This window comes from Schistocerca cancellata, chromosome 4 (assembly GCF_023864275.1).
Source record: "Schistocerca cancellata isolate TAMUIC-IGC-003103 chromosome 4, iqSchCanc2.1, whole genome shotgun sequence".
NCBI classification, from domain to species: domain Eukaryota; kingdom Metazoa; phylum Arthropoda; class Insecta; order Orthoptera; family Acrididae; genus Schistocerca; species Schistocerca cancellata.
The window spans coordinates 648,562,434-648,634,522 of NC_064629.1; the positions used below are offsets into that span (position 1 = coordinate 648,562,434).

The 72,089-nt window shown below is 40.6% G+C and overlaps 1 protein-coding gene across 1 annotated transcript; it reads left to right on the forward strand.

Annotated features, from left to right (window-relative positions):
• Positions 1-1,887: 1,887 nt before the first annotated feature.
• LOC126183297 (innexin inx1) lies at positions 1,888-32,179 on the forward strand. Its single transcript, XM_049925136.1, has 2 exons — positions 1,888-2,655; positions 27,354-32,179. Exons 1-2 carry the CDS (start codon positions 2,143-2,145, stop codon positions 27,924-27,926), a joined length of 1,086 nt encoding a protein of 361 aa, XP_049781093.1. The 5' UTR covers positions 1,888-2,142; the 3' UTR covers positions 27,927-32,179.
• Positions 32,180-72,089: the final 39,910 nt, after the last annotated feature.

Genomic DNA, 72,089 nt, shown 5'->3' on the forward strand with positions numbered 1-72,089 from the left:
CTTTTTTAAAGAGCCCGCATATGCTATCAAATTCAACTGTTAGTCTGCTATATTTGATTGGGTCAATAATGTAAAATCACAATGTACGTGTTTTTCATTATTTGGTGCGAAAGTAATTTTAAGTCTGGAACTCTTTAGTTTCTTGTTTCGACAAAAAGTCACCAAACTTCTAAATCAGAACTCAAACTATCGAAACAGTCTTAACTTATACGGTGTTACAAAAATAGAACGAGGAGGTGACGAATAATAAAATGTTGTTATAGTTTGGCTGTTACTAATCGTTAATTAGTTCTTGCATTCCTTGGAGATCTTAATATTTAACGTTATATTCTTACAGAAAGAAAACAGTTCTAATATTAAATTAAAAAGAAAAAACTTTATAGCGTTCTTACACGCAGAAAATACAGCGAAAACTGAAGTTTAACACAAAAGCAGTTTTTCCGTTGCTTGGTAATTGTCTTTTCTTAACTTACGGTTTGTGAGATCTTGCTACACCTTCACTATATTCCTAGGCTTCACAGGAATAAACATTTCAACTGTACGGAAAAGGACACGTCACTCATTTTAATGACATTTCACTCTTTAAAAGTATTAGTCTTATTTCTAGAATTTGGAGATATCTTCATATCACTTTTTTTTCTAACAAACGCAATAAGACAATGTAATAAACATGACTGCCCCTTTGCTGCAACGAACGGTTGAATTACATTTGATTTACAAGAACAAAATAAAAATGGACATTTTAAACATTTAGTAACTGAGAACAGGAAACAATCGTTATTGTACCCTGGAGAGGTAGATCTCCTGCAGCTGCAAGATGATTATCCGTGGAGTAGTCGCGCGCATTTTGTTCAGAATAATTTGTCTTGAAGTAATTTTCCAAGCCGGAAAGGAAGGAAGGAAAATTAGTGTTTAACGTCCCATCAGCAACGACGTCGTTGGAGTTAAATTGCTATCTCGGAAAGGGAAAGGATAGATAGCTTGGGTAATTGGTATAACACTTTTTGTACACTGGAATCTGACGGCTTTTTATCATATCACTGTGTTTGGTGCCCCGTGCATTCTCTTGTTAAAAGTTGTCCAGGCTTTCTATTTCCCATAAAAAACGAAATTTGCAGGGTTCGATTAGCATCCAGACTAACTTCAAGAATTAATGTATTTATATGTTCGAATAATTAAAATTACTATGTTATTATGACATGCACGAAGAGCTACTCAGGAAAATCACAAAGCTCTTGTATTTGGTTAACCAGGCCAAAACAGGAGCCCTCATACTCCCACTTACGAATCAAGTTTTTGATAAGTAAAAAGCGGACTGGTTTTACAGTGTGATGATGGTCCTGCCGAGTGTGACTTCTGCACATATATTTCACAGAAAAGTTTGTTTGGATATCATACAGCTTCATTTCAATCCTAGACAAGATCTTACTGGAAGTGCTAGTCTATTGATATAACTAGCAAAACGAATCAGGACCGCGTTTATAAACCTTTTTTAGCAACATTGCGAAATGTTTAACTGGTATCACATCTCAAACATTACGCCGCGTTTGAGGGTTGCACACACGTGAGTTCGAATCGTCGCGCCAAAATGAGTAAACAATAACAAACCACCCCAGCTGACGCGGAAGTCGCCTTGTCCAACACGTCCACGCAACGTCATTCATCAACAACGCAACAAAACAAAACATAATTCGGTACTGTTAACAGGTGACTTTTTGGAGAAGTGATGGTACAGTTTTACAGTACAGGCAACGGTATGAGTTACGGAAAAGCTGTAGCATTCTCCATGTGATTTGTGCGGCGCCTGGCGCGAGGCTAGCGAGTAGAATGGATCCCGCGGAGTGGGGAGGGTAGTGGTGGCGACCGCTTCACGCAGTAACTGGAATCACTACGAGAAGAAAGCGTGTGGCGCTCGGTGTAGCGTCCAGTTGCAAGTGTGGAGTGTGGTGGCAGTGTGTGGGTTTTCGCTTGTGTGTGGAACAGCATTCACGGATGTAAATATCGCCTACACGGGGAAAAGAGCTTGTTACAGTTCTGCAGACCAACGGAAATGCTAAAAATTTTGTGTATTATCAGGAACTGCTGAGAGGAAATTAATTCAGGGGTTGTTTTCTGACGCCATCTTGATCGTGTGCTGTCAACATGTATAAATTATTGGGAGGGCTGAAGGAATACCTGAAGTGGCAGGACATCGTTACTGATAATGCCATTTTCAGACTTCATAACTTGTTCACCACAGTTTTGCTACTGACATGTTCTCTCATTATTACGGCCACGCAGTATGTTGGCAACCCCATACATTGCATTGTAAATGGATTACCAGTCAGGCCAATAAACACGTATTGTTGGATTACATCGACGTTTACGATGCCGGATGCTTTCCTAAGACAAGTGGGCAGTGAAGTGGCACATCCTGGAGTCGCAAACGACTTCGGCGACGAAGATGCCAAGAAGTATTACACTTACTATCAGTGGGTGTGTTTCGTGCTTTTCTTTCAAGCCATGTTATGCTATACTCCGAAGTGGATATGGGACAGCATCGAAGGAGGATTGTTAAGAACTCTGATCATGGGTTTAAATCGTGGACTGTGCCAAGACGACGAGAAATGTATGAAGAAGAAGGCCTTAATTGAATATCTGTTACGTCATATCAAGGTTGGTGCTGTTTAATGTAAATGTCTAAATTTCTTGACTCATTGTTGATGAAGCACTGTTGCAACGTTCATTTGTTTCGATAGGAAACGTAATCGCAACATCAAAACATGTGAGAAGCGGTACCGTAATTTGATTATGTAACAACTTGCTGTACAGTTAAAAGGATAGGTAGATGATTTGACAACCCGTTTTTTATAGTCATGTCCCATCTAAACAATACATAAATTAAACAGAAAGGCCTTGACTGTCAGATAGTAACAGGCAAATTGAGATAACTACCTTTCCAACGTTCTACCTGGTTCTGTAATAAATATGATACTATTGACAGCTGCGCTCAGAGCGGAAACTAACACGCGCTACTGTACCCTATGAGTGGAAGACAAAGTTGTTGAGACAATCAGTTGTGTTTGCGTTGACATTAATCTCAGATAACCATAGCCTTTAATATAACCAGTTTCTAAGTTAAATAAACTGGTGCTGTCTGCTTTCTGATGATACTGAGAAAGAGTACATGAGGATTCAGATGTCTTCAAGTATTATATATTCTCAATCAATCAATTTTCATTTCTTACACGTGAATGGAGAAAAGCTGCAGGAAATAATTTCATACACAAAAAATACAAACACTAGAATATTGCGAATAAAATGTTTATTTAACGTAAACGTGCGTGAAAATTATGTTGATTATAATCTTTTGAATTCGCTAGTTTTTTCGTACATATTCTGTACTATATTATATGGGCCATGTCATTGTTAAAACATTTATTTATAAGGAAAACTAAAGGAAGGGCACCCATCTGAGAATATACACATATGTCATAATTTATATCTTTCGTAGTTTTTGTAATTGTGTTGCATTAGGCAGTAATATTAGAGATTTTAAATCAGTGTATCTTAATTTGAGACAGAAATAGCGATTCCAAGTATAAGACAGCACTTTCATAGGCTACCCTCTCGTACCTTTACACAGAAGTATAATTCAACAGTAAATATTGTTGAATGTATTATAGACACTGCGGACAAGTGGAAAATGTTTGTGTTACAGAGTTTGTATTAAGAGGCACAGACAGTGTTTAGTATTGAACGGCAGATTATCATAAAAGAAGTGTATATTTGGTTTTGATTGACGGTTACAAAGCCAATAATAATGCCGCAGAAACAAAAACTGTAGCCATGTTTTATGAGTGACATAGGTTAATATTTTTCCTGGAATCTGTTTTGTTGTGTAGATATTGATTATGAGCATCTGTGGTGGATATTGACGATGAGCATCTGTGATAATATTATGAAGTCTCATGAGCATGATGTTTGCTGAGTAGTGGCCCATTTCATTTGTAGTCTTAATTTGAAAGATTCATACCAACCTTAGCAATCTATACAGTTACCCAAGTTTAGTTGTTAGCTTGCTGGCTGCTGATATAAATTTTTTATTTGTGTATTGAGAATGTAGTGGAATGGTCTGGAATTAGGTCCACTCATTCTCACCCAGTAATCTGAGCAGCCACTGCTTGAATAAAGAAGCCCTCCTTCCATGTATAGGGTGCTAAAATATTATTCAGTTGATAGCCCGGTAGCAGGATTTATTTGACATTGATATTCAATGGCTTTGCCAACTCATAACCAAATTATTGTCTTCCAACATAACCTAGATGAAGATTACAATCACTCTGTTCGGTGAATAAAAAAAATAAAATAAATAAATAAATAAAAAGAGAGATCAAGTAATTTTACTCGTGGATGTTTTATAATAGAGGAAAGTGTGGAACAGACTAGGAGTAGGGCTCTGTTTAAATGACATGTTTGCCATTGAGTGTACTATTTAAACCTATTATCATTCCCTCATTTTTGATAGGGTGGTTAAGGTGCTGAAAATACATTAATTGTAACATTAATCACTTGAAAATGACTTGCAGGTCACATCTGCAGTTGTGGAAATTATAATACATAGCACATTAAATGGCAAATTATTTTTAAAAAATAAGTAAGATTGTATTTCTAAAACAGGTAAAAGACACAGCTGCATTTGATCTACATATGTAATCTGTGAGCCACTTTAGAGTGTTTGAGGAGGATTCATAATGTATTGATTCTCTCTCCTCCTCTGCCACTGCCCCTTCCCCCACAAATCCTTTTCACTTACATATGCTGATGTGGGTAGAAAGGCTGTACTTCCCCTCTAGGCACCTGGGTTTATCTAATTTTAGTGTTTTGGTTACCACACGTGACACTTTTGGGAGGAAATTTTGAAATAAAGTCTCACAGAATTTTGAAGGTTCTCTGTGATTCACAATATCTTTCCTGCAACATCTCAACACTCTGTTTGTTGAACATTTCTGTGATGGTCTTGCACTGCGTAAATAAATGCATGATGTATTGTGCAGCTCTTCTTTGAATGTTTTGTATCTCTTCTGTTGATCTATAAGGGACATCCAATGAAAACAAGACAGAAGGAAAAAAGTAAGTAAATCATTTATTATTTCAAATGTAATCACCATAACTGTTAACACATTTACCCCACTGTGAGACAACATCGTCATTGCCTTCACAGACAAATGTTTGTGATTGCCTACGGAACCATGAGTGTACCCAGATGTGCACATCTTTGTCTGAAGCAAATTGATAGAGTTGAATGTCTTTCTTCAGGGCTCTAAAAATATGTAAATTGCATGGGGAGAGATCAGGACTGTATAGAGGATGTGCGAGTGCTTCGCAGAAAAACTTCTACAGCTAGCACATGTATCCCCAAGGTTTTTCAGAGTATGCTGCAGAAGTTTTGCTGGAAAGCCTTTACACATCCTCTGTAAAGTACTGATCTCTCACTATACAATTTACATATTTTTGGAGCCCTGAAGAAAGGCACTCACAGCCATCAATTTGCCTGGGACAAAGAGGAGTGTGCCTGGATACAGTAATGGTTCTTCAGGCAACTGCAAACATTTTTCCATGAAGGCAATGACCATCTTATCTTGTAGTGGGATAAATGTATAAACAGTTATTGTGATTACTTTTAAAATAATAGTTTACTTGCATTTTCCCATGTGTCTCATTTTCATTTGATGGCCTCTTACAACTTAAGTGTCCAAAAGCCTGGAAAAGCACTCAAGGATTGGTTAGATGTTAGTTTGATGACCAGCCTCATTTGTGTGATCATTATCACCTCAGCATCCTCCTTTTTGTTTCCAGTACTGTGTGGCCATTCCGCCTTAAATCATTATGGACATATACTACTAAGTACTTGAAACTTATGGTGGATTACCAGTCACATCGTCAAACAATACCAAATCAGTTCATCTGGGAATACCTTCATAGGACTACAAACATTGGATTAACTGAAGCTTTTGATACCGCTTTATCAGCTCGCAACCAAAATCACCTAGTCCCCTGAATACACTGCCTATCAGTCTGTCACCACAACCTACATAGAAATTGTATAAAAAAATGTTGTCGGTGTTCTACTCTCTTCCTGTCTGCCCATCTGTAGTGTCACACATCTCAACATTATTTTGTAACACTATGAAGTGACATCAGACGTTGGGTATCAGTAAGTTCAGTTAACCTCAAGTATTATCTGTCATGTCCTTTATATTCATGGTGAACAGTGAGTCTGCTATGGGACCACATTGTACACAGGATTTTACCTGAAAAGTAGCAGTGATTCATAAACTACAGTGTCAATTTTTAGCTTCTAAAATTTCGAAATATGTATTTACAGTTTTTAGGACAACATTTTCATATTTGTTTGTCAGCAATATTTCCAGTAATTGTGATGACAGTTTAGCAGTATGATTCTTGTTAAATGGAAAATTTCATGCTGAGGCATTTGTCGAGCTTATATAAACATAATTCACCTCCAACATCATTTCCACTGCAGCTTAATAACAAATCCCAGCAACTGAGTACACTGCTTTGTACATTCCCAATAATAGTGCCTTGCAGTATTATTTTTCATACTGAAATGATTTTACAGTTGAAATCACAATTGTGTTGATCATAATAGATGTTGCCAGTTAAATGTGAAAATATTACGTTTCAAACTAAAATTCTACTTGATTGTGAACACTGTTCAAGGAAAATTTAATCTGTTTTATTCTATTACTCATCTCGTTTCTTGTTTAGACTGAATTTATGTGACCAGTATTCCTGAATTGCCCAAATAGGCACAAATTTATGTAACACCCAAAACTCATCTACGATGACCCATTGTTACCATTATGATACAATACGTAAGTGAGTTGCAATGATAATAATTAAAACAAAGGCATTTTTAATTGTGGTGAGATATTTCCTAAAATTTTCAAAAACCAGCTTTCTTCTTTGTATGTAAATATAATTTATTGTCACCAGTTTACACGAGGAGCAATGATCATCTTAATAAAATAAGAGAAATCAGAGCTTGTACAGAAAGATTTAGGTGTTCATTTTCCCCAAGTGCTGTAAGAGTTTGGAACAGCAGAGAAATTGTCTGAAGTGGTTCAAAGAACCCTCTGCCAGGCACATAAGTGTGACTTGCAGAGTGGTCATGTCAATGTGTTTACTTCTTGTGCATCAGGTACCTTCTTTCACTGATTGCTTTGTGTATCAATTCATAGTTGCTCTTTTTTCTAATGTAAGAAAAAAAAAATCTTTCTCTCTTTAGTGTTCCAAAACTTAAGGAATGTATATGAGGACTCGATTTCTGATGTGCATATCTTCTTTTCATGACAACAATTTATTTGTACCATGGGTGGTAATAAATGTAAGGATGTCTGAACTTTCGAAGACAATGAAATATATGACGACCTAGGAAATACGGAAGCGTCCGATCCCGCCCGTCTGCTTTGACCCATGACATCACAAATATGGCGGAAACGACCACAAACCATGATTCCAATATGGCGCATATAAAGTCGGTAGATATACATTATGAGAACGAAAATATATCGAAAAACGAACACACACTTTCCACAAAAAGCCTAATGACACTAATGGGACAAGCGCGGGAAATGGGGTGTTTTTGGGTGGGGGCAAACTAAATATAAACAAATTTAGTCACCCACCCCAATACAAACCACACAAAACAACAATAAAAACCATCATCACAAAACTCCACAAATACCACTAAACAAAGTATCATCTGGAATCGGACACTTCCCTTGACCTATATAGCTCAACAGCAGCTCCCGATCCCATAAGTTAGGATCAAACACTTCCCTTGGCCTATATAGCTCAAAAACATCTCTAGATACCATACACAGCCACACATTGGGATCGAACACTTCCCTTGACCTGCGCACTGTTAATTTTATCCATCATATCCATTCGTGAACATAAACAACAACATATTAATTTTACTAAAATTATGACACGATGTACAGCGAACAACACTAAATTAACCTTCACACAAAATCGTTAACTCAGTGAAATGAATTACACTACAAACACAGCCAACACTCGAACAATTCTGAATAATGAGAAAAAGCAAACTGAGCCCATTACACCACACAAACGAAAACCCTGAACATACCACCAGAGAGCACAACAAACCACAACACGATGACATCTACAAACATGCCACACTCACAAACCTAACTCTGCGCCGTCATGACGTCACATGACAACATCCTTACGTCACGGGTCAAAGCAGACGCGTTGGATCGGACGCTTCTGTCGACCCATGACCTAAGTAAAGAAGTTATCAAAAATACCTCATTCAGTCAGGTATGGTGGGATTTAGTGTATTTTGAAATAAGAAACCTGATGTAGCGGGATTGTTTTCATCCCAGACTGTCATGTTAACTCCATGCAAAAGCTCTAGAACCAAGTGGTGATTGAACATTTAGGTGTTTGGTTTGACTCTGATCCCCAGTCTGACATACTTCCTACTGCCGTAAAAGAAGTAAAAAAGAGGAGTTAGATGGGTGAATATTGGTAGACACATCACATCACTCACATCAAAGACTGGTAGGCCTGTTGTTTTTCTCATGTGTTTACATTATTTAGTTCTATAATTTTGGAATTGGGCATGTGCCAGTGTTGCATGTGTTGTAATAATGAGAGATATTTATCTCTTTCCCTGAATTGTAACTGTCCTGTACTTCCTTAATCGCCGAAATGTGCTTAAAGCCGTGCTTTGTTCTGATCTGTGGCCCATACCTATCTATTTCAATTAGTAGAAGAGGTGAAAATTGAAAGAAGAGCGGGGTTAGTCAGCAGTCCTCAAAGTGAGACACTACGGAATGCTCGTTATGTTGGTACTGTGAATGGTTGATAGCAAATGGAAACTACAGTCGTAGATTACACGACGACAAGGAACTCTGCTGTATGGCTAATTGATAATAACATCCTTTTGCGTTGAATATTCTGGAGGTGAAAGTTCAGGAGGGTGTTGTCAGAAAAAACAAATCTTGTATTCCATACATCAAAGTGTGGATTGTTTGATCACTTAATTGGGTAATTAGGTTAAAGAAGTTAAAAAGTGAAAAGAATAACTTGAAGTTACGTGGGAGTAAATGAAGTACATTGACAGAAAGAGCAGGCCATCAGTTCAGTTTAGTGCACTGTTATTAACACACAACCAAATAAACATAATGCAAGAGTATATCTCGTGATGAATGAGAAGATACAAATTGGGATGTACTAGTGTGAACAGCATAATGAATATAGTCATAGCCACAGTAGTAACAGCTTTTATGTGTAATAGCTCTGCAGGTCATGGAGAGATTAAATAAATTGTGATTTGGGGGAGGGGGCTGGAGTTTGAGAGTAAGAAGAGAAATAAAGGGGGGGGGGGGTTGTAGGAGAATATGTATCAGCAGAAAGGACTTGGCCTAAAGAGGAAAGCATCTAGTAGAACTTTATTAATCTTAGCTGAGACACTGGAATGTTTTAGATGGATTATGGATTGATAGTAGGCCTACAGAGGTATCTAAACAAGATTTTAAATCACAAAACATTATAGATTCTGATGTGGACCACCCATACCGGTAATTTATTGGTTATGATCAGCAGATAGAAACTGAAGAAATTGCGAGAAGGCAGGAAAAAAGGGAGCATTAGACGATGATTGATTAGAAAATGGACAGGAATAAAACAGGATATGACTGGGATGACCACATAGGCAAAAAACAAGGGCCAGTAGAAATCCTTGAATAATATGAAAGATAATGAATTTAACTGAGAAAACATAAAAACACAGCAAGTGGAACAGGCAGAAGTCAAGATGTCTAAAAGATTAGAGTGAGAAGAATGCAAAATGGCAAGGCAGAAATTGATAAAGGATAAATGTGAAACTCTAGCAGCGTGAATGATCATGAGAAAACTGGATACCAACCAGTAGAAAATTGAAGAAATCTGTGGAGAAAAGAATGTAGCAGTATGAGTATCATGACGACGACAACAACAACAACAACAACAACAATGATGATGAAGATTGGTTTGTGGGCGCTCAACTAAGAGTGTCAAGAGCTTAGATTACAAGCCACTTGTAAGAAAAGGAGGGAAGTCTTAAGGATGGAAGAAATGCATGTAATGGCTGTACAAAAGAAACAAGCTTGAAAGCAATATAAAGGAAAGGGAAGAGAATTTAGATGAATGTTAGAAGGGACATATGATACTGTGAGAATAATTTGCTGGAAGACTTAAGTCGAAACAAGGTACATGGTGTATACAGTGTTATCAGAATTATCAATAAAACTAGTTCCCTGGTATCTAAGGTATGTGACAGGAAAAATACCCTAATTTCTGTGCCAAAGGAGATGGGTGTTGATAGGAGTGTATATCACAGAACTGTCACGATAATAAGCCATGGTTGTAAAATAGTGACATGAATTAATTGTAATACAATGGAAAGACCGGCAGAAGCTGAGCTCTGGAAGATCTGTTTTGGTTCTGGAACAATGTATGAACACAGGAGGCAGTACTGACAGTATAACTAATATGGAAGATTCATACATTTAGAGAAAGCTTTCTACAGTGGAGACTGGAATAAACCTTTGAAATTCTGGAGGTAGCAGGAATGAAGTAGAGAGAGCAAAAGATTATATAAAATTGGTACAGAAATAAGACTGCAATTACAATCCAAAGACACAACGTGAAAATCGACAAAGGTACCTCAAAGCTAATGGAATGTCGTGGAGTTAAATCAGGTAGTGCTGAGGAAATTAGGAAATGACACACTAAAAGTAGTAGATGAGTTTAGCTGCTTGGGCAGCAAAATATCTGATGATAACTCAAGTAAAGAGGATATAAAATGCAGACTGGCAGTAGCAAGAAAAGCATTTTTGAAGAAAGAGAAGTTTGTTAATATTGAGTATAAAATTGTTTGGATGTATTTTATGGAGGTGTTTGCCCATAGTGTAGCCTTGTATGGAGGTGAAATGTGGACAATGAACAGTACAGACAAGAAGAGGATAGAGGAATTTGAAGTATGATGCTAGAGAAGAATACTGAAGATTATGTAGGTAGATCAAATAACTAATGAGGAGTATGGAACTGAAATGCAATAAAATGAAATGTATGTGGTAAGTAGACTGAAATGTGGACAGTTAGTTAGTTATTTGCTTGTTCTGTGGATCATAATTGCAAGATCTCACTATGATGTTTATCCAGTCAGTTTTATGGCAGATTTCCTGAAATATTGTTCTTATGAATGTTGTTGTTTTCAAACTGTGGTTGATTGTTCACAAAAAACTTGATAAGGGCTTAAATCTGCTGAAAAGCTGTTGTCAGCATGCCCAACTGTTGAAACAGCTGTGTGCAAGAGATTCTAGAACAGACATCAAATATTACTCTTATTACACACTTCTGTGTGGCAACTGCTTTCCTCCTTAGTGGTGACTTATCTGAGGGTTTGATGGCTCTAGACATTAGTGAATGAAAATAGGAAAAGTAAGTCTGCTTTGATGTTCGTATCTACAGAATCTGATTTTATCCACAATGCAAAAGTTGGGTTACAGAGCTTAAATATTTAAGGTGATTTGTAAAATGTGACTTCAGCTTGAGGTTCTTTTCACTATAAACATCTAACAATGTTGGTTTTTTCCTTAAGCATTGTTTATAAAGGTTGGTACGGCCTTGTGCAGTACTGAATTACTGTGTCATCAGTGAATCATCACTATGGTAATACAGGGAAACTGGGTGGTGAAATAGGATTGTGTACGGAGACCAAGGTTTGAATACAACAAGCGGGTTCAAATGGGTGTAGGTTTAAGTGTTTACAAGGTCTAGTCATAAAGTTTTTTCACCTGAAAAAAAGAAAAAAGAAAAAAAAAACAGGTTGTGACCACAAAACATGATTGTGATGTTTTTCCTTCTATACAAATTCCACATTCAGTGCGACACATTTTTCACAAAGACATATGAATTGGTGAAGCCCTTGGGTATAGAAGTACGCATTTTGGCAATTCAAGAAGTGTTATTCCTCGAGAATCATCTCATTGTTAGTTTTGGGAATGCCTGCCATGTAATTGTTTCTTCATCTTGGTAGGAGAAGAAGAAGAAGAAGAAGGAGGAGGAGGGGGAGGTCATTGGATGCTGTGCTAGGAGATATGCAGGGATGGGGGTTGAGAATTTGATAGCCCAAAGAAGTAGCAAGTGTGTCAGTATCCTGCAGAATCAGCTAACACATTATAGAGCAAAAGCACAGCTTCCTGCAACCTTGTCAGGAGATTTTGGGGTACACTCATGTGATGGTTTGCCCCCTTATGAGCATCATCTGGTAAAAACACAGCATGGCAGTCCCAAAAAACATTCATCATCTTGTCTAATGATGGTTGGGTTTATGCCTGTTTTGCTAGTAGTGAATTCACATTTCCAATGCTCCCTTTTCTGCTTCACCTGGGGCCAAAGTGATACACTGAGCACTCGTCCATAATGAAGTGGTTACAGAAGTCACCTGTATAATGTCTGAATCAGCTGCAATGTTTCTGTTGCTCCTTCAATTCAGTGGAGTTTCTGAATTGGTGTGAGCAGTTGCAGAATCTAGTGGGTAATAGCTTTTACTGAGCGAGGTGGCACAGTGGCTAGCACACTGGACTCGCATTCGGGAGGACGACGGTTCAATCCCGCGTCCGGCCATCCTGATTTAGGTTTTCCATGATTTCCCTAAATCGCTTCAGGCAAATGCCGGGATGGTTCCTTTGAAAGGGTACGACCGACTTCCTTCCCCGTCTTTCCCTAATCTGATGAGACCCATGACCTCGCTGTCTGGTTTCCTCCGCCAAACAATCCAACCCCTGAAAGCTTTTGCTGTATTTAGAATGTCTTGCAAAACATTTAAACCTGATCCACGACTGATTTTTACATGTTACACTTTGTCTCAGTTGTAATATACTGATCGTATAGTGTCGGGGCCTTCACTTCCCTTGTAATATCTGGTTCTTCACAGAGGTGGTCTACCACTTCATTCTTAGGCATTGAGATAATATGTTTGACCGCAGTGGTAGTATTTGTACCAACTAATGGGCCAGCCGCTGTGGCCGAGCAGTTCTAGGCGCTTCAGTCCAGAACCATGCGGCTGCTACGGTCACATGTTTATATCATGCCTCAGCCATGGATGTGCGTGATGTCTTTAGGTTAGTTAAGTTTAAGTAGTTCTAAGTCTAGGGGACTGATGACCTCAGATGTTAAGTCCCATAGTGCTTAGAGCCATTTGAACCAACTAATGTCAGCTCATGGTATGTTGTTGCTGTACAGTTCCACCAAATCAACTCTGATTGTTGCAGTGTTGTTCACTTCAAAGACAAGAAACTAATTACCACATGATCCTTCAGTTATCAGTGGGATGCAACATTTGTTTTTACCCCTCTAGCAGCATGCTACAGTGCTGTGGCAAGGATATTTCACTGTGTAACAGGACAGCAGACATGGGAAAAACTAAACATCCCAGTGAAGGCATCAGACTGGATTTCCCCGGAAGAAACTAACCAGGTGGCAACTGTACACATCTTAGAACCAGACAGAATCCAAATACTGTCCTGCAGAATATTCAAGCATTCCTCCCACAAATGTCCAGCATTTTCCTGATGATAAGGTAGATGTCTGACAAAGACTGCATTTCACCTTACTACACTATTTGTCAATTGTTGACAGGTCAGGCAATATTTCTGGATGAGGTTTGGTGTCTGATGTCTTCCAAAGCTTCAGTTTCGATGGAACAGCATATGGACTTGCACACTACTATAAGGGTGTGCCGAAAAGTATTGTCTCAGAATTTTTTATTCTGTTCCCATGGGTATTACTCGGTCATCTTTCCTGCTTCACTGACACTAGTTGTAACCCTCAGCCACTAGAGGGCTCTGATTTGTAGCATATAAGGTGACAGTATGTAATGTAAGTGTGCAGATACATGAGAGACAGTGCTGTAATCAAGTCTCTAAATGCAGAAAAGTTTGTCCACCATGGAGCACCCTCTCCTTCAGCATGACAATGTCAGACCACAAAAGAGCATCGTGACACCTGCAACAGCCCAGTGAGTTCACTGTCGTCAATCATCCTCCGTGCAGTTCTGACTTGACACCATCCAATTTCCACCTGTTTCCACAACTTAAAGAACTCCTATGAGGACTTCACTTTGATAGTGATGAAGTGGTGCGAGCAGAGGTGAGGTTGTGGCTCTGTCAACAAAATCAAACATTCTATAGTAATGGTACCAATAAGCACGTGTCTCATTGGGAGAAATGTGTTCATTGGCAAGGTGAATATGTTGAGAAATAAGCTTTTAGACACGACGAGTAAAGATGTGAAATGTTAATAGAGTTAGTTTTATTTAAAATGCATTAAGAGTTAACACAGAAAAATTGGAGGCATTACTTCTCAGCATGCCCTTGTAAAAGCCCTACAAATGGTAGATGTAGCATACTGCTTTCAGATTGGAAAAGCAACTCTCATAGAATTCAGTCAAATGAATGTATCATCAACTTCTGATATTAAGAAAATTATGTATTCTCATAAAAACTCATCTGGTTCTGATGTTGTTACCATCAGAGTACTAAATATTTGTTCCCATATAACAAGTCCGGGCATATCTGAGATATGTAACACATCACTATTTCAAGGCATTTTTTTCAGAGAGACTGAAATATGCCACTCTCGAACCTCTCCATTTGAAAGGTGATAGGAGAGATGTGAAAAACTACTTACCTGTTCCACTGATAACATCATTTTCCAAAATGTTTCATAAGGTTGTGTATTGTAGAATAGTATTTCCCTAAGCAAGAATGTTATCCTCAGCAAATCACAACTGGGGTTTCAAAAGGGTTGTTCTACTGAGAATGTGATTTACATGTTCACTCACCAGATTTTACAAGCATCAAATAATAAAATAGCACTAGTTAGTGCATTCTGTGACCTATGTAGAAATTTTCTGTCTGAAGCACAGTATTCTCCTAGATAATTTGAAGTTTCAGGGGATTGATGGTATAGCCAACCAATGGGTAATGTCATACATAACCAAAAGAATGCAGAGCAGAAAGTTGTGCTTAGTAATTCAGCCAAAATAGTCTGGAGACATAACTCTGACTGGAGAGAGAACATGTATAGGGTTACTCAAGGTTCAGTCTTAGATCCACTGCTGTTCCTCATATATTTAAATTATCTCCCATGTAATATACAACAAGCAGTTAACTAGTTTGTTTTAAATGCAGAATGCACTAGTACTGTATTCATCCCAAGCAAGTATATATACAGACACAAAAGTAATAATAAACAATGTTCTTAAAAGTATAACTGACAAATTTGCACTTAGAATCATTTCAAATCTTGCAGAGAGACAAACCAGTGAGTTGACATATTTTACATATTTTCATTCAGTTATGTCATATGGAATAATGTTCTGGGCAGCTCAGTTTTAAGAAAGTCTTAATCACTCAAAAACGTGCTGTAAGAGTAATCTGTGGTGCACATCCACAATCTTCTTGCAGACATCTGTTTAAAGTAGTTGGGCACTCTGACTACTGCTACAGCATATTTATTCCCTCATGAAATTTGTTGTAAATAATCCACTGCAGTTCAGAAGAAACAATTGCATACATAATTGCAATATCAGAAGAAAAATGACATTTGTTACTCCACATTGAGGTTGCCTGTAGCACAAAAGGGCTGCACAATGCTGCAAATAAAATTTTTGATCACTTACCCAGTGATGTAAAATCTTTGACAGATAGCAAAGTAAAATTTAAAAACCTGCTGTAAAAGCTTCTCTTTGACAACTCCTTCTATTCCATAGAAATAATTCTATTACTGTAACGTGTAAAAGACAGTGGGTAGCAATTACCAAGTCACATCTGCATATTTAAAAAAAGGGACACATTTAAAAATTTATTTGTGTTGTGTAAGTAAAAGTCTTGTTTCACAGCATTAAGATTTATTGCATAAATGAATCGTGGAACAGGGAACTAACTAAGATCATTGTAAACTATGTATGCACTGAAAGTGTCTTGGTGTATAACTAATGGCAAGACATACTGAACTTAAAATGCAGAAGCTGCTGGATGCACAAAATTATGTTGTACTGATGTTAACACTCACTATGACTGTTTATTCACCAAGACAATTAAACACGATTCCTGCTCCCAGTGCATATATGTTGTGCAGTTTGATTTGGAATAGTGTGCAGGCAAGCGACTGGAGCTCCATCTTGCTCAGTTGTGGGTGCTTGATTTTCGGATACACAGAGGGTTAGCTTCTAGGTTCCATAGATAACTGCACTCATGAAAATACCACATTAAGGTCAGCAACTGTTGTTTACCAATTATCTCTCTTTACATTCATTAGATTAATGTTTTGAGCTGTAATAGTTGCAATGCAATTTGCAGCTTGTGTTTATCCATTCTGAAGTTCACTAGTTGTTTAACAAAAGTTCAAGGCAAGTTGTTAAACTGACCATGTAAAGTCTTGAAAATACACCACACTACGTCAAACGAATGTTTCCACATGATGATGTGCAACTCTTTCTTTGTTGTGGCATGTAGCAAGATGAGATGAAAGCTGTTGAATGTTTTTTTTTTTCTTTCTTTATAATGACAGTTAATACACCCTGTATCATCATGTTTGATGACACTGTTGGTTTTTTTTACTGACAAGTTGAGGGTGATAGCCCACTTTAAATACAAATCTGGTTAACTGGTTATCTGTATCCACCATTCTACATGCTTGCTTGTGACAATGTACAAACTGTGAATACACTTGGCAGTGAAAAGTTCAAAAACATATCATTTTTAGAGACTGCTGTGACTTTACACTATATGCGAACCACATGCTTGCCACAGTCTTTAACAAAAGACCAGCAGAGACTGGATCCAGACCAACTCTTCTGTGTTCTTTCATTTACAGCAACAGTAAAATTTCTCCAATAAATGGGATCAATTTTATCCATTATTTTCAGGTAATCCCTTGTAATTTTTAACTCATTTTGGAAAATATGACATATGTCACTTAAGAGGATGCTGTGGCTGAAAAAAATATTTTTGTTCTCTTCTTTTATTTAACCAGCTGAGAGTGAAAGCTTCTCAGTTGTGGGGTCGTGGGTTCAATTTCCAGCCTGATCAGAGATTTTTCTTTTCTTGGGGAAGGGATTAGAGATGGGCAAAACTGTTCTTTTCAGAGATTGGATCAGAACTGTTCACTCCCTGAAATGAATTAGCTCTTTTTCATGACTCACCACTCATTTACAATATAAAATAAATGGAAGGCACATTGCCCTTTAAACTTGGTTTATTCCAGTACTATACCTGTATTTTGATCTTATTTGATCCTATTTTGAAGTAACACAGATAATGAGTAAGAATTTTGTATTGTTTATTGAAATTTCCACGATATGACAAAGTTTTTGATTATTGATTTATTTTGCACTATCGTGGTTTTTTGGGTGATCGGAAAATGTTGTAACTTGAGATTTACATTAACAATATATTTGGCTATAACGTATTAAAATTTCATTAACCTCATACAAATACATCGCAAGCCATATATTTTTAAAGTGAACGTTTCCTTTCGAATACGCCTAAAATCGCAAAATCCGTACCAGAATAAGAAAAAAATATATAAATTTGACTGTAAAACGAAAGTGCTGCATATAGCCTTACGCAGAATAAAACAAGGAAAATATTGGTGTATCACATTTTGCGATACGTTTATCGGTTCACTCGTAATTAAAGCGTAAATTAGAGTGTCTATAATAAAAATCCTATAGTAAGAGGAGTCATCAGGAACCTAATCTAATCAGTTTAAACACATAAAAATAAAATAAAAACAATTGATGTATACATAACATAATAATGTAATATACATAGCGGCATTACTACGAAGAACAATATCCAGTGGGGACGAACTCCGATGCAGAGGCGCTGAGTCGAGCAGGTCGAGCCGCGAGCTGTATTACTGCGTGAGCTGAGACCGCAGAGACCACAGTGACACCTGAGTCGCTTTGCTCGACGCTCTGGCTAGAGTCGAGACGGTGGGGCGAGCGTTGAGCGGGCGAGTTCCGAGGGAGGGGGTAGCGGTGAACTCACCCGCTCCGAGACAAATAGTTCGTTCCCTTGCGAGCGGGTTTTTGCAAGTAGTTCCTATGTTATCCGCTAGGTGGCTCTCTGTCCTGTTGCTCGCATCAACTGCCCAGAGGGCAGGACGTGCGACTGAAACGATCGCCGACAGAGTGCGATGCGAAGTTACGCTGCGCCAGACACTGCGCGGCAGACGACGCACAGAGACGCCACGGCATATGTGAAACACAAAATCCAATGGGGCACTGCACAATGCAGGCAGCCAAGGTAGAAGCAGGGCAGAGGCCGGCGCTGGCTGTGTTGTGTGTCGTGCACTGTGCTGTGACCAGCAGAGGCGCTGCTGATATGCTCCGTCTCTCTCTCTCTCTCTCTCTCTCTCTCTCTCTCTCTTTCTCTCTGCAGTGGGAAACGTTTGGAGCTACCGTTCTTTTTTTCTGAATCACTGATTGTTCACTCCTTTGAAAGATTGAACTCTATGAATTAGTTCAAGAGCGGATCCCCCATCTCTAGAAGGGATATGTGTTTTCCTAATCATTTCATCTCATCTGCATCAATGTGGAAGTTGCCAAAGTGCCGCCAAATAGGAAGACTTGCTCCTGGCTGCCAAAGTGCCTCACACGGGGTCTCCCAGCCACTAGTGCCATACAAAATTATTTTATAACACTGTTCCGGGAAAACTGTGATCTATTGATATTATAACTTATTTAGTAAACACAGTTCTGATCGCATCTAAGTTTTTAATTTCTATTTTTAGGTGACCGGTTTTGATCTTCTAAGAGATCATCATCAGATCTACACTCCTTGATGGCAGTAGGAGTGGCTGATGTGGAGCAGATCCCCATCAGTGCTGGGGTGGAGTACAGTGCTCAGTTCTGCACCATACCAGCACAGATGGACCTGCTGCATGCCAGCAAATCCTACTGTCATCAGGGAATGTAGATCTGATGATGATATCTTATAAGATTGAAATCAGTCATCAAAAAATAAAAAACTTAAATGCAATCACAACTGTGTTTACTAAAAAGTTATAACAATGCCATACACTCATTCATTCAGAGTGATTAGTTCTGCTTTTAGCATTAGTGGTTTGAGTTAGGATGTGCAACCATCTTCAGATGAGTGTTGCAGCATGGGAAACCACATAACACAGAGACACATGCATCTTTGTGTTGCAGGCTGATTGTTCAGATACACTGGTATTGCCTAGTGTGAATAACACATGTGGATCTCTCAAGCAATGTTTACTACTTACAGGATGTAAAACAAAACATTCAAGACTCCTGCACAACCTTTATCTGTATAAAGTATTTACTGTGGCTATATGGTTTATGTATGCAGTATCACTCAAGATGTAATCATGTTCATGGCATGCTATGCTTGAATGGCCCTTAAGTTATGTATAATTTGCTAGCTTCCTTTATCGTATTGCAGTTTAAATGAACAACAGAGTACACTTACACTAAGCTGCTCCAACACAACTTAAACAAATCCACGAGTAAAATTTTTTATTGAGATACAATTCGTATAGAGCATAGAGTGAGTTGGTACACTTATTAAGACACTATGGATTCCGGAAAGAACATAGATTAACTGATAAAATTTGTTGCTTGATATAGTTATGGCTAGATTTTTTCTTTTCTCTCCATGTGGCTAGTTTTTTTCTTCATATTTCTCAAACTAAACTAATAACCTTGATGTTAATGCAAAAGGCCATAACTTCTTTTTTTTTATCTTAAATGAGTTGTTTCTCATAATTGTTGAACATCCTATACTTTTTTGAAGTATTAATAAAGATGTGCACTTACAAGATTTTGGGAGTTGCCTGGTGTTTGTTCCTGTTCACATTGAAGCATATTTTGTGGGAAGAAGCAATATTAGTTTATTAAGTTATGGTGAGTTTTCATTCTAGGTTGAGACCTCTTCCTTGTAGCACACATTTTTTCATCCGTGGAGTTTGCCTAGAATTGTGGTCTGGGGTTCGAATAAGTAGTAAGTTTTTAAACACTATGCTTAGCTGTCTGTCGTGACTTTTTAAGCAGTCACTTGAAATACTGATAGTATTGCTTGCTAAGGACCATCATGCATTCCTTGCAACATAGTTGCCATCTGATTGAGATTAGAAGCTGCAGGCCTATAATTACGTAATTGCAGATAGTAAAATAAGGTCTTTTTTTCACAATATGAGGCAACAATGAACTCTGTCAACATACAGTGTGCATTAAAACAGCAATGACTAAGAAAAGGATACTCTTTTGGGGTCATATTGTCCAGAGGGGCTCACATCAGTGATCTTCAGCACTCTCTCTAGACAGAAGGCGATGTATGCAAAGTATGCAAGAATAGTTGGGAGATGCCTCAAGGAACTAGAAATTGACTAAAACTTCATTCCAGACACACAACAATAAAAATTGCCCATAAGAACATCAAATTCTCTCCAGTCACTAACAGAGGTAAAAGTTTGCCTGAAAATTGGAATTTAATGGGCCCAAAAGTGAAAAATACCCATAGTGCCAGATGAGGGAGCACTAGACTAAGAGGAAAGCTCAGCAGGAATTAAGTGGTCCATTGTAGGCCTAATAAAAATCTAATAATAAGCATTATCTTGTACATCCATTACAATTTTCAGTGACAGTCAAGTTTAATATTTAATGAACTGTGTGCTACAAATTCACATTATATAATTGTCTGGAGCTATAATTCTGACTGGGGAGAAATCACCCAGTGGTTTCCTAAATGTTTGATCTTAGGTCCACTACTGTTCCACATATATGTAAATGATGTTCAGTCTAGTATACAACAAGCAGAACTAGTTCCTTTTGCAGATGATACTAGTATTGTAATCAATTTGAGCATACATACAGAAACAGAAGAAATGATAAACGAAGTTCTTAAATGTGTCATTAACTGATTTTCTGCAAATGGTCTTGGCCTCAATTTTAAAAAGACCCAACATATTCAGTTCTGCACATCTATATGTACTACACCAATGATAAGTGCAACACATACTGAGGAAATACTAAGTAGGATGGAAACTTCAAAATTCTTTGGGGTCCACATTGATGAGAATTTAAATTTAAAAAAAAATACATTTTGGAACTCCTAAAACAACTTAATTCAGCCACATTTGTGCTTAGAAACACTGCAAATTCTTGGGCGAGAGAATATTTTCATTAAGTAATGTCATATTGAATAATGTTCTGGGGTAACTCATCTTTCATTGCACAAAAACGGGCAAAAGGTTCATAATGACAATACCAGAAGGAAAAATGACATTCATTACTCCACATGAAGGTTGTCTTTAGCACAAACAGGGGTGCACAATGGCGCAACAAAAATTTTTAATCATTTACACAGTGATATAAAATGTACAACAGACAGAAAAATAAAATCTGATAAGAAACAGAGAAAGTTTCTCCTTGACAACTCCTCCTATTCCGTAGAAGAATTTTTGTTGGTAGGTGGGGGGTAGGAATTACCGACACGACATTTTTAACAAACACTTTGTTGTATCAGCAGCCCAAACTGGAAAAACACGATCTGTTAATCAAGCCATGTTATCCCTTCAAAATGCTATTAATTAAAAAAAAAAAACACAAGCTGATTAAAATATCTCCTGTCACAGTGCACGAAATTGAAAATATAATTAGAGAGATCATTGGCATTGATGGTATCTCTTAAAGATTACTGAGGGAATGCTATAAGCAAATAAGCACAGGATTGTTCGTGAGCGGCTAAAGTATGCTATTGTCAGACCTCTCTATCGGCCTATCTCCCTTTTAATAACCTTATCTGAAACTCTTGAGAAATTGGTTCACAAAAGACTTATTGACCACCTCATTCATTATGCACATGTGGCTAGCAACATGATTACCCCTGTCCACAGGCATCTGGCTGGTGTGGTATGATCATGAACACTGAAGCTAAGCTGTCTGACTGCCCACGTGTCAGCTGTTTGCTCACCTATCCTTGTGGATGCCCAGCTGTCAGCTGACAGGCACACTAGTTGGAACAGCCTATGATATAATGTTAGAACTGAGCCATAAATGTTTACAGTCACACTGCAATTACAAGTTTGAGTACTCTTCATAGTTTTAGAAGAGGAAGGAGTAGAAAATGAGATGAATGGAGAAAAATGAGAACAGAGTTATTTACTTAAGGTTTCCAACCTTTCAGTGATACCTGAGTTAGTTTGTTTATTTATATTCTGAGAAAAAAACAATACAAAGTACAAGGATTCACATCTTACGTAATGACAAGAAATAAACATTACAAAAATCAAACAGTTGTAGACAGGGACATGGCTAGTTAGTATATTAATAGTAGGTTTTCCTAAAGTATTCCACAATGCACAAGATTGGCATAAGTGACAATGCAAGAAGAAGGCAGAGATCTCTTCAGCACCCCTTTCACAAAACATACTCCACACTGGTGCTGCATTTCTGGACATTTGTTGGCTCTTCGTAACCCCTGAATTGTTTTGGTTGGGTGACGTCTAACTTGCATATTCTTCAGTGTGGCCATTAGGCAGTTCATCTCCAAGTATGACCCTTAACTGAAAATACTTGATTCTAAAATGTCGCAACAACAGTCTCAGTTGCCGTGGTGATCCTGTGAATGCCTTAACTGCCTTTATTAAGGAAACTCTGTGTAATCATCAATCATGAAGGTGCTTGCTGGTATTTAAACTGCGAATGAATGTAAGATGTTTTGGTTTACTCTTTTGTGGATACTGTTTGTTGAATGTTAGAAACAGCAATTCCAGCAAAACATAGCTCCTCCAGCATAGTGGGCTATAAACAGCCTATAATGATGTGGCATGTCTCTTTAATAGCTGCATCCACTTCCTAGGTATGGTGGAAACTGTACCATACATGGCACACACATTCAGCTGTAGAATAGCAGAAAGAAAATGCAGAAGCCCTCACAGTTTCTTGTTGGGCTCTCCTGTCTATGTACGTTTGTGCACATTATTACTCCTGGTGGCCATTTCCAGCTTATTTGGACAGTGCTGTTTAAAAAATAAGTTTTGGTGCAAGTTATTCCAGAGTTATGTTTTACAGTGTTTTTTCTTTCCATAAAAGGTTTGAACTTAGATTTTCTTCCTTGCACCTCAGATGAAAAAGACATTTCTGTTTCCAGTCGGTGCAATTTTATTTGCTTCCTCTCATAATGTGTGGAAACAAGTCAGCTCTTAATTGCGACTGGCAAAAATGCCCGGTACAGATAGTCTCACTAGTGAGGTCCCTGCACAACTTTAGATTTTCAACATTATTCTGAGACCTGACCAGGGCCCTCTGGTCTGGATGGGATGGAGGTTTTAAACCAGCGGTATTCTCAGTTCTGTAATGAGCTCTGTTATAGGTTCCGTGAACTACAGTGCTTGGTGGAGACTTGTAAAGTTGCCTTATTTATTGTGTGCTTTCTTTATTTTTTTATGTAAAACTTTGAGGTCCCCTGTTCCTCCAACAGACTGGACTCAAAATGTGGGATATAAGAATCTTAAAAATAAAGCTGCTGCAGTATTCACAACAAAGTCTCAGACCTTAACCTTCTCTTAGAAAGCAGTCATCCACATAGCACTTTAGGAATGGAGAGTTATTGAAACTCGTAGTTGAACATAGGGAAATTTGTAGCACTTGGACTGTGTATCTAAAAGATAGACAACTCCTCAGGAGGAGGAGTAGGAGGACTCTTTTTAGCAAAAACAGAAACATTAGGTGTGATGAGGTTCAAAATGAAATACACCTGCTCGCAAATTTGGACAAATTTTCTGGATCAGTAGACTTGGACCAATAATCAGATGTTTACACCAACCGTCAAACCACATCAATCATAGAATCATTCAAATTTGATAGCACAGAAATGCCCCCTGTATATGGTGGTAATATTGCGACTTCAGCCTGTACTGTATCAGCTGGGAAAACCACACACACGCTATTGGTGGTACAGGCAAACAGTCTTGCCAAGTAATGCTGACTACATTGTCAACTGCTGCAAATAACTAGTCAGAAAACTCACTCTGAAAGAAATACTTTAGATCTCTTGGTTACAAACTGATTTGATCATTTGAGTGTGTCAACAATGACAAGGGTATAAACACCCTTTTACTGTTACACAAACAGTTATCATTGGAGGCAAAATTGTGACCAAGAAAGCTAGGAGTGAGTATTTGGGTTAAGTCAAATGTGATGGGCAATTATTAACAATCTACATAAATATAAAATATGAACAGAGATAATTTAGTGCAGATGTGGCAAATGGAGAACAATTATGGTTAAAGCTGAAGATCATTATAAATTGCAGTCTAGATAAAGATGGACCAAGTAAAGTAATAAAATAAGACAAAGATCCACCTTGGTTTAATAGCAAATTTCGGAGAATGGTGCCAAAAAGACTGCAGGGAAACTGATTGAGAAAACTTAATTGCAACTTGTGCATCCACAAAAAGGTTTATGTGTTAAGTCTACAATAATTTTCACCAATACATCCTGACAGAAGATGTAAGAGAAATCCTAGGACATCCTGGTCATATGGAAAGTAGAAATATTAAATACTGCCTTTAAAAATATATTTACACATGAAGATACTACCATAGCAACATTTGCTGCACATACTAAAATATGAGAGATTGAATCAAGCACCTCAGTGTTGAAAAACAATTAAGTTGACTCAGATGCAAGCAAAACACTAGCCCCTGACAGGATTTCAATTAGATTTGCATACACTGTCGAGTTGGCCACTTTCATAGCTCAGATGTATTGAGAACGACAGGAAGAGAATGATGGTCATTCCTGTTTAGAAAGAGGTTCAAAAATATCAGATGTTCAGATCTTCTGACCAATGTTGTTTATGTCTGGCTGTTGTGGGATCCTGTAGCCTATTCCAAGCTGAAAAAATAAGACTCCTAGAAGGAAAGACTCTTCTTTCAAAGATCTGGTATGGATTTGGCAGAAACCTCTCCTATGAAACTTCACTTGCTTTATTTGTACACAATGTCTTGCAAAGAGCAGATGCAGTTGAATAGGTAGTTTCTGTCTTCTTAGATTTCTAAAAGGCATGCAGATGTGCTAGGTTGCTGACTACTGAGAAGATCGTACAGAGTATCTTCCGTAATATCTGGTTGGCTCCATAAATGTACCAAGTATGTTATGTTGGAAACTGAATGTTGAATAGAAATAGAAGTAACATCAGATGTGCTCCAGAAAAGTGTAATAGCACTGCTCATATTCTCCAAATACATAAATGATTAATGAGATAGGACCGATGATGATGATGATGTTTGGTTTGTGGGGCGCTCAACAGCATGGTTATCAGCGCCCGTACAATTACCCAATCTTTGCTCAGTCCAATTGCGCCACTTTCCTGGATGATGATGAAATGATGAGGGCAGCACAAACACCCAGTCATCTCGAGGCAGGTGAAAATCACTGACCCCGCCGGGAATCGAACCCGGGACCCCGTGCTCGGGACGCGAGAACGCTACCGCGAGACCACGAGCGGCGGACAGATAGGACCGGCAGCACTGTAAGATTGATTGTGGACGATGCTGTTGTCTACAGGAAAATATCATCATTGGTCCATAGTAAGTAATGCAGAGACTTGGACAAAATTTTCACTTGGTGTGATGAATTGAAGGTCTATTTAAATGTGAATAAATGTAAGATACTGCATGTAATGAAGAGAGAGAACCTATTAGTATCCAGTTAAAAGATTAATGGTGAACATACCTAGCATATCACATATTGGAAGTATTTTGTGGTGCTACTAAGAAGCAATGTGAAATGAGACACACGTTAAGTCTGTGGGATCCTGCCACTTGCCTCGTATATGCTGCCTGAAGGACGCTGCGTTCTCGGATAACTAATCAACAGTTCAAGCCAATAACTTTAATAGTTTTTATTACAAATAAGCAGACTGACAATACTTAACTTTGTATTTACAATGGGTTGTCGCAAGCGATGGGTGACATGCAAACAAAAAATGTTCTTGGCTATAGACAATGTCCATGTAAGCAATTGATATGGATCACTAATAACTGCTGTCATTGTGTCAGCCTACAACTGTGCTGGTCTGCGAGTCCTGGTCTGACACTGTGGCAGAGGTTGGCAGAAGCGGCGCTTATATTCTCTTTGGCTAGAGGGCGCTCCTGTCGTGGTATGGTTCTTGTCAGTGGGCTATTGGCTGACATTGTCTCACAGCCTTCTTTGCTCTCGCATTCTTCATCTTTGAGCTGTTACTTATTGTTATGCTGTAACAAAGTCAGTGTTAAGGAGAAGTGAATGGAAAACTTCTTAGAAGGATTGTAGGGAAAAATGCAGTGCATGTGCAAGTAAAGAAGCATAAAAGATGCTAGGGTGACCTGTTCTAAAGTATAGTCCCAATGTTCAGAGTCCTTAACACATAAGCATGACAACAGATATTGGACAAGCATAAAGACACACTGCTAGGATTGTGACAGGTTGGTATATCTCATATGAAAGTATAAGAGAGATGCTTGAAGAGCTTAAATGAGAATCCTCGAAAGAAAGGTGACATAGTTCTCATGAAATCATGTTGGTTAAAATTATAGGACTGTTAATCAAGAAATATTGCAATCATCATGCTGCCACCATCTTAGAAAGGGCATGTGTAGAGGCGTACAGATAACCATCTTTCCCTTGCTGAATGCATGAATGGAATAGTACAGAAAATCACTAGCACTAGTGCAAATTATCCTCTGCCATGCACTGTTCAGTGGTTTGTGGAATGCATATGTATATACAGATCTAGAGGGGGTGTCTCGTGCATTTAGCTTCTCCTGTACTGGCTTTTGTAATGGTGATACGCTCGTAAGCATAAATGAAAATTTGTGTCGTCCTAGGAAGAAGCAGCAATGAGAAATCATTTGCTTGAATTCATAGAGAATTCATTATTTTCAATCTTCTGCTTTTAGGGTGTTGTAGGTTGCACCTGACATTTCTGGAGGTTGCTGAATTTGAAACAGTGTCTTCATCAAATTTACTTCTTGTATGCTGTAGTATCATATGATCATAGAGATTCAACAATCTTCAGATATCAGCTTAGATATAAGTAATAATATCTTGAATACCCATGTCAAAATGCTGTGTACTACTGGATACTGTGTTGATTACTGAAGATTATTGATTGAATACTTGAGAAAAAGCATTAGCAGTAGTTTAAGGATCATTGCAGCTACTAATAATGTGTTTTCTTTCTCTGCAGAGACACAACATGTACGCACTGAAATACTGGTTCTGTGAAACTTTATGCCTGGTAAACATAATTGGCCAGTTGTACCTAATGAACCACTTCTTTGATGGAGAGTTCTTCAGCTATGGCTTGCGTGTGGTGGCATTCTCAGAACAGTCTCAAGAGGAACGTGTTGACCCAATGGTTTATGTGTTTCCGCGTGTAACGAAGTGCACATTCCACAAATATGGTGCTTCAGGCTCTATACAGAAACATGATTCACTTTGTGTACTTCCTCTCAATATAGTCAATGAGAAAACTTACATTTTCCTGTGGTTTTGGTACATTATACTAGCAGCACTTTTATCTGTACTAGTTGTTTATAGAGCAGTTATTTTAGCTGTACCTTCTGTACGGCCAATACTATTGCACGCACGTAACCGTATGGTACCAAAGGAGGTCACAAATGCAATATGTCGTAAGACAGATGTTGGAGACTGGTGGATTCTGTATATGCTTGGACGTAACATGGATCCTATGATTTATGGAGAAGTTATAGCTGACCTTGCGAAGAAAATTGAGACTCCTTCGAGTAATAATCCTTGACTGAAGGGTTACTGACTCTACTCAAAAATTCAATTGTGCTTCATACTCAAGATGTTGACTGAATACGGTACTGCCATACTGTGTTGTCACTATTATTGCAACTGGTAATTAGAATAAATTTGTAATGAAATATTTTGTGTCGTTTATGCTATTTCAGTTGGCTCATTCTGGTTTTCTAAAGCATGTAGCATGTGTAATTAATCATTTTGAAGGCAATTTAGGATTGTATGTGATCTGACACAGAGTCAGCTTTTTATAATTTATATAATTTTTGTGTGTGTAACTGTATTACTACATCAGCTATAATTTTCAGTAAATGAAACACCAATTGAAGAGTATTATTTATATTATTTTCTTGTAACTGTGCAGTCATTTCCTGCACATTCATAAGACACTAAGATACATTTCATACATGTATTTCATACTTGTTTCATTCTACAAATTTTAAGGAATTATGTGACTGACGTGATTTCCTTCCCCATCTTCTTGCCTCGGAGTTCTTTTCTTTGAAACTACTTGTTTCTAAAGTGAAATAAAATTATGTATTATCTATTGGTAGTAAGTACAAAATTTTTAAAATCTTTGTCATTTATAATCTCTTTTATAAAGTATAATCAGCTATTTTTGATAAAAAAATTTACATGTATTCAGCATTGATGAACTTTGTATTAACTGTTTGAAACTATGACTGTAGATTTTTTTATGGCACAATTGCTAATGCAATGAATTAAAGATCTGTTTCTTGTACAGCTGTTTAGTGTTCAGTGTATGATCTGAAAATCTCCTGCTAAATTCCTGTACAAATGTAATAACACAATAATTATGCAGTGTTGGCAGTGATGTTATCAAACAGACTGTCCAGAAATGCAAAGTGAGCATAATAATGTAAGCTTTCGATGTGTTCCTGTTACTGGAAGGAGAGCTAACCTTTCATATTTGCTCAAGTTGAAAATGAAGCAGTGATACAGAAAACTGACTGACATTACCTAAGAGCTTTGCTCTGTTGGTGAGTACATCACCACTGATTATAATTAAATGGAAACTTGGTGCAAATTTCTGTACAAATCATTTTGGTGTGAAAACAACAGATTTGTAATTAGTGATTGCATACATGCTTAATACGTTTCATATATGTAATATCCACTGCCTATGATTGTTCTGTAATGATTGTTATATTGTCTGTTTCAGTATCATGTGATAGCTTGTGCGAATCTTTTTTCAAAAGAATCTTGCCACATAGCTCACATGTTTAACAAAGCGTGCTTCCCACTGCTTAAATCTGAAATGTATTCAGAGCTACTCCATTTATAATGTTAGAAGGTTCAGTAAGATTTTCTTTCGAACCATTTTCTAGCCTCTGTTATTTTGAGGTGATGGGAGTTTACTATTGTTAAGACAAAGTTTGCACATTGTAAAATTACAGAATAGGGCAATTTTGTTACTATAAGTCTGATACAAGTATTTACAGGAAGTACCATTTCCTTCATTATTTCCTGTTATATATGATATTATAGACTTCCACTTTTCAGCTTTCCCATGAGATGTCTTTCATCGTACTGGTAGTTGTTACATTTAATACTGAACATAGCATGTGTAAACCAAAAAAATCAAAATAAAATAATTAATAAAAAGAGAGAATGCATGTGCAGAAGTATCACAGATATTCTAGTTGTAATATGAGGATCATCTAAATTGTTCAGACACCACTAACTTTTCAAAGACAATGCAACATAAATTGTAGTGACATCGCTCCCACAAGAATACTACTTGTTTTAATGGAGGTACCAGTGCTGTGGTTGGTAGCTCATTTGTCTGGTTCAGAGAGAGACGGGGTCACCAATGCTGCCATTGGAATATTTTATTTACAGTGGGTTTTGTGTTTTTTTGTACCAGGGTAATGTAAAAAATACATTATTTAACTGCACTGAGTAAACTATCCTGGCATATTTTAAACAGAATTTCTACTGAAGTTGACTGTGTATGCTTGGATACTCCTATGGGAAACATATTGCCAAGCAGGAAACATTGACTTTTTGTGAGCAGGATTTCGTGTAGCATTCATTATCAAGCTGTAAGACCAGTTATTGATAGTGGCCCTTTCTCTCAAAATTTTCATCAGTGTTTCACTGGAATTACTGAAAGTGAATGAATCTATCAATTTATTAAACTGTTATGTTTGATCTTTCTTTCATTCTCAGCGTGTACTATTAATAGCATAATATTTTCCACAAGTTTATGGCAGTCTTATAAAGTCTTAGTTTAACATTTTACCGTGTTTACTCACATTATTCTCGGCAGCCAGAGACAGTTAGTGGCAATCTATCTTTTTCAAAATACTGTTAAGTTTTGCATGTGATGACTAATCACCTATATTTACTTTGGAAATTATTTTTTTTTTGTGCCTGAGTGCCATACCTGTCACCACATTGTAACTCAGGATGAAAGAGTTGTGTATGCTTCCTTTCTGTGACTTGTGTAAATTTTAATGTTTTTATTGTCATCTTTCAATAGTTTGCGTGAAAAACTACCTGTAAAATACACCCTGCCTTGCCAGTTTACCAAACCATTGGTTGTTACTCTGGTGGGTGTGCTAATCAATCAGTGTGACCCATCTTGTCTTGCAAGCACGCACACTGCACTTTAAATTATACAAGGTCAATTAATTTAACATTTTTCTCAACAAAATATTTCAGTTTGTGCTTCATTTTTGCAGCTGTGCATTTAATAGTTCCTACTGTGATAGCTGAAAATGGTATGCACACACAAAATACATATTGTGATGTCAAGTTGTAGGCCTTCTAGTCTTTGTTAGTATTGGTATATACTCCGTGCTGCTTCCCAGGCTTGATACTATTAGCAGTGTGACCTTTTCTCATGCAAGGATGACTGCCCTGCATAAAGTAAGCAATTGCGACTGTTGAACACACTACACAGCAGTTATCTTTAGTTATTACAGGAAAAGCACTCTGCAGAAAAGACATTCTGAAGATCAGATTTAGACATGCAACTGTCCCACTAATAAATTTTTGTGTTGGTCATACAGCCTTAAAAGTGTGGTCCTGAACAGTTACAAGAATTTCCAGTTTATTGATAACTTTGTCAAATTAATGTTTTTTTAATGTTCTCTGTAAACACATAAATTACAGTTTCTTTATTTTTTTATGTATGTCACATTTCACTTACTTACATCAGACTGATTGTAAAGTTTCTGGAAACTGACTGAACATTATAAGACATTGCACAAAATGTGTCTCTTTGAATGGGAATTGGTTCATAGCACATCATCAATAAGTTTTGTAAATTTGTGATATTGTGTCTAATCTTCTATCACGTGACAGTGTGTGGAGCTTAATTTGGTTTGTTTGTTGTCTCTCTCTCTCTCTCTCTCTCTCTCTCTCTCTCTCTCTCACACACACACACACACGGGCACGGGCACGGGCACGGGCACGGGCACTTTTTCTGTGTTCCATTATGCACATGGAGATTGGCTTCACTGCTGAAGAATAGTAGTAATAATTGAGATCATATGAAATTAGAAGACTTAGGAAATCTAAAATGGGTATGACGCTAGATCATTGGTGTTACTGTCATGAAGACAGAAGGAGACTGTGACAGCTGCTGGTTGATAAGTTGCTTTGTTTAAGATTTGGCACCATATGGATTACATTGACCATTATTGCTACCTTTAAGTTAAAAAGTTTAAGGACAAATTTCTTTCAGTGTTTTTATAGACATTTTTGTAACGGAAACTAAAACATTTTAATCATTTACAGATTTTGAAATTTATACAGTCACTCTGACAGTCTTGCATTCAATACAAACCTTAAACATGACTACAGGATTGCTACATTACATTAGTCTTATCTTAATGTGTGTTAATTTTCTACATTAAGTAATAACCTTCAATCCATGACAAGTTTCTTTAACAGAATGGTAACTCATTAGTGCAGCAGTTTTCATTTCTTTAGTTGTGACTCATTATTGTGAATGTTCGTTGGTGTTTGCACCACAAGTTCTCTGAGATTGGTATATTCTGTGCTTGTTACACCAGTGTTGGTGCTTCAGTTCTGTAATAAGTGTTGGAAGATAATTATAATTTGAACTAAAAGTTCCTGAATTTTAAACATTTATTTATATGCCACAGAGAACTCTTTAATTAATCAGAACATATTTTCCTGTGTTAGTCATGCCAAAATAATTGTTATTTTTAAACATATTGTATAATTTTTTGCAATAAATAAGGTTTAAAATTATCTGTTTATTAATTATTGTTTTGCAGCCTCTGACTAATTCACTGGTTGAGATGCTTTTGCATTTAATGTATGAATGAAACTGAAACAGATACATTCTGAAATGGCAGCAGTTCCACCATTCACTGTAATTATGGTTTATTTTCCACTATTGGACAATTTAGTTTATTATTCCATTTTCAAGTGGCAGTTGACATGCATGGAGGACAAGCCATCAAACCTTCCAGCTATCAGAAAATGACAAGCAAACATAAAACTTCTGACTACAGTTGTGCATACAATTGTTATAAAACAGTGTAAAAGTAATAGCAGAAATGAGAACATTGCCACATAAGGTAACTGTAATAAAATTATAACAGGAGTGATACCTGCTTGTAGGATAGTAAAGAGTCTGAAATTTTGTCTTCATAACTTGTGTGTTGTCAGCTAGAATCTGATACCATTAATAAAGAAATATTGTAAATAATGCACCATCTGCAGATGACAACTGCGGCCACATGAATTCCGTGGAGAGAGAGATACTGTATAATATTGTTGTGGTTGTGGAGGTGGAGATGAATAAAACAAGTAGACTGTCACTTTTGTTCCATTTCTTTGAAGTTTCTTTAGACTGAGCTGAGAATGTTGTTTTAGTTAGATTCACTGAAAGATACAGGTGGAAATTAACAACATTTAAGCTAAGAAAGTGAGATAGATACAATCCTGGTACACTAACTTCAAAACATCACTTTTTTCAGATACAGCGTTTCTTCTGTATACAATGCGAACTGAGTTTCCTCCTTTCTAACTATTCCTGTTTAGAGCTTTACTTTCAGTAAGTCCAATAGTGATTGCTCACCATGAAGTACAGAAAAACTATGTCATAGATATTTGCATAAAACCAGCATTACACGTAATTTTAATAACAATGGTGAAAAACTTTGTATGTAATCTTCATTGGTGATGTGTTGGTATCTTAATTTATTTCCGCAATGTTCCTATGACAGTGGTACAACTTCTGTGGTCTAGTAAATTGTCTTCCAGAATTCAAAGCACACTGTGGCCAGAGGGTTGAAACTATGTGCTTCTGGAAAAGACCTACAATTGCACGTCTTCTGAAAGAGAGAAAAAGCATAAAGCTTGAATATGTATATTTATTGGGAATTTCTTTCACCAGCTTTCCTCATTCCTGAGCATATGCTCTCCGTCTGAGGGTCTCCTTGTTGATGTTGGAATGTCAACATCAAATCTTCCTTTTTGAGAGACAGTTCATGTGGTTACAAATTTCCTTTTTTCCTCTTTTTCCCATCTTCATCTAGATCGCTGGCCTGAAAGTTTGTTTTCCACTTTCATGATTAGGTCTGAAAAAGATATGGCAACCTATCCTATTTTTACCAATTTTGTGAAAATTCTCTACTTAGATAGTGAAGATTTGGAAGGAAAGGATGAAACGTGAGTGGAAATTGAATTATTGTTGAGAAAATGAGAACATCAACTTAAATTTAATATTTAGCAAAATTCTGAGTCGGAGACATTGTATTGTAAGTGTTTGATCTCCTGACACATCTCCCTAAATGACTTACCTGACTTAAATTTTGTCACTTCCACCTTTACAGTAACCCCCTTACTGCCAATGAAAGATTTTGAAATTCCTAAATTTTGACACCTTGCAAGCTGTGATATTTCCTGTAATCTGAAGGTGGGTGAACAAGATTACATGTAACTACACACACCTGTTTCTACAGTACCTTCACACTTAAACCAGTGAAAATTTAGATATTTTATCAACACATTTATTTGAATTTTTAATAAATCTAATGGTTCATTTAGATTTTTGTATCATACAGCAAGGTGATAGTTAAGTGCCTGCTTGTTTATTTGTGTGACGACACTCCACAGATATGCATAGAAATGAACTGTGTAGGCAGTATTTTTCACTCTTTCCTATGGTTGCTACATTAAATTGTTACTTAAATTGAATGTAGTGGAAGGGCTTCTGACATAGTTCTGAAACAAGTTAAAACTCTATGGGAAGCAAAGGAGTGGCATATTTCATACACTACCACACACTGAACATAAATGGCACAGTAAATGTTGTAGGGTGGAAAAACTGCACTGCATTTATAGCTTAATGCACTGCACCATACCTTGTGAGACAGAGAAGTTAACCAGAACTGGATCATGTCAGCACAGCATATCACCTTTGGTCTGGCACAGCAACCAGCATAAGTGTGGTTTTTAGGCTGTTTTCTGCCCGCAGTCTGTTTAAAATCTGGGATAGTCCCCAATCTCCACCCCATAAAAAACTACACACAAACAGTTAAAATATCATAAGGCATAGAACTAAGTTCACACAGTACAGAGACAAGATAACACACACAACTTTCCTCTCTTATGTTAACTAGTGATTGTTGCAATAGTAAGGGCAGTTGGTCACAGTGTTAAAGCAAATTTGCCAAATCATGAAAAACAGTGGACCCTGGTCCTGATCAGATTGATTTTAGGAAAGAACAAATGATGATGGAGGATGTAAGGGTACATCGCCTAGAAACCAATACGCCTAGATCCAGTAGAAAAAAGCATAAATGGCATGGTGAGTGTTGTAGGGTGGAAAAACTGTTTTTATAGTTTAATGCAGAGGAAAGGGTATTAAAACATCAAGGAACATGCACATGTCAGAAACCAGTAATTCAGACTTAGGCTATATGGAATGTAATGAAATAGGAGACAGGTAACCAGCCACAGAACAGGATAAGACTGATTAACTGAATGAAAGGCCAATAAATGATGAGTGACAGGTAGCAAATGTATTTAATGAACATTTCTCAAATATTATAGAATGCATAGGGACAAACAGTTCAAGAGAAAAATCACAGCAGTATAATGAAAAAGTAACTCTCATAAAATTCACTCACAATTAAGAAAACTATGCATTTCTCCAAAATAAAAGTTCATCTGTTTTTGATGGTGTTTCCTATAGAGCATTAAAGATCTGCTCCCACATAATAAGTGTGGTCTTGTCTGAAATATGTAATGTATCGTGAACTCAGGGCATTTTTCCAGAGAGACAGAAATATTCCATTGTTAAGCCCCTCTCTAAGAAAGTTCTCAATAACTACTGACCTGTTTCACTGCTGACATCCTTTTCAAAATTTTTGAGAAGGTGATATTGTCTAGAATAGTATCTATGAACAATAATATCCTCAACAAATCAATGTTTGGGTTTCAGAAAGGTTGTTCTACTGAGAATGCCATTTACATGTCCACTCACCAGATTTTACAAGAATTAAACAATAAAATAGCAGTAGTTGATATTTTCTGCAACTTATTTAAGGCTTTTGGCTGTGTGAATCACAGTATTCTCAAATGTAAATGGAAGTTTTACAGTATTGATACTGTAGCTAACCAATGGATAATGTTATATCTAACCTAAAGAATGCAGAAATAATCTGGGGACATAAATCTGATGGGAGAAATCATGTATGGGGTTCACCAAGGTTCAATCTTAAGTCCATTATTGTTCCTTACATGTGTCTACAATCTTCAGTCTAATATATATCCTGGAATCAATTAGTTATTTTTGCAGATCACACTAGCATTGTAATCAGTCCAAGAATATGCACAGAAACAGAAGTTATGGTACACAAAGTTCTTAAAAGTATGATTGACTGGTGTTCTGCAAATGGTTTTACCCTCAATTTTAAAAAAAAGACTCAACATACTCAGTTATGCACATCTAGAGGTACTACACCAATGATAAGAGTAACACATGGTGAGGGAATAATAAATAAGGTGGAAGCTTCAGAATTCTTAGGTGCCCATACTGACAAGAATTTAAATTGAAAGAAAGACCGCCGGCCGCGGTGGTCTAGCGGTTCTAGGCGTGCAGTCCGGAACCGCACGACTGCTGCGGTCGCAGGTTCGAATCCTGCCTCGGGCATGGATGTGTGTGATGTCCTTAGGTTAGTTAGGTTTAAGTAGTTCTAAGTTCTAGGGACTGATGACCACAGTAGTTAAGTCCCATAGTGCTCAGAGCCATTTGAACCATTTTGAAAAAAAGACCATTTTGAAACTCCTAAAACAACATGGTTCAGCCACATTTGCACTTGGAATCATTGCAAATCTTGGGGAGAGACAAATCAGTAAGTTGATATATTTTTCATATTTTCATTCAGTAATGTCATAGGGAGTAATGTTCTGGGGTAACTCATCTTTAAGAAAGAAAGTCTTCATTGTGCAAAAACATGCTGAAAGACTAATATGTGCAGTTAACCCACAATCATCTTGCAGATATCTGTTCAAGGAGTTGGGCATTCTGACTACTGTTTCACAGTATATTTATTCTCTCTTGAAGTTTGTTGTAAATAATTCACTCAATTCAACAGGAACAAAAATGTATATAATTACAATACCAGAGGGAAAAATGACTTTCATTACTCCACATTAAGGTTGACTTTAGCACAAAAATGGATGCAGAATGCTGTAACAAAAAGTTTTGATCTCTTACCCAGTTATATAAAATGCCTGACAGACAGCAAAATTAATTTTGAAAAGAAACTGAGAAAGGTTCTCCTTTACAACTCTTCCTATTCTGTAGAAGAATTTCTAAACTGTAATGTGTAAAAGGTGGTGGACAGGAGTTACTAATTCAGTGTCTGTATATATTATTTCTTTACGGAAAAAAACAAAAAATGTAGAAATGTTCAGAATGTAACCATATGTACAAATTAATTTGAGCTGAGTATGTGAAATGACATTCTACATCATTGTGATCTATCATGCAAAATGATCCATGAAACATTAAAGTAAATAACTAGCTAGCTCGCTATTCAATGAAACACACACACAAAAAAAGTGAAGCACCTGTAAGGGAAAGAGGAAACAAAATGAAACTCCATTGTAGCAATAATAAAATAGTCAAATTTACAAGGAACTGGGCAGTATGAGTTCACTTACCAGTATGATGATGCACCCCTACAGGCCTGGATGCACCCACTCATTCTACAGCCACATTGACATCTACATCCATATACTGCAAACTACCACAAAGCACATGGCAGAGGGTACGTCCCATTGTAACAGTTACTAGGGTTTCTTCCCATTTCATTCACATATGGAGTGTGGGAATGTCGATTGTTTGAATGCCTCTGTGCATCCTGTAATTATAATAATCTTGTTGTCATGATCCCTATGTGAGATACACATAGGGGGTTATAGTATATTAATTGAGTCATCATCTAAAGCCAATTCAGGAAACTGTGTTAGTAGATTTTCTAGGGGTAGTTTACATCTGTCTTCAAATAGTCTGCCAGTCCAGTTTCTTTAGTAGCTGTGAAGGGGTGATCTAAAGCTGCTGTATCCTCTCCTGAGTAAAGCTGGTTCACAACTATTGTAACTTATCATTAATATCCTGGATACTATCACTGGGATGGAGTTTATGTCTGAGCTGTACCTACACCATTTTCTTTTAGTGACTGATCTGGAGATCTTGCTGCCCATATGAACACCTTAACAGTAAGCAGACAGTTCACAGAGACACTTACCATGTGTGGACAAGCACTGTCCTGTTGAAAAATGGCACAATACTGTTGCATGAGAGGTAACACATGAGGTTTCAGGCTGTCCATGACGTACCATTGTGCCATTACAGTTCCCTCGGTCACTACCAGCCATGACCTGAAGTCATGCTCAATGGCTCCCCACACAGTGTCACTTGGAGCAACACACTGTGTCTCTTGAAAACACTATAAGAATAGGACCACATCCCTGGTTGCCACCATACCTTACCTGAGGTAGAGAAGAATTTTGATTTACTGCTGAACACAGTATGACACCATTCATTAGCAGTTCACACTTACCAGTCATAGCAACATTCCAAATGCAGCTTTTTGTGTTGTGGTGTTAACAGCAGCCCACAGGTGGGATGTTAATCCTCTAGTCTTGCTGCAGCTAGTCTCCATCCATTGTTGTGGGATGACACAGAATTTTGTGGTGAGTCCATTACTTGTTATCTGATGGCAGGTGCAGATGTGAAGGGATATGATGTCCTTGGTGCACAGTACTGCTATCCTCCCTTGTGAGCATCAGACGCAGTCAACAAGAATCCTGATGATGAGTAAGTTTGTCCTTGTGTTCCAATGCGGTCCAACATCAGGCCACTGTCACATCAGATGCCCCTTACATCTGGGTATTGAACAACTCAACTAGATTGCCAAATGGAGACCCACAATGAAACCCATTTCAAACTCTGTTGGGTGCTGTTAATGCAGTCTCACACATGTACGTGGCTTCTCCATGCCGTGATAGTGATCACTCGAGATCTGACACTGTTCACGCCCCTTAGATACCGACCATGCCTGGCAACAACTTTAAATATGAGCAACACTAATTAACTCTTGTGGTCATTCTACCTGTTGCAGAATGTTGCAACTCTAATAATTTACATACTCACCAATGGTGTGTACATGCACTACATTAATTTGACAGTCGATCATGTCTTCTGGGTGCTTCACTTTTTTTTTAGGGTCGGATGTTGTTGGATTTCACATGTGATGAATTGTTTGGCACGAGCTCTCTGTGTCAGGTGCTTCTTGAAGACAAATGCCTCAGTTTCTTCAAACATAGATTCATGATTATAGTGCCAGCTATATACTGCTGCATGTAATTCATGCATGAAAAATTAATGACTGTTTAGCATTAAATAGGAGGGTATTTCTGTATCATTTAGGTGATAACTGCTGGACCGTATGGGGATTTAACACAGTGTATCCTCTCTAGAATGTCGAATGTTATCTCTGAATATTTTGAGCAGGCTCAATATAGACATACTGAATATTAGGCTAACATCAAGGGCTTCCACAATGAAAATGTTACTATTTGGTTGTTATACACTGTGTTGGCTGTATTCTAGAAGTTAAAATTGCTGAGTATAGTATCCCTCTCTAGCCGGGGGGGGGGGGGGGGGGGGGGGGGATAGACCGTTAACGTGCCGTGTCACTGTAACGGTTTTGCGCAGACAGTTTCTTAACATAACGTGTTTGTTTTGGTGCTAACGGCCAGCATTTTCGTTCACAGATAGACAAAGGGAGGATGAACCGAGTCTTTTAAGACGTTTTTTTCTTAGGGCCGGTAAATTATTAAAAACGTGTGTTTCGCCACTACGCTGTATCACAGGCATTAACATAGCGGCAAATTGCCTTTGCAGCCGGTACAAAGACGCCCGTGCTCAAGTTTGTCGGGGGGAGGAGGAAAATCTGGAGGTATGGAGAATTTTCAATATTTTAGAAGACGAATGGCAACTGGTAAGTAGCCATAAAAACGTGCCTATTCCGATTCTGTTAAAAACCTGCGTAATACCGATCTTTGAATCATATTCTTGAAAGGGAAACACCAGACTGCACTGAATTATTCGTTTCCCCGAGAGGTCGGGGTTGGGAGGGGGAGGGGCGGGGCGGCCCCGTCGCCAACCCCCCCCCCGCCCCCCCCCCCTCCGCCCCCAACCAAGATATAGGCGCCAATGAGCCGGTATGATGAGGTTAGCACTCGTTAACCGTGCAGTCGTGCTTAGTGTTAGTGGTATACAAAGGTCTGCTGTGTACACTTTCCTTCAGTTTGTTTCATTGACAAGACAGCACAAAAAAACGGATTTTCGAAATTCATCTTACGGAAGAATGGAAAAAGAAGGTAAACTGCCAGAGGTAGAGAGAATTATGGAGGATATAGCAAAATCATTCTCCGACGGAGCGAAGTAAATAGGAAGGAAATTGGCGCAACACGTTGAAAACAATGGACAAAATAGTTTTGATGGAAGAAAGGCAAGTAATTTGTTTTACAGCCTGCGTTACATTTTTCTTGTGAGGCCGAGCTGATCGTCACATGACTACAGCGGAGAATTGTCATACATTGATGCTATTAATTTTACCGTTATGTGGACGCTCTACTTACATGAGCTGCTACTCTCCCTACCTCTCTCTCTCTCTCTCTCTCTCTCTCTCTGTGTGTGTGTTTCTCTCTCCACCACCCCCCTCCCTCTCTCCCTTTCCGTCTCTCTGCCTGCCTGCGAGACTGAATGCCAGCTGGTGGAGTTGCGGGAAAGTAAAGTATATAAACGGAGTAGAGACGAATGTGGGATCATACTACGGACACAGAACAGAGAGTATATTCTGTGCTAGGGACGATAGGACAGTAAATGGGGAAATCCACGGACATGCGTGGGTTTTACAAAACGCAGATTGTTAAGCGTTGGAACCTGGGAACAAGCATATTGGAAATGGCAGACATGATCTGCTGTTTGATTGCTATTGCTGTGGGAATCTGCAGAGAGTGGTTGAAGGGTTCTGAAACCACGAATAGGCGAAAAGGTGTCAGGCGTCCTACTCTCGTCACAGAAGGTGGAGGCCACAGGCTTGCGGACTCGTAAAGCAGGATAGGTAGCGATCTGTGGCAGATCATCAGTCGTGATCTACGTTTGTTAGGGACGAGGCCAAGCTTTGCGCACGTTGCATTAAGTATCTACCGCCAGGTAACTTGGCTGGCGTAGCGTATTTTGTTTGAGGGGCACTGTGTACAGTCTTGAATAAAATTCAGAGAACGTTAAGTAACTTCAAGCCTGAATTGATATTTTCACTTTGCAGCGGAGTGTGCGCTGATATGAAACTTGCTGGATGATTAAACCTGTGTGCCGGACTGAGAATCGAACTTGGGACCTATGCCTTTCGCGGGCAAGTGCTCTACCAACTTTTTTTTATTTTTTCTATTTTTTCCCACATAAACTGAAAATAAAAAATTAAACTTTTCACTTTTTTTACATTAGTGCTTTTTTTTACCGCTTTCCTAACAAAAGAAATAAAACAAAATCAATAGCCATCCCTACTTGGCATAGCCACTTGTGTCCCTGCCAAACAAAAATGAACTCTTACCTCTTCAGGCGTTGCCTTCCTAACTATACGTAACCACCCTCCATCTAAAATGTGAAGAAACTACACTATCGGGACTAACGTGTGTGCATCAACCCACAAAAACACGATGAAAGGAAGGGTATTTCTAGTAGGGTGCGGAGCGTATTTTTTATTGTTTTTGTTTTTATTTTTTTTATTTTGTCATTTATATAGATATCAATGTGCGAACAGTCATAGTTAATCATGCCTGGAAATACAACAACAGAATGAAGACACCATACGAAGATAGTAAACATAAATAACATGAAAATAAGCTACCACTTCGTAGTTAGGCTTCCCAGCGACTGCGCCCACTGATAAAGATTGTTCAATATATGATCGTTTGCAGTTCGTTCTGACCTCATCTGCCACTGCCTGGAACATTCCAGCTACACGGCGGGCTGTGAAAGGCACTCCATAGGTAGTTTGCGAAGCATTGTCGATATCTGGTGTGCCCGGAAATAGCATGATGTCTTTCTTGCAAATAGAGCCAGAATTCAAGTAAATTCTTTTGTCCGTCACGACAGAGGTAATGGACCGCATTTCCACGTGTCTAGGTGACGGAGTTGGTTCGAGTCTTGGGGTAAAACGTCTCATCCGGGAACAATAACGTGCGTGCAGATATGTGCTCCGGCCTAACTCGTAAGAGATAAGCCAGCATCTGCCGCACTAGGTGCCAAACCGGTTCCGCCTCTCCACAGTTGAGGCGGTGTTCGTCAGAATCTACTGTATTACAACCCACCCAATTGGGAGATTCTGCCATGTGGATGTTGTAGAGACATTCTTGCGTCACCAGCTTCCCATTAACGACTACGTACCATTGGGAAACAACATCGGAATCAAGCATGGCATCGTGTACAGTCTTCCACACCACGCGCCACCGTACGTCAGGATATTTTAGTTCGAACACATTTAGGTGGCGGCGTTGCAGCATATCGTGATATAGGCGTCGAGTTGTGGCCATTCGTGGTGTCGTGAGCGCTACACTGCAATAACTTTGTTCTAAATAGAAACGTCCTATATAAAAGAGGGGCGCTGGGATGTCCTGTAGCGGCGCCGGCGATCTTAGTGAAGCAGGTCGTAGCGCCGTCAGAAGCAGACTCGTGAGGCTCGTAGGACAACAGCGCAGCAGACATAAATGTGAGCTAACATGAGGGCAATGGCCCTATCGTGGACATTAACTAGGCCGAGACCACCTTTTTCCTTGGGGAGAGTAAGAGATACGTATCCGATCTTCAGTAACATACCAGCGCTGCCATAATGCTACAAGCCAAGGGTTTCGGATTGGGTAGCGTTTGGGCGACGTGCGGTATGCGGGACGCAAGGTATACATTGGCATAATACGCTCGTTGAACGATGTTGAGGGATCGCAAGCGCTGATGTGCAATTCCGGCCCTAATTTGGTTAAGAAGGCGTCGATAATTGAGCGTCGTCGCGCGTCGCATGTCGTTCATGAAATCTAAGCCCAAGCAGCGGACAGTATCACTGAAGCATAAGGGGGCAACGTGTTCCTGCGGTAGCCCAATCCCGATGCTCAAGGCGACGGACTTGTCAACGTTGATTTGGCTACCATATCGTCAGCTCCACGTATGACGATCATCAAATCATCCGCATATGCGATGCAGCGATAGATGGAGACGCCGAACTGTATCCCAGTGAGCCTGTTTCGGAGACCACACAACAAAGATTCTAAGGCCAATGCAAATAACAATGTTGATAATGGACGTCCCTGTCGAGCTGATCGGCGGATCGGAATGGGTGCCGTCAGTCTTCCATTAACAAGGACTCGAGAAGTAGCCCCATGCAGAAGGCGTGTCAACACTGTGATAAAGGGGTCGGGGTACTCCATGCGTCGTAGAACGGCCGTGAGGAAAGTGTGGCCCACAAGGTCAAAAGCCTGGCTAAAGTCGATAGACGCCAGGGCTGCCGGCAAACGTCTCACCCGTGCAAGGGAGATGAGATCTCTGTAACGACATAATGCAGTTCTGATGTTGTTGGGTCCCTCCTCCTCCCCCCAAGGACGTCTGATCGCTGGACAGGACGTGCAATAGTGTGCTGCGAATACGTTCTGATAGCAGCCTCGAAAAGATCTTGAAGTCGCTGTTCAATAACGTTAAGGGGAGATAATCGCGGACATGATTCCGTCCCTTCGGCTTATGGATGGGGACAATCAGTCCTTCCAAGAACGGTGCAGGCAACGGTATACCCGGGGACATCAATTCCTGACAAATTTCAACGCAACACGGTACCAACAGTTGTTTAAAGGCTCGATAGAACTCTAATGGTAATCCATCGATTCCTGGTGATTTATGGGGAGCACCTTTACCAACGGCGTCGAGCACTTCCTCTTCTGTCACTTCTTCCAGTAAAGTCGGTACCATGTCTGGTGGAACAGTACCGTGGACATGTGCTGAAACGGTGTCTACCGTCGCCATATCAGGGAGCACTGCTGAATAAAGTTGAGCGTAATGCCCATAGAAGGCTTCTGCTCTATCTGCTTGTTCTACCACGTGTCGGCCGTCGTCCGTCATCACGTCGGTTACCAGTGCCCTACGGCGCCTCCTGCGTTCTAGGAGCACGTGGTGCATAGATGGCCTTTCTGATTGTATCACGTCTGGAGTATGCGACCGTATAACAGCGCCCTGTAAATGATGGCGTGCTAAGGAGACGAGCTGCGCTTTCGCGCGATTGACTATGATCTGCCTGCAGGTGAGGGCTCCATAGCAAGACATTCCCGTAGGACGGTGTAATAAAAGTTTTCCGTGCTCCTCCTCCATGCCGCCGCTTCCCGGCCGTAAGCCATGAAGGTGCGCCTAAGAGCAGGCTTCGCACATTCAATCCACCAACTGAGGGTCGATCGGTAACGACCACGACGCTGTAAGGACGCGTTCCACGACTCTTCGATAGCACCTTTACATGTCGGCTCGTCCAGATGGGCGACGTTCAGTTTCCATGGGGGCCTACTGCGCCACACACGTGCAGGTTGGAGCGCAATGGTGCAAATATAGGCTGTGTGGTCGGTGAATCCAGTGGGCCAGAGCTCTGCTCCTCTCGTCGCCGTCGAAAGGGTGCTTGTGACGTAAATCCTGTCTAACAGATTTGATGAGTGACTTATATAATGGGTGTAACAAGGAGCAGGGCTATGGATGTGGCGCCACGTGTCGATCAGGTGAAGGTCACGCACTAGCATTTCCAATTCCGCACACAGGACGTGATGTGGCTGCTGATCAGACGGAGATAAAGTACAGTTAAAATCTCCTCCGATCACCATATCGTCTATGCGACCCATAAATAGACGCGTAATGTCTTCCGAAAAAAAAGCGGGCCCGATCTCTCGGTCTCCCTGATCCTGAAGGGGCATATACATTGATGAGTCGTACACCGTTGACAGTTACTGCCATGGCTCTTGCACTCGGTAAGTACAGTACGTCCGGAGCCGCCAAGCCGTCCCGTAGCAGGACAGCCACACCACAATCGGTAGAAGAGGCGTGGGAGATGTGGGCGGTATATCCGTAGAAGTCAGGGAAACTAGCGACACATACGTCCTGTAAGAGGGCCACGTCGATGTCCGCCGCATCGAGCATGCGTTGTAGCATTGTCAGTTTGTGTGGTGCCCTTATCGCGTTGATATTGATTGTGGCAAGGCGAAAGGTGTGCTGCCTAGCCTCTTCACCTAGGGTAGACGCCATGACAATCGAAGATAATCGCAAGAGATGCCGGACCCACCGAATCCATTACAAATTATGAGTCTTTCACGCTAGGAGTGGCACCCCCAATGCCACCCCCTCCCCTGTCTCCCGTGTCCTCCCCAGGAAGTTCCTCAACATCGTCCGACCACAGTGGGTGCACAACGATGCTGTGTAGCTGATCGGCACCTAAATCTCTCTCACGCACGTCGTCTCTGGTAGAGGTAGACGGAGCGCCATCTATCGACGCGACCTCCTGCATCTGTGGTGCAGGAAGTAACTGGGCACTCGTAGTATGGGCAAGTGAACCGTCTACACCACTTAGATCCTCAGCAGGCGCAGCATCCATGCCGCCTGACGAGATGTCACCTTCTTGACCGGCCATGTGTAGAAGGCAATCGTCAGAAGGGGTCCGCCCACGTCGCTTGCCTCGTCGAGGCGAACGTTGCTTTCGAACGTGGACATCCGTATCCGAATGTGGGAGGCAATCCAGCGTCGTATCACCTTCCGCTAGGAAAGCCGCGGTCGGGACAATGTTCGCGTCCACGTCCATCGCGTCCTGAATGTTATGTTGCGTCTGGATTCCGTGGGACTGTTGCAGCTGTTGTTGCTGTGGAGGGGGCGACATATGGGTTGGCATCGGGGGTCCTTCCTCTTCCTCCCTTGGTCCTTCTGACGTCGATGGATGTGCCCGATCGCCCGTTTCGTCCCCATCTATGGTGCGCATCGTCGTCTGAGCTTACGTGAGGGGCAGGATTGTCGTTCCCGTCGGGGAAACGGAGTCTCCCACTGGTGTCTGCGTAATTCTACTTTGTAAGCAGCTCGATCGAACATGGCCTTCCTGCCCACATCCGGAACAGGTACGCGGTTGACCGTCGTACATTATGATTGCTCGACAGTCACCGATGTTCAAATAGGACGGCACATGTTTCTTGAGCTCAAGTTTAATTTGGCGCACGCCATTGTAGACCTTATACGTCGAGAAAGTTTGCACTTTCCTGCAACGTGGCTGATAACATTGCCATATGGTCGGAAGGCGTCCTTGACAACTTTCTCTGGGACCTCGAAGGAGAGCTCAAAAACCCTTACAGTCCTTGGGCCCATGCCTGCATGATCCACCGTCACTGCACCGATATGCCCGTCGTAATGTTTGAATCTGAGTGGGTTCGAGTATTTAGACACCACTGTCGCGCAGACCTCTGCACTGGTCATTTTAACATATACCACGCTCGCCGTTATAGAAAAATGTATTCCGACGACAGTCGCCGGATCTACACGTAGATCGTCGCGTATGAACTGTTATATTTCATAGGCTCGAGGACGCGCGTGATCTGGTTGGAAAGTAATTTTGATCGTACCGTGGCGCCATAGTCGCACTGAACTTGGAACAAATACCACTCGCGCCGCGAGAAGGTAAACACAAGCAAGCGCTCACGGTCGCGCACGGCGGGGCGCAGCGGACGTCCTCGCCCCACCGCAGCCGAAAGCAGACTGATGAACTACCCAAGCACGACTGACAACCCTTCCCCACAGCTTCAATTCTGCCAATACTTCGTCTCCTACCTTCCAAACTTCACAGAAGCTCTTCTGCGAGTTCGATTCTCGGTCCGGCACACAGTTTTAATCTGCCAGGAAGTTTCAACTTCAAGCCTGTTTTTACCGTTAGGCAAGACTAGGCGGCCTCCTAGGGCGGCAAAAAATTTTAGGGCAGCAATGGGTGGAAGAAACTGATTTCAAATCAAACAACGAAAAAATTGAGCAAATGAGAAGAAAATGAAAAAGAGAAGAAATTAAAACTCCGAATTTTTTTCAAAAGCATAAGGAACAGTTACTTAATAAATCCTTAATTACTTTGACGAAAGTAAACACATTGCCCTTATCTACCTCAAAACTAAAGCAGCCGCTACTGAGTACGAAACGGGAAAACAATCCATCTCCGTCGAGCGCTGGAGCGGGTCTTGTGCGCTGGCTTTCGATCGCGTTGCGACTTTATACTATACCTCTCTCGGTCTCTCTCTTTGTTTTTGTCTGTGCAGATGATCTGTCAAGCGTCAGTTGTAATGGTGGATCGGTTGATGGTTTTTTAGTTCTACTATTATTTCCTGTGGATAATTGCTCACGTATTCACAAGCTAGGATTTGTACTTCTCTTGCAACATATGTGAAAGGAGTAGAAGGTTAAGTGCAGTTCTTGATACCTATAAAATAAAAATGAGTTGGTGTCGGTCTGCAAGCCTATCTCTTGAGTGACTGAGACCCACAGCACGAGAAAAGAAGTACATTGTCTTTTCTAAAACAAATGAATAGTCATTTTCTGAAATAACACTCGGAAGAGAGTGTAATGACTTGTTTATCGACTGGACATAACTGTAGAAATTGTGTGCCCTGTGCTTTCAAACTGTTGTCTCAGTACAATTTACACATTAGAGCATACTGCAATCTCTATGTTGCATATTCCACTCTGCTGACCATTGCATTAACACAAGCACCTTGTGAAAGGACATTTTTTGCTTTAAAATGTATAGAGACTAAGCTTCGTGCATTGTTAGGACAAGTTGCTCTTAGAAGCGTTCGTAATCTTGAACACTGAAACAAATATTATTAACCACTTTGATGTTGTATTTCATGATATAGTTATAAATTAGTTGCTGCGTCATTCGAAAATTTGACGAAGTTATTGATTATTCATGTTTCAATAAAATTAACCATGTACAATAACAATGCAGAAACAATTTCTGTATTTTTAATTTAATCATTAAATTATAATTTACACTACAGTTTTAAGTAACTATATCTTATATCAAATAAGAATATTAGAACATGTAAGAATTCTTCGCTACGTATGCTCCGAACCCTAATTGCATACCTTTCTTTCATCAAATAATTAGCTGGAGGGGTGGGACGGGAGATATAGAGGAGATCGAAGGTAGTAAAAAAGAGGGGGCGTCATTTTTCAGTTCTCGCTTAGGGCGACAAAACACTTGGCAACAGCCCTGCACCGCTTTCACATAACGTAAGCGATGTAAGCGCACTCCTGGAAAGCTGTCTGTACGAATGAATGTTATGTATTCCATACTGAATTGACGTTAGGAGTGACATTTCATGGCAATATCGAGACGTAAGTAATATGTTTACAACATACTGCAAATGGTTCAAATGGCTCTGAGCACTATGGGACTCAACATCTTAGGTCATAAGTCCCCCAGAACTTAGAACTACTTAAACCTAACTAACCTAAGGACATCACACACATCCATACCCGAGGCAGGATTCGAACCTGCGACCGTAGCAGTCCAGCGGTTCCGGACTGCAGCGCCAGAACCGCACGGCCACCGCGGCCGGCACAACATACTGCATCCGAATCATAGGTGAATGTGTGTGAGTGAGTGAGTGATTCGATATGTATCAGAGGCTGGCTGAGTTGGCACAAATAACAATAATAAAAAGAAAAAATCCTATGCTCTACATGTTTATCTCGCGCTACAGCTCTCCTCTTGTGAAGCTTAGTACGCATTGTAATACATTGTTGGCGCATTGCCACAGTTCTTTGTCGCTGACCCAGCGGTGCCACGCAAAGATCGTGTCCACATCTAGGTTTGATTGAAGTAAACCAGAAAGCTGAAAGTTGACTCATCTACTGCGCTGCTGAAAGAACAAATTGTGAGTAAACAACGCCAAGTTGGTTAAGTGGCTGAAGCAGTTTTACGGAAAACGTTTTGTTTGCAAATTAAAAGAAATGAAACACCTCGTATTTTGGACTCCCATGTTTTTTCGCTGTGCAGTTGTTCTCAGGTGATTGCAGGGAAATTATTTCTTAAAATTATTTGTTTCTATCAAGTTGTTAGTCTCAAATCACAGCCTGATGACAGGAGGTTACCTTTCCGTTATTGGTCATTGGAACGCTGTAAAGTTGTGTAGCTCACCGCCTGTTGTTTGAAGAATTTGCAGTGAATGAATAGTGTGAATTGCCCATTCACGAGAATCTTTCCCATGTCATTATGATCTTTAAATGACCTAAAACTATTTTTCGCCACTGAAGACTCGTTTACCAGTCTTCTGAATAATTTAAAAATGTCCAAACAAATACTATCTGAATACATTATGGAGCGCACATGCTGAGCTCACGCACCAAAACACGTCCTATCTATTGTCGGTACATCAAAAGAAGAATCATGCCGCACAGAGCTATGTGCTTCAAGAGTTCTGCCATTCACTGCTAGACGGTAACAGAATGGTTTTTACACCTTCTGTTGATTACTACTACATTGTTCTGCCAATTAGCTATTAAATATTTATAAATTACATACAAACCCTTCCTCATAAATCGGTATACCTATTAATATAAACTGTATCACAATGACTACCGTAGTTCCTAACATTTGCCCTGCTATACAAAAAGAAGCGAGCAGAGGATTTCAATTTATGTATGTAGAGAAGATTTGTAGTGCATCATGTATCAGAGGCTGGCTGAGTGGATGAAGTCCAAGGTCACAAAAAAAAAGGGATGCTTGATGTAGACATGTAGCCTGTGACGGCACTCCCATTGTAAAGCTTAGTGCGCACAGATTCATTGTTCAGACTCACTCTGTAAGGTAGCTATAATTTCGCACATTACAAGCACTCATCTACATACTTTTCCATGATCTACAACCACAATTAGGTATCATTTGATAGGCTGTACATCGTATGTATGAATATTTAAAGAAACAAATTGTCATGTACACTGTATAAATAATTGTTATCGCTTTTGCATGAAAGGTGATAGAGTGTCTTTATTATCAAAACAGCGTAATGAATGATTGCCTCTATTAGTAGAGGTTCGAATGCCAGTGGAGATGAAGCGGCAGCCCTGGGTGGAAGGCCCACGCAGGTGTGTTGGTCCTGCTTAAACACAGGAAGTAGAAAGACAGACGTTGGGACACCCGAACGCTGGCGCACAATAGAGTCGTGGCTGGCCGGTATTGTAGCCGGACCATAAGGATAACCAGGAACTCTGCAAATCTTGGGCGCAGCTGAGAGAATGAGGAAGCGCCACCTCAGAAATCATGCAGGCTGGGTTATTTCCAGTAGTGTACCATTGTAGGAGTATAGGTATTCCCTCGCAAACCTTCTGCACTGGACGAAAAAAGACTAAAATATGGTTGGTCGGCGTTCATAAGAATCTGTAGAGAGGCAGAATGTTCTGGGGTTTCGAGAATAGGATTCGCCTTCTCCAGTTACGGTGGAGGGGAGCCGAGTCGTGCTGGGAAGCCAACGGTGGAGAGGAAGGGTCTTCCGATTGAGCGCCCATGTGTGATGGTCGCTCAGTATCAGCTTTGTTGGTACAGGTGGACTTGCTGTCTTTGCTCTCAGGAGAGTTTATAGCTAGAACGGTTTGGCACCATACTGTTGCAAACTTACACGATTGTAGACTTCGCCTCCAGGTTGGAAGGCACCATTGAGTAAGCGGCGTTCAGTGATTGAGAGCACTTCTTCTGCCTATACTTACGTCGAGACATTATTTGAACTCCGTCCTTGTGGCTAGGAGTTCGCGTTTCTCATCTGTACAACACAGAGAGAAGAAGGCGGTTTTAGAGTATATTAGTCAGAGGACCGCCTTCTGCCATCTTACTGTTTGAAAGAGTTCTATTTTGCCCGCAGCTCGTGGTCGTGCGGTAGCGTTCTCCCTTCCCACGCCCGGGTTCCCGGGTTCGATTCCCGGCGGGGTCAGGGATTTTCTCTGCATCGTGATGGCTGGGTGTTGTGTGATGTCCTTAGGTTAGTTAGGTTTAAGTAGTTCTAAGTTCTAGGGGACTGATGACCATTGATGTTAAGTCCCATAGTGCTCAGAGCCATTTGAACCATTTGAAGTTTTATTTTGTGGCTGGAGTTCTTCCATCGTCGCAGATGTGCACAAAAACCATCACTCCGACGAACCGGACATGGTGATATTGCTAACTGCTTCGGCTTATTAGGACCATAAAGCTAAACAGCTGTGATCACGCTAGTTTATTAACACTGAGGTTCCACACTACTGCAGATCATCTATTAAAGTAGTGTAGTAGTGACTTTCTTGAATACCAAGAAATGGTAAGGGAAAATGGAAGAAGATCGCCTCAGAGTGGAGGAAGAGATAGTCACAATAGGAGAGAAGATTTAGATAACACAGGTGTGTTGGAAATCCTTGCATACCTAAAAGTTATGGGAAGTGAAATGCGAAGGAAAATTCAACAGATCAGCTCAGAAATGTGAAATAAAATTCAAAAGGTCAGCTCTGATTTGGGAAGCGAAATAAAAAGGGGGAATGAAAAAGTACGTGCTGAATTGGGAGATCAAATAAAAAAGGGGAATGATGAAGTAAGCTCTGAAATGAGAAGTGAAATTCAAAACGTTAGTGCCAAAATTAAGTCGATAAAACATGAAACGGAGGAAGTGAAAAATAAGGTAATGACGCTCCGAACAAAACTAGAACGAGAGACTGCGGAGGTTAGAAGAACAGCCAACGAGGCGCGATTACTGGCGAGGGGCGCAAATCGGATTGCTCTTGAAACATTAGAGAAGACAGAAAACACGACAAAGACAGGTAGAGGTGCATTAACGAAGTTCCAGAGGCGCGTGAAACAAATAGAAATAACGAATCTGCAAAAGCTAGAAATTGCACCAAATAAGGCATTGACCGCGGAGCTCTCCCAATTTAAACAGCACATAGAAAATGAAATTAAACAATTATCTCAAAAGTCAGGTCGCAACCAAGTCAAAAATCATCTCAGAAAAGAAATAGTAGGCGATCTGGAAACAATAGAAACCGAAAGAGCCAGTTCAAACTCAACAGGATCATGTCCAAGCCCAGACGATATTAGAATGTGCTCGAATGTAAGAGTTGCTCGTCAACTATACACTGAAAGCGTATCTGCAGAGTAACGAAATATCGCTAGAGATATGGCCCCCACGTCTACACAGTGCACGACTGGGTCGCAGATTGCGAATACAGAGAACGGCAATGAGATATTTCATATGCATAATTGTTTCCCGATAATGCGCACCATGGGTCATGTTTCCACTGGTGAAAACGTAACAGGGAGTAGAAAAGAGGATAGCCAAAGTTGCGGTAGACCGAAAACGTTAGCGCCAGGTGAGAATGTGGTAGGCCGAGCAGGAAGAAATTCTAATGAAATTTTCGATTTTAAGCATTTTATTTCTGTACGAAAATTCCAGCATTACAAAGAGGAGGGTAATGTTTTACGCCCCGAAACTTTCATTGGACAATTTGGTTTATCATTACCTCATGACTGATCTCTGATGTGCAAACTGGACTTTGTATGTTCACATATCGAGGGAACATCGGCCGAATGCATGCGGAACATTGCAGAAACGTGCACGCCATATGAAGAGCTTCGTGACGCATTTTTAAACAAGTACTGGTCCAAAGAGACACAGGACAGCATCAAGCAGGATATAATGATGAGCAGAGACTTGGAGGGTTCAGGGTTCCGTAGCTCGGTGAAGTATTTCGACAACTTGACCAAGAAAAATCAGTATTTGGACGATCCATGGACACCGGCTGTAATCATAAGATTGTGCTACATGAAGTTGCCAATTTCCTCCCAGCAAACGCTCGTCAGACGATGTGGAAGTGATGTAGAAGGATTCAAGAGTATCCTAAGAGGGTTGGAGTTCACTTTCAACGAGCAGCAGGCGCGAGAGAAACGTAATGTGAGAGACGTGCAAAGTGAAAAAAGGGAGAACAACGGAGGGAACAATAGAGGCCATAAGTGGCAAAACAATGTAAATCGGCCGCCTCACGAAAACATGTACCATAGATATCGTAGTGGGAACAATGTACAGTGGAGGAACTATGGCAGAAAATATACGCAACAAAATGAATGCAGATGGGAGTCACAAAATAATGGAGCATCATGGGACGACAATAGAGAAACTCGTCAACGGTCTGACCAAGGATGGGGTGGGATGGATAACAACAGGAATCGGGAACCATCGATTGAAATTAGACCACCTAATCCTGGAAGAGTACGCTATAATGCCATGGAAAATGAACAATGACTAGGCCAGACGATGGGCACTAGAGAAAATGCTCCCGTAAACCGTCTCAGAAGTAATAATATAAATATTATACAATATGAGGACATGAAGGAGATATTACTTGATGAAAAGGAAAAGTTGCCCAAACAGAAAATCTATCCGGTGGTAAAAGTACTAATAGGACGATTATGGGTACTGCTGTAATAGATAGTGGAAGCGAACTCTCAGCTATTTCAGATAGGCTGTTCGCTAAATGTAAGGATTCAGTTAACCCACCTATGCTCACAGTACAAAAAGCAAAGGTACAAGGCGCGTTAGTTGGATAGGGTATGCCGGCCGCGGTAGTCTAGCGGTTCTAGGCGCGCAGTTCGGAACCGCGCGACTGCTACGGTCACAGGTTCGAATCCTGCCTCGGGCATGGATGTGTGTGATGTCCTTAGGTTAGTTAGGTTTAAGTAGTTTTAAGTTCTAGAGGACTGATGACCTCCGATGTTAAGTCCCATAGTGCTCAGAGCCATTTGAACCATTTGATTCGAAACTCCAGAATCTAGAAAACATAGATAATAAGGACAGGAAAGGGTTGAAGCTTGCACTCAAAAATGACGCAGAGATCTTCTTACCTAAAACCGGATGCATTAAAGGGTATCAATATAAATTTGAGGTAAAGAAACATAGACCATTTTGGGTACCTCCTTATGCCATCCTATGGTCATACCGGGAAAGGTTTCTAGGTGAAATATGAAGAATGGAGGACGAAGGTGTAATTGAGGCCGCGAGATTTGAGTATAATAGTCCACTAAGCATAGTAGACAAAAAGAACGGTGGTATTCGGCTGGTGTTAGACTCATGCCAAGTAAATACCATTGTGCCAAGGGCGGATCGCCCCGAAACGCTTGAGGAGCTGCTTCAAAGATTTCGTAGGGTTTCAGTGTTTTCCTCACTTGATTTACGATCGAGCTTTTGGCAGATAGAGCTCGATCCTGACTGCCAAAAGCAAACGGCCTTTATTGTTTTCTGAAGGTGTTTTCAATTCAAAAAGCTCCCTTTTGGATTGAATATATCTTCAGCTGCATTTATCAGGGGTTTTAGAAAAATATTGAGCGAAGATTTAAAAGAGAAGCTCACGTGTTATGCTGACGATGTACTGATTGCAGAAAATACATGTGAAAGACATAACAAACTCTTAGAGGAAGTGTTAAGCAGTTTGAAAAGGTATGGGGTGACAGCAAACATTGATAAATCTTGTATTGGGATCAGTAGAGTTAGCTTTCTGGGACACGTGATAATAGGAGATAGGATTAGTCCCGACCCAGAGAGGATGGCAGCAATTGCAAACTTTACCACTCCCACAACCAGAAAACAACTGAGAGGGTTTCTAGGAATAATAAATTTTTATAAAAAGTATATTTATGTGGAAACATTAGCACGTCGGGGGACTCTGCCAATTGGTGGGAAAAGGAACACCCTGGGTGTGGGATGAGTGTGCAGATCGAGAATTCAATAATTTGAAGACGGAACTTGTCAATGCTCCTATTTTATCACATCGTGACTTGTCACAGGATTTTTGTATGGCCACTGACACCGCGAAGACCGGTCTGGGATTTATGCTGTTTCAGGAGTTTGAAAAAGATGACAAATTAGTACACAGAACAATCGCCTTTCGTAGCAGGGTACTATCCAAAGCTGAAAGTAATTACTCTGTTACCGAACTTGAAGCCCTTGCAATAGTGTGGGGATTTAAAAAGTTGAGATACTTTCTGTTCGGTAGAAAAACAGAAGTCTATACGGACCATAAGGCGCTAGAATTTCTCCTAGCCGCCAAACTTCCGCATGGAAGACTAGAGAGATGGGTAGCTGTGCTTCAGGAATACCAGTTTTCAACGATCTATGTGCCTGTCCAACAAATGTCATTGCTGTCGCCCTGTCCCGCTCAGGCGCTACAGTCTGGAACCGCGAGACCGCTGCGGTCGCAGGTTCGAATCCTGCCTCGGGCATGGATGTGTGTGGTGTCCTTAGGTTAGTTAGGTTTAAGTAGTTCTAAGTTCTAGGGGACTGATGACCTCAGAAGTTAAGTCCCATAGTGCTCAGAGCCATTTGAACCATTTGTCCCGCTCACCTATTGGTATAACAGAAGAGATGGCTGAAGCATTAGATCAAGAGCACTTTTAGTTGTTCTACCTCAAAGGCATGGCATTTAAAAATCGTTACTGTAATGATGCAGAATATCACGAATGAGCAGGACAAGGACGCAGATTTATTCAAAGTGAAAGAAGAATGGAAGGATCTGACGGATGCCTGCATAAGACAGCACTACCTCTTGAGAAAAGGGACTCTGTTTTATAGGACAAGCGTTAATGATTCGTTGTGGGTGATGTGCATACCAAATGAGTTAATAAATAAGCTTATACGGTATACACACCTAAATTACGCACATTTCGGTCCACGAAAATGTTTTATGAAAATGAGGAGTGTCTGCTATTTTTAAAACATGGAGAAACGTAGGAGGAAACTACCAGCCATCTGTAAAATCTGCCATAAGGCGGAATCCACAACTGTAGGTACCCAGGCTCCTTTATACCCAATTATTCCTGAGAAGCTATGGCATATGGCAGCGACGGATTTAATGGGACCATTACCCAACACACCGAGGGGCTATCAATATATATTGGTAGTACCGGAGCTGACATCCAAATTTGTGACGTTGACACCACTAAAAAGGGCGACTGGTGCAACTGTGAGTAGAGCCTTGTGCAGAGACTTCATAAACGAAGTGGGAATTGTAGATTGTATTATCTCAGATAATGGACCTCAATATAAATCTGAGGTATGGAAAAGAACACTAAGAAGGTATAAAATAAAGCCCATATTTATTAGTAGATTTCATTCGGGTTCGAACCCTATGGTGAGAACAGTGAAAGATTTGGGTAATTTATGTAGATTATACTGTGGAAAGAATCATGCTAGCTGGGATGTATTTCTTAAAGCTTTTCAGGATGTGATAAACGGGCTCCCACACAGTACTACACTGATGCTACCTATGACTGTTCTGAAGAATAGGGACCCTCCAGACAAAATTCGAGGACTGATCGATTTCCCACAAAGGACGCGCCGACAACATTAGCTGCGCACAGACCAAAAGGCGCACGTAAGGGAATTTGTAGTTGGACAAAAATTCTTAGTAAGTCTTATAGGTTGCCCAATAAACAAATGAAGCTATGTCAAAAGTTCTTCAAGAGATACAGCAGCACTGTACGTATAAGAAGACTAGCGCATGCAAATGCGGTTGAAATTGTGTCTCTGAAATCAGGAAAATCTTTGGGACTCCATCATATGAGCCATCTCAAGCCATTTATAGAATAAATCGGAAGAGTTAGCTTGTATAGCGAAAGTGAAGTATAATCTATATAGTTAACAATTAAGTTAAGTCATCATACCGAACGGATATGTAGATTTATCAATATTTTCTGTGCTATTATGATGTTAAAAGAGGTACTACAGTACATAAAAGGGCAGGATGTCGAGGGTGAGAAAATTAGTGTATGTTTCTTTGTGTATACTATAACTATGTGCACAGCAAGCTCAGCACACAATTTTAGAAGGTGTTTAGAGTTTAAGGTGTGCTATCTGTCCATGAAGGAATAAAGTAAAAAATGAGAAACGTGTGGTACTGCAAAATGTTGTAAAGATGTGTGAATAGGTTACCCAATTGATGTGGAACGTATTAGCAGAGAACGTCAGCATTTTGAAAAAGAAATTTTAGAACTACTTCGTGAAATGAGTGTCTATTTTACATGTTTATCAATGGGATCACAAATAAGTGAGTTGCTAGTAGTGGTTTGTGGTGACACGCAGGTGTGTCATCCAAGTATGATTTGTCTCCATTAAGAGAAATGAAAGTTTAATCGGCGACCTGCTCCACGTGGCTACGCGAGAGTGCACCGTTATTTGTATATGGAAATGTTGTATTTATGCTTGTCAGAGAGACGGAATAATTGTGTACATGGTGGCCAGTTCTGCGGAATACCGTATGAGCGCACTGAAATATTGTTTGAGTGTTACAGCGACATGAAATGGAAGTGTAATAAAGGGATATAGACACGTAAAATTTAATAAAGGAAAATAATAATGCTCTACTTCAAAGCACATGACATAGTAGGTAATACATAAGGGAATGGCAGTCTTGTTGATGAGCAGTGATTTTATATAATGTACTAAAATCTTTAATTTTCCAGGTACACTAGTAAAAATAAAAAGTAACCTTATAAACACGAGAAGAAGAGAACACCAGATAAAGGTAATGGCAGCAGCTCCGGAAAAAGGGGAAAGCGACAGAGAAGGTATTACTAAGTAAAACCATGAGAAAAGGTACGTGAAATATGAATAAAGAATCAGGAATTTTGTACTACACTTCCTATGTAGTTTATGATTTTCCACAGGAAGCACGCCAAAGCATGAAATGAAGAAGAGGCCCGTCTAACCATTCATTTGTGTGTGTGTTGTGCAGACATACACTTTATTGTTCACAGATATTCACAACTACATCCACAATGAAACCAAGAGCCATGAGAGCGGACGATCTTGGGATACCCAACGACAGTAGTAATTTGAATTGGGTAGTAGTTAGACTAGCATAAAGATCCTACTGGCCAGTAGCTTAACAAATAGTTTAACAAGTAGTATTTGCAAATATTAACATTGGGATTTGGTGAGGATTATAATGCTGTTGTTGTATGGACAAATAATGAACATGTATTTTTCTTAGGTATACGGGTGTCCACAGATATTTAATAATTAATTAACATTAACTTTGTACATGAAATTTTGATCAAAATAGTAATAATAAATAAGTGAGCGTCTTGGCTGATTGTACAAATAGAACAATAATAAATGTAAAGATAAATATCCTCACCAGCAAATGCAACTAAAATTTTTATATTTCATAACAGAGAAATGTCAATGTTTTGTGTTATGCATTGTATAGTGTTTGTGTAAACCAGAAACTAATTGTGGATAACAGTGGGCACAGGATGCACCAAAAACTTTGCGAGACACACTGGAAGCAACAACGTGATGTGGTGTTGGAACGGACTGGAAGCAAGGGACGCCGTCGACCATGTCGCGGACATGGGCATACAGCTAGCCTATTCATGTGGCTACCAGAAGTCCTCGGGCAGCAGACAGTGGCGGAGCAGGTAACAAACGGGCATCTGCAGCAACCCTGCTGGGACGAGTCAAGATGGTGTTTAAATGGCCCCTAATGACTTGTCTCTACTGTTGGACTACACGATGGAGACGAGATAAACCAATTGCACACATAATACAGTCAGTTAAGCCTACAGTGCAAATGATAATAGCTGTACGGACCTGTAAACTATTTGCTTTTCCTTCGGCTGTTCTCTGCCAGACAGAGGTTCATAAACATCATAATCTGAAACAGTCAGTCACCTGGCACTGACTTCTGCAGAATCTGAGTCACAGACAACGACTCAAGTTCCATGTATAGTGTCACTAAACAGATAACCTATGTCCAAAATTACCAGTATCCTTATACAAAACACTATATTTATATCAAGAGAAAGAAGCAACATAAAGAACAGAAGAGTAGGAACACAAACACAGTAAAAGAAGGAACACAAAGATCTGAAGACTAGATACAAATACACTTCTCTTAGCAAACACAGAAGAAATTTAGGTGACATATAAAGATCCTACCTGAATGTACCTCTGTCATACTGTGTGCAAACTCGACGAAAACTTGGCTGTTTCAAAACATACACCCACTTACCCGGATGTATATTCTGGGGATCCTTCCAACTCATCAACTCTACGAGAGAGTTGATGAGTTGGAAGGGCGGGATCAACAATGGGCTGAGGGTCCGAAGACTGACTTGCAAAGCCACCATGACCGATCTCAAACAATCGTCGCTTCCTAAACCTCACAAAAAAACTGTAGCTTCCATCCCCATACACAAATGAAGATGAAAGTGTGTTGTGAAATCCGAATCCGTGTATGACTCTTGATAAAAAAAAAGGCGCAAAATTTAGTGAACACTGAACAGTTACACCCACAAACTAACAGTTTCCGATATTTAGCAGTTTGTAAACATCTTGTACTTATTTTTCAGGGTAGTATTAAGAAAATATTTGTGTATTTCTTCATGTAAAATTATTGTACATCATTCTCTATGATAATTATGTGATATCCTCCACAGCTTTTATATATTTGTGTATTTCCAGAATTTTATTTGTGTATGTATGTATGTATGTAAACCCCCCCATGAACCATGGACCTTGCCGTTGGTGGGGAGGCTTGCGTGCCTCAGCGATACAGATGGCCGTACCGTAGGTGCAACCACAACGGAGGGGTATCTGTTGAGAGGCCAGACAAACATGTGGTCCCTGAAGAGGGGCAGCAGCCTTTTCAGTAGTTGCAGGGGCAACACTCTGGATGATTAACTGATCTGGCCTTGTAACATTAACCAAAACGGCCTTGCTGTGCTGGTACTGCGAACGGCTGAAAGCAAGGGGAAACTACAGCCGTATTTTTTCCCGAGGACATGCAGCTCTACTGTATGATTAAAAGATGATGGCGTCCTCTTGGGTAAAATATTCCGGAGGTAAAATAATCCCCCATTCGGATCTCCGGGCGGGGACTACTCAAGAGGACGTCGTTATCAGGAGAAAGAAAACTGGCGTTCTACGGATCGGAGCGTGGAATGTCAGATCACTTAATCGGGCAGGTAGGTTAGAAAATTTCAAAAGGGAGATGGATAGGTTAAAGTTAGATATAGTGGGAATTAGTGAAGTTCGGTGGCAGGAGGAACAAGACTTTTGGTCAGGTGATTACAGGGTTATAAATACAAAATCAAATAGGGGTAATGCAGGAGTAGGTTTAATAATGAATAAAAAAATAGGAGTGCGGGTTAGCTACTACAAACAGCATAGTGAACGCATTATTGTGGCCAAGATAGACACAAAGCCCATGCCTACTACAGTAGTACAAGCTTATATGCCAACTAGCTCTGCAGATGATGAAGAAATAGATGAAATGTATGACGAGATAAAAGAAATTATTCAGGTAGTGAAGGGAGACGAAAATTTAATAGTGATGGGTGACTGGAATTTGTCAGTAGGAAAAGGGAGAGAAGGAAACATAGTAGGTGAATATGGATTGGGAGGAAGGAATGAAAGAGGAAGCCGCCTTGTAGAATTTTGCACAGAGCATAACTTAATCATAGCTAACACTTGGTTCAAGAATCATGAAAGGAGGCTGTATACATGGAAGAAGCCTGGAGATACTGACAGGTTTCAGATAGATTATATAATGGTAAGACAGAGATTTAGGAACCAGGTTTTAAATTGTAAGACATTTCCTGGGGCAGATGTAGATTCTGACCACAATCTATTGGTTATGAACTGCAGATTGAAACTAAAGAAACTGCAAAAAGGTGGGAATTTAAGGAGATGGGACCTGGATAAACTGAAAGAACCAGAGGTTGTAGAGAGTTTCAGGGAGAGCATTAGGGAACAATTGACAGGAATAGGGGAAAGAAATACAGTAGAAGAAGAATGGGTAGCTCTGAGGGATGAAGTGGTGAAGGCAGCAGACGATCAAGTAGGTAAAAAGACGCGGGCTAGTGGAAATCCTTGGGTAACAGAAGAAATATTGAATTTAATTGATGAAAGGAGAAAATATAAAAATGCAGTAAATGAAGCAGGCAAAAAGGAATACAAACGTCTCAAAAATGAAATCGACAGGAATTGCAAAATGGCTAAGCAGGGATGGCTAGAGGACAAATGTAAGGATGTAGAGGCTTGTCTCACTAGGGGTAAGATAGATACTGCCTACAGGAAAATTAAAGAGACCTTTGGAGAGAAGAGAACCACTTGTATGAATATCAAGAGCTCAGATGGCAACCCAGTTCTAAGCAAAGAAGGGAAAGCAGAAAGGTGGAAGGAGTATATAGAGGGTTTATACAAGGGCGATGTACTTGAGGACAATATTATGGAAATGGAAGAGGATGTAGATGAAGATGAAATGGGAGATAAGATACTGCGTGAAGAGTTTGACAGAGCACTGAAAGACCTGAGTCAAAACAAGGCCCCGGGAGTAGACAACATTCCATTAGAACTACTGATGGCCTCAGGAGAGCCAGTCATGACAAAACTCTACCATCTGGTGAGCACGATGTATGAGACAGGCGAAATACCCTCAGACTTTAAGAAGAATATAATAATTCCAATCCCAAAGAAAGCAGGTGTTGACAGATGTGGAAGTTACCGAACTATCAGTTTAATAAGTCACAGCTGCAAAATACTAACGCGAATTCTTTACAGACGAATGGAAAAACTGGTAGAAGCCGACCTCGGGGAAGATCAGTTTGGATTCCGTAGAAATGTTGGAACACGTGAGGCAATACTGACCTTACGACTTATCTTAGAAGAAAGATTAAGAAAAGGCAAACCTACGTTTCTAGCATTTGTAGACTTAGAGAAAGCTTTTGACAATGTTGACTGGAATACTCTCTTTCAAATTCTGAAGGTGGCAGGGGTAAAATACAGGGAGCGAAAGGCTATTTACAGTTTGTACAGAAACCAGATGGCAGTTATAAGAGTCGAGGGGCATGAAAGGGAAGCAGTGGTTGGGAAAGGAGTGAGACAGGGTTGTAGCCTCTCCCCGATGTTATTCAATCTGTATATTGAGCAAGCAGTAAAGGAAACAAAAGAAAAATTCGGAGTAGGTATTAAAATTCATGGAGAAGTAGTAAAAACTTTGAGGTTCGCCGATGACATTGTAATTCTGTCAGAGACAGCAAAGGACTTGGAAGAGCAGTTGAACGGAATGGACAGTGTCTTGAAAGGAGGATATAAGATGAACATCAACAAAAGCAAAACGAGGATAATGGAATGTAGTCAAATTAAGTCGGGTGATGCTGAGGGTATTAGATTAGGAAATGAGACACTTAAAGTAGTAAAGGAGTTTTGCTATTTGGGGAGTAAAATAACCGATGATGGTCGAAGTAGAGAGGATATAAAATGTAGACTGGCAATGGCAAGGAAAGCGTTTCTCAAGAAGAGAAATTTGTTAACATCGAATATAGATTTAGGTGTCAGGAAGTCGTTTCTGAAAGTATTTGTATGGAGTGTAGCCATGTATGGAAGTGAGACATGGACGATAACTAGTTTGGACAAGAAGAGAATAGAAGCTTTCGAAATGTGGTGCTACAGAAGAATGCTGAAGATAAGGTGGGTAGATCACGTAACTAATGAGGAGGTATTGAATAGGATTGGGGAGAAGAGAAGTTTGTGGCACAACTTGACTAGAAGAAGGGATCGGTTGGTAGGACATGTTCTGAGGCATCGAGGGATCACAAATTTAGCATTGGAGGGCAGCGTGGAGGGTAAAAATCGTAGAGGGAGACCAAGAGATCAATACACTAAGCAGATTCAGAAGGATGTAGGTTGCAGTAGGTACTGGGAGATGAAGAAGCTTGCACAGGATAGAGTAGCATGGAGAGCTGCATCAAACCAGTCTCAGGACTGAAGACAACAACAACAACAACATGTATGTAAAATTATTGTTTATCATTTTCTTTGTTAATGAGTCTATGGGCTTTAATGTTTTAATGTATTACATTCTTTATACGGAGAACAAACACATTTGTTAAAACTGGTGGTCGATCTGAACTCTTATTACAAATATTAGTTGTCACAGTAAATGTAAATGCAGTTTGTCAAAAAACGCTTTAGAACATAAGATTTTTGAAATGTTTAGGTAAGCACCAGACTTGGTCAATCAGTTCGTGAAATGCTTTTTTTTCCTTTTTTTTTTTTTTAATACAAGCAAGAGCATAAACATGGCCAAGTAAAAAAATTACGCAGGATGTTTCACAGAATGTTATATCATTGTATAATAACCAATAGATAACCTCTTGGATAACTGACATAACTGCTTGTTTTGCATATTCAGGGCTAAATGAAGAACATGTAATTTATTGGACGACCACTTTTGAAAGATTAGGATACTTTACTTTAATATTTCTTGCCTGAACCTATGTCTTAGGGATGGATGAAGACTGAGAGCATGGGCCTTAAGTCTAAAGAAAGATGGGAACTACCACTTCTGCAAGAGCATAAATTTTTTGTAATGTTAGTTAAATTTCTTTTGATATCGTATATTCCAATTGTCACATCTCGGGAGAATGTTCCAAACATAAGGGGCAGACAGATTATAATAAACATATAATAAGTAAATTTATGGCACTAAACCCATTAATGAACGCAAAATGACTGTAGAAGAACATATCATGATTCAAGTGTTCCACTGCACTCATATTCTTGTTATTTCGCTTGTACAGGCAGTTGATGATTATTTTATTTTGTACTGGATGAGATAATACTGTAAGAATTACCCCATCCTAGTACAAAATAGTTCATTAGGTGGGAGTATTGTAAGGTGGGTATGATTTCGCACCTTACAAGCACTCACCTACATACTTTGCTGTGATCTAATACCACAATTAGGTATCATTTGATAGGTTGTACATCATATGTATGAATATTTAAAGAGACTGACATTGTCACGTACATTGTGTAAATAATTGTTAATGCTTTTGCATGAATGGTGACGCAGTGTCTTTATTATCAAAACAGCGTAATGAGTCATTGCCTATACTAGTAGAGGTTGGAATGCCAGTGGAGATGAAACGGCAGGAAGAACTCAAGCTCTGGGTGAAAGGCCCACACAGGTGTGTTGTTCCTGCTTAAACACAGGAAGTAGCAATACGGACGTTAGGCACTGGAGCACAATAGAGACGTGGCCGGCCGGTAATGTAGCCGGATCAGAAGGATAACCAGGAACTCCGCAAATCTTGGACGCTGCTGAGAGGAATGAGGAAGCGTCACCTCGGAAATCACGCAGGCTGTGTTATTCCAAGGATTTTCACTCAGAAGCGTACCATTGTATGAGTATAGGTATTCCCTCGCAAACTTTCCGCGCTGGACGACAAAAGACTAAAATATGGCTGGTTGGCGTTCAGAAGAATCTGTAGAGAGGGAGAATATTCCAGGGTTTTGAGAATAGAATTCGCCTTCTGCAGTTACAAAGGAGGGGAGCCGAGACATGCTGGGAAGCCAGCAGTGCAGAGAAAGGGCCTTCCGTTTTTGAGCGACCGTGTGTGACGGCTGCTCAGTATCAGCTTTGTTGGTACAGGTGGACATGCTGTCTTTGCTCTCAGGAGAGTTTATAGTTAGAGCCGTTGGGCACTGTACTGTTGCGAACTTATATGATTCTAGACTTCGTCTCCGGGTTGGAAGTCGCCGTTGAGTATGCAGCATTCAGTGATTGAGAACACTTCTTCTGCCTATACTCAAGTTGAGACATTATTTGAACTCCGCTCTTGTGGCTGGGAGTTCACATTTCTCGTCTGTACAACACAGAGAGACGAAGACAGTTTTAGAGTATATTAGTCAGAGGACCCGCCTTCTGCCATCTTACTGTTTGAAAGAGTTTTATTTTGTGGCTGGAGTTCTTCCATCGTCGCAGATGTGTACAAAAAACCATCACTCCGACGAACCGGACGTAGTACATATGGTGATATTGCTAACTGCTTCGGCTTATTAGGACCATAAAGCTAAACAGCTGTGATCACGCTAGTTTATTAACACTGAGGTTCCACACTACCGTAGATCATCTTTGAAAGTAGTGTCTTCTAGTGTTTGGTACGTAGATGTGTATGTGACGTGATGATTTCAGTCATATCACGTTATTTATGTTAGATCACGTGGCCATAAAAAGGGGCAATTGATCAGAAATTTTAGCTAGGAAATATAGACATTTGTAATAAAGGTTTGATTTTTAATCTACAGTAAATGTATAATAAGAAAAAAACGTTTATCATTTAGAGGTATTAGCTGCCTTAATAATTCATTTAAATTGAGGTTGTAATTTATATGTTAAAGAGCATTAAGAGATCTAAGATCTGCTCCAGGGGGTAGTCAGACAGGGCCAAATCATCATTTTAGCGTTCACTATTTTTTCGTTGCGCACGTGGAGTAGCATCTTGGAACTCCACAATTTCGTGTCACAGTTCATTTGTGACAGACTTTTTTGCTGGAGCACACAAAGAATCATGTTCGCATCTATGTTTGCTTCCACGAATGCATAAATTTGAAAGCTATGACATCTGCTTTGCTACTGTGAAATTTTCTTTATCTAATCAAAGAAAAGCAGCATCCCATCCGCAGAAAGGAGAGTTACAGTGTAACGTGCAATCTGAGTCACTCTACTGCTAGACCACCTCTCTGAATACAAACTTGGGTATACTGGCTGCTCTCTCGGGTTATGGCGACTGTTAGTTAGGTGCCAGTGACATCAGCATGATTCTCACAGCGATGAGGAACTTTAATTTACCGTAATTCAGACAAATTCTATGAAATATTTATAAATCATGAACAAAAATCTTCCTCGTCAATCGGTGCATCGATTACTCAAAACCAGGGTATACATATAATATTTCACTTTTAGATATTGTCTCTGTATATACACTCCTGGAAATTGAAATAAGAACACCGTGAATTCATTGTCCCAGGAAGGGGAAACTTTATTGACACATTCCTGGGGTCAGATACATCACATGATCACACTGACAGAACCACAGTCACATAGACACAGGCAACAGAGCATGCACAATGTCGGCACTAGTACAGTGTATATCCACCTTTCGCAGCAATGCAGGCTGCTATTCTCCCATGGAGACAATCGTAGAGATGCTGGATGTAGTCCTGTGGAACGGCTTGCCATGCCATTTCCACCTGGCGCCTCAGTTGGACCAGCGTTCGTGCTGGACGTGCAGACCGCGTGACACGACGCTTCATCCAGTCCCAAACATGCTCAATGGGGGACAGATCCGGAGATCTTGCTGGCCAGGGTAGTTGACTTACACCTTCTAGAGCACGTTGGGTGGCACGGGATACATGCGGACGTGCATTGTCCTGTTGGAACAGCAAGTTCCCTTGCCGGTCTAGGACTGGTAGAACGATGGGTTCGATGACGGTTTGGATGTACCGTGCACTATTCAGTGTCCCCTCGACGATCACCAGTGGTGTACGGCCAGTGTAGGAGATCGCTCCCCACACCATGATGCCGGGTGTTGGCCCTGTGTGCCTCGGTCGTATGCAGTCCTGATTGTGGCGCTCACCTGCACGGCGCCAAACACGCATACGACCATCATTGGCACCAAGGCAGAAGCGACTCTCATCGCTGAAGACGACACGTCTCCATTCGTCCCTCCATTCACGCCTGTCGCGACACCACTGGAGGCGGGCTGCACGATGTTGGGGCGTGAGCGGAAGACGGCCTAACGGTGTGCGGGACCGTAGCCCAGCTTCATGGAGACGGTTGCGAATGGTCCTCGCCGATGCCCCAGGAGCAACAGTGTCCCTAATTTGCTGGGAAGTGGCGGTGCGGTCCCCTACGGCACTGCGTAGGATCCTACGGTCTTGGCGTGCATCCGTGCGTCGCTGCGGTCCGGTCCCAGGTCGACGGGCACGTGCACCTTCCGCCGACCACTGGCGACAACATAGATGTACTGTGGAGACCTCACGCCCCACGTGTTGAGCAATTCGGCGGTACGTCCACCCGGCCTCCCGCATGCCCACTATACGCCCTCGCTCAAAGTCCGTCAACTGCACATACGGTTCACGTCCACACTGTCGCGGCATGCTACCAGTGTTAAAGACTGCGATGGAGCTCCGTATGCCACGGCAAACTGGCTGACACTGACTGCGGCGGTGCACAAATGCTGCGGAGCTAGCGCCATTCGACGGCCAACACCGCGGTTCCTGGTCGCAGTGTCCGGAGCAAGTATGGTGGGTCTGACACACCGGTGTCAATGTGTTCTTTTTTCCATTTCCAGGAGTGTATGTTTCCGTCTTCAGTTTTCATTGTATCAATTTGTGCTTTTCCTAAGTCGAGTTTGACCTGTTTGATCCATATTACTGTTGACTTGACCTCTTGTACGTACACTATGTCATCAAAAGTACCCAGACGCCCCCAAAAACATGCGTTTTTCGTATTAGGTGCATTGTGCTGCCATCTAGTACCAGGTACTCCATATCAACGACCTCAGTAGTCATTAGACATCGTGAGAGAGCAGAATGGGGCGCTCCGCGGAACTCACGGACTTCGAACGTGGTCAGGTGACTGGGTATCACTTGCCATATGTCTGTACGCGAGATTTCCACATTACTAAACATCCCTAGGTCCACTGTTTCCGATGTGATAGTGAAGTGGAAACGTGAAAGGACATGTACAGCACAAAAGCATACAGACCAACCTCGTCTGTTGACTGACAGAGACCGCCGACAGTTGAAGAGGGTCGTAATGTGTAATAGGCAAACATCTATCAAGACCATCACACACGAATTTCAGACTGCATCAGGACCCACTGCAAGTACTATGGTAGTTAGGCGGGAGGTGAGAAAACTTGGATTTCATGGTCGAGCGGCTGCTCATAAACCACACATCACACCAATAATGCCAAACAACGCCTTGCTTGGTGTAAGGAGCGTAAACATTGGACGACTGAACTGTGGAAAAACGTTGTGTGGAGTGACGAATCACTGTACACAACATGGCGATCCGATGGCAGGTTGTGAGTATGGCGAATGTCCGGTGAACATAATCTGCCAGCGTGTGTAGTGCCAACAGTAAAATTCGGAGGCGGTGGTATTGCGGTGTGGTCGTGTTTTTCATGGAGTGGGCCTGCACCCCTTGTTATTTAGCGTGGCACCATCACAGCACAGGCCTACATTGATGTTTTACGCACCTTCTTGCCTCCAACTGTTGAAGAGCAATTCCGGGATGGCTACTGCATTTTTCAACACGATCGAGCACCTGTTCATAATGCAAGGCCTGTGACGAAGTGGTTACACGACAATAACGTCCCATTAATGGACTGGCTTGCACAGAGTCCTGACAAGAATCATATAGAGCACTTTTGGGATGTTTTGGAATACCGACTTCGTGCTAGGCCTCATCAACAGACATCGATACCTCTCCTCAGTGCAGCACTCCGTGAAGAATGGGCTGACATTCCCCAAGAAACCTTCCAGCACCTGACTGAACGGATGCCTGCGAGAGTGGAATCTCTCATCAAGGCGAAGGGTGTGTCGACACCATATTGAATTCCAGCATTACCGCCACGAACTTGTAAGTCATTTTCAGCCAAGTATGCGGATACTTTTGATAGCTTAGTGTATTTCAGAATTCTGTAGCTGAGTGTTGTTGGTGGTTGCTTGCTGATGTGCCAGCGGAACTTTAACCCACTTTCCCTGACAGCTACTGCTAGGATTAACATCTCTGTAGTTTTCCTAGGGTGTACGTAATCTGTATGTCTCTTCTGTCAGCTTTGGGCTGAGAATTTTTCTCATGGTTTTGTGTTCTTCCTTCAGTGTGCTTTCCATGTCGTGTTTCGTATGGAGAGTTAGTGTCTCACTTGCATACAGTATTTCAGGCTTGATTACTGTGTTGTAGTGACTGATCTTAGTTTGAATGGACATGCATTTCTTATTATACACACATCAAAAAATTTTTTACATCACCTCAGTTCCGAGAGTACAGAAAACTGGAATAGAGATCACCATAAACATCGTTCCCGCCCTTTTTATTGCTCATGAAAACCACACATTGCATGTTGTACCACCATTCAGCAAAGCCTTCAGAGGTGGTGGTCCAGAATGCTGTACACACCGGTACCTGTAATACCCAGTAGCACGTCCTCTTGTGTATTCGTCGTGGCATACTATCCACAAGTTCATCAGGGCACTGTTGGTCCAGATTGTCCCACTCCTCAACGGTGATTCGGCGTAGATCCCACAGAGTGGTTGGTGGGTCACGTCGACCATAAACAGCCCTTTTCAATCTATCCCAGGCATGTTCGATAGGGTTCATGTCTGGAGAACATGCTGGCCGCTCTAGTCGAGCGATGTCGTTATCCGGAAGGACTTCATTCACAAGACGTGCACGATGAGGGTGCGAATTGTCGTCCATGAAGACGAATGCGTCACCAATATGCTGTCGACATGGTTACACTATCGGTCGGAGGATGGCATTCACGTATCGTACAGCCGTTACGGCGCCTTCCATGACCACCAGTGGCGTACGTCGGCCCGACATAATGACACCCCAAAACAGCTGGGAACCTCCATCTTGCTGTATTCGCTGGACAGTGTGTCTAAGGCGTTCGGCCTGACTTGGTTGCCTCCAAACACGTCTCCAACTATTGTCTGGTTGAAGGCATATCCCACACTCATTGGTGAAGAGAATGTGATGTCAATCCTGAGCGGTCCATTCGGCATGTTGTTGGGCAGATGTGTACCGCGCTGCACTGTTTCGTGGTTGCAAAGATGGACCTCGCCATGGGCGTCCGGAGTGAAGTTGCGTATCGTGCAGCCTATTTCGCATAGTTTGAGTTGTAACACGACCTCCTGTGGCTGCACGAAAAGCATTATTCAACATCGTGGCGTTGCTGTCAGGGTTCCGCCGAGCCATAATCCGTAGGTAGCGGTCATGCACTGCAGTAGTAGCCCTTGAGCGGCCTGAGCGAGGCATGTCATCGACAGTTTCTGTCTCTCTGTATCTCCTCGATTTCCGAACAACATCGCTTTGGTTCACTCCGAGACGTCTAGACATTTCCCTTGTTGAGAGCCCTTCCTGGCGCAAAGTAACAATGCGGACGCGATCGAACCGCGGTATTGACCGTCTAGGCATGATTGAACTACAGACAAAACGAGCTGTGTTCCTCCTTCCTGGTGGAATGACTGTAACTGATAGGCTATCGGACTCCCTCCGTCTAATAGGCGCTGCTCATACATGGTTGTTTCCATATTTGACCTGGTTTAAAAAAATGGTTCAAATGGCTCTGAGCACTATGGGCCTTAACTTCTGAGGTCATCACTCCCCTAGAACGTAGAACTACTTAAACCTAACTAACCTAAGGACATTACACACATCCATGTCCGAGGCAGGATTCGAACCTGTGACCGTAGCGGTCGCACGGTTCCAGACTGTAGCTCCTAGAACTGCTCGGCCACTGGCCGGGTTTAGTGACATCTCTGAACAGTCAAAGAGACTATGTCTGTGATACAATATCCGCAGTCAACGTCTATGTTCAGGAGTTCTGGGAACCGGGGTGATCCAAAACTTTTTTTGATGTGTGCATATGTTTTGTGTTCTGCCGTATGCTCTCTTCGCCGGCCGGTGTGGCCGTGCGGTTAAAGGCGCTTCAGTCTGGAACCGCGTGGCCGCTACGGTCGCAGGTTCGAATCCTGCCTCGGGCATGGATGTGTGTGATGTCCTTAGGTTAGTCAGGTTTAATTAGTTCTAAGTTCTAGGCGACTGACGACCTCAGAAGTTAAGTCGCAATATGCTCAGAGCCATTTGAACCATTTTTTTGCTCTCTTCATTTTTTGTAGTCGAGTCTTCTGTGAGATCTTTTCTTCTCTTGTAGGTTTGACGATTTCACCCAGATATTTGAAATGTGTAACCCTGTTTATCTTGCCGTATTTTGTGTCTAATTTTTGTATGTTTAATTTCGAGCAGAACAAGTAAGATATCTGTAAAGAGATCTGCAGACCAACTTATTCTGCACATTCTTTTAGTATTTACATTTGTTTGGTTGCTTCCTTATGCGAGAGTAAGCCCAAATCGTTTGCGAAAGCTAGGTTTGAGATTTGTGTCTTGTCGCGGGATCGTCCTAGTTGTGTTGGTTTCCAGTGTCCTTGGATTTTCATTTTTTTTTCTATTTCCTCGCTACTTTGTCCAGAACTAGGTTGAACAACAGTCTGTCGCCTTGGCGTACTCAAGTTTTGATCATGAAGGGGTCAGAGATTTGACCCATGAATTTCATCTGTCTGATTAGTCGTAGTGCTTATGGGTAGAGTCCCTGTTTATCTAAGATGTTAAACAAAGATTGTCGGTCAACAGACTCGTATGCTTTCTTGAAATCTAAGAGAGTGCAAATGACTGGAGTGTTCCAAAATGGCTCTGAGCACTATGGGACTCAACTGCTGAGGTCATTAGTCCCCTAGAACTTAGAACTAGCTAAACCTAACTAACCTAAGGACATCACAAACATCCATGCCCGAGGCAGGATTCGAACCTGCGACCGTAGCGGTCTTGCGGTTCCAGACTGCAGCGCCTTTAACCGCACGGCCACTTCGGCCGGCTGGAGTGTTCCTGGTGGTATTGTATTTTAGAACTGTTTTCTGATTGAAGATTTGTTCTGTTCATTGAACGACCGAGGTGGAAACCTGCCTAGTATTCACCAATTTTGTGGTCTAACCACTCTTGTGTTCTCTGGAGTAAGCGCGCTCAAAAATTTGTGTATTTGACTTGTAGCAGGAAGATTCCTCTTTAGTTGTTCACATTCGCCCTATCTCCTTTCTTGTGCAGCGAGTGGATAAGAGTACATTTCCAGTCGTCAGTAAGTGTTTCAGTTTGCCAGTAATAGTTCTGCAATGATGCCTTCTTCACCAGGTGTCCGTTTGTTTTTTAATTTAAGTATTTATTTGTAGATCTCTTCACATGTTGATGGGAATGATCCGTGGTGAGCGGAGGAGCAGTCCTGTGTTGGGAATCTTGTTTCAGGTTCAGGGCAGTTAAGGAGATCAGAGAAATAACGAGCTACTTCCTCACATTTCTTGTGATTAATTAATGCGAGGTTTCCATCTTGTTCTCTGAAGCATAAGTTCTGAGTTGTATAACCATGGGCCTTCCTTACGGAAGTCCTGTAGAAATCTCTCGTGTTGTGGTTGTGGAACTTTTCCTCTATAGCGTCTAGTTGATCCTTCATGTACTTCCTCTTGGTTTGCCTAATGAGTTTTGCTACCTGTTTCCTGGACTCATTAAAACGTATTGGTTTTCTGGAAATTTTTTTATCGTTGTATTCCTGGTAGGCTTGGTTGCATATTTATAGTGCGTTCTCACATTCAGAATCCCACCCCAGGCGTTTAGTGTTCTTTTTATGTGGTATTAGTTCTTGTGCTTTTTGTGTGATCTTTCTATAGAATTCTTCTCATGTGTTTGCTTGTGGCCTTTTCCATTCCTGCTTCACGTTGGATTCTATGACCTTTTTCATGTCAAACTTCTCCAGGTGTGTTCTTCTCTGATGGATTTTCTTCGATGTAAATTTGATTTTGATTTGCGTTAGGTAGCGGTCTGAATCAATATTCGCATCTCCTCGGACTTGAATGTAGGGAGATCTCTTTCTAGACTGAATAGACCGACAGGATA

Excerpts from the sequence above, each read along its gene's own strand:
- LOC126183297 (XM_049925136.1), top strand. The coding sequence starts at position 2,143 with ATGTATAAATTATTGGGAGGGCTGAAGGAATACCTGAAGTGGCAGGAC. Across the intron at positions 2,656-27,353 it reads ATCTGTTACGTCATATCAAG|AGACACAACATGTACGCACT; the intron begins GTTGGTGCTGTT and ends CTTTCTCTGCAG.